The sequence below is a fragment of the Thermobia domestica genome, chromosome 14 (assembly GCF_964235325.1).
Source record: "Thermobia domestica chromosome 14, izTheDome1.hap1.1, whole genome shotgun sequence".
Taxonomy (NCBI): Eukaryota; Metazoa; Arthropoda; class Insecta; order Zygentoma; family Lepismatidae; genus Thermobia; species Thermobia domestica.
In genome coordinates, this window is record NC_137467.1 from 125,000,415 (window position 1) to 125,072,503 (window position 72,089).

A 72,089-nucleotide genomic window follows, 5' to 3' on the forward strand; every position below is an offset into this window, starting at 1 on the left:
TTTCAAAACTATTATTCTCAAGAAAATGATTTAGTGTATTGTAATAATGTCCCACACAGCAACGAAATATTTTCAAAACGTTTCTAAAATGTGCCATCATTTTCCTTCAGAAAATGTATCCTACTTCCCTTAAGGAAATATATTCCATATGTTGTTGAAAACATTTTCCACATAATACTGAAAATATTCTCTAAATACACTCAAAAACGTTGTAGAAATATTTTATACGCCGTTAGAGAAGTTTTCCTAAAAATGTTTCCTGTACGATTTCCAAACATTACTGAAAAAGTATTTGAAACGTTTTATACATTGTTAACGGAATGGTTTTTAAAATGTTTCTCATGGAATATTTTAAAATTATTTACCAATAACGCAGACAATATTTTCCTACATATGCCAAAATATTTTCTTTACATGACAAAATATATTTAGTGAATATTTTTTGTACATCATAGAAAATATTTAAAGAATAGTTTCTGTGCATGACAAAATATTTAGGGAATATTTTCTGTACATGACAAAATATTTACAGAATATTTTCTGTACATGATAGAACCCAAAGCGCATAGGCCAATTCGGTTACTACTGCAGATACGAAAACAAGGTAAGATACAGAAGGAAATTTTTAAAATGCAGCAAGTTTTGTTTTTATATTAGTATACCGCCCAATAGTAACGAAAAGTACAACGCTGCCACTGTTGGACAACACCGAATGAAAGAAAGTGTGGTTTGAAATTATTTGGACCAAAGGGAACGGAAAGACACAATGAAAAATATAGTGCAAGACCCAATTTCGCGTCCTTCGTATCTGCTCCCCCCCCCCAACACCGTGGTTGCTACGCCTCTGGCGTGGATGTTGCATTTGCATGTTTATCCTTCACTGTGTCTCCTTTCAATTCTTCTCGGTGTAGCTAATTTCAAACCACACATTCTTTCATTCGTGTAGCCCGACCTGATGTATGGTAACGCATTTTCTTTATTGAGCGGTACACTAGTACAAAAACAAAAGTGTTGCTGGAATTTAAAAGAGTCCTTACATATCTTACCATGTTTCCATACCTGCAATAGTAACCGAGTTGGCCTATGGGCTCCGGACTTTTGCGTCACCCTGCATATACGGTATAACGGCTTCTTGCTGGGAACAAATAGTGGGTTGAAAACAAGGCGGCCAGGCTGTGACATAGCAGCTGGAAGAAAACATAAGATTCTTCTGTACAATTTTACCTGCTTAGACGTCTTTGCCTCACTCTGTCTTCATGACGAGGAACCATTGTGGCCCACAGACTCAGACCAAAAAAATAAATAAATAGATAAATAACTAAAAACAAAATAAAAATAAAATACTACTACTACTACTAATAATAATAATAATAATAATTATAATAATAATAATAAACAGTGTAAATTATAACTACATAATGTTAACTTGCTCTCATAATTTTAAGCATTTTTTTTAAAACTCAAAATCTTATTTACACACAAAATGTTTCTGGGTGTTTCATTGGTACTACTGGTATGTGGACACGCTGTGCATATATGTTGGGGTGTCTTATGTGACTTACGACATTCAAACTGCACATCAGTGTGTTCACAATCGTCGCCTGCCAGTTTTGAAAGCGGCTGTATTGGATTTTTTTTTAATACGAAAAGGATTGAAGTTTAGACATCCATTTTAAGAAACAATTGTTGGCAATCCTTTTCCTATCTTAAAAATAATAAAGCCAATATAACCGCTTTGTAAATTGGCACGCGATGATTGTGAAGGCTCTAATTTGCAGTCTGAACCTCGCAACATCACATAAGACACCCCAACATACATAGACGGCGTGGCCACATACCAGTAGTAGCAGTGGAACACCCAGAAGCATTCTGTTTGTAAATAAGATTTTGAGTTAATAATAATAATAATAATAATAATAATAATAATAATAATAATAATAATAATAATAATAATAATAATAATAATAATAATAATAATAATAATAATAATAAAAGCAGCTTAAAATTATGAGAGCAAGCTAACATTATGTAGTTATAATTTACACTGTACACTATAATAAATATACATCTATATAAGTTTATATCGGTTAGTAGTTAAATAAAAATATAAATGTACACTATTCTGGCATTATTTATTTAAATACTCTTCAGCAGCATCTTCATGCTGCTCGTATTATTTGTTTCTATAATAATAATAATAAGAAGAACAATCTTCTCAAATATCAGAAATTCACATTTTAACTTGTAAACACTTGTTCTAGAAAATTATGTCACTGACACTAATTAAAAAAAAAATCAACAACAATATTCATGTATATTGCTGAAAATATGTTCTACAAATCTACGGCGCATGGGGAATAGATCTTTTCACGAAATGTCACTTTTTGCAACTTTCAAGAAATATCACATTGTTGAATAACCAGAAAACGTATTTGCTTCTTTATAATGTCACTTTTGATTACCACAACTAACTATAAATTCGACGCTGCGAATTGTCAGTTAAAGTTCTGTGGAACTGCAGCTGAATTCTTAACTGATCTTCTTGTTCGTCTGTGTATGACATGTTGAAGCCAAATCCCAATAATCTACGCGATCTCATCGTTAGTTACGTTTCTCTTGTGTTACACAGTTTCTGAAAATAAAAATAATGGACAGCGTTTAATAACATAATAACAGCAGGGAATGATTAAAGATAAATTTTTACATCTTAAACATACAAAAATATTTAAAATGTTTGTGTAGGACCTACAGCAGCTTGTGAAGACAATATTGTATCACAAAAGTAACATCCTGAAGAAAATGTAAATGGCAAGGAAGACAACAGCTACAGCTGAAAGTGACATACCTTAGACTGTAGCTTAATTACGGACGTTGTAACATGTTGAAGCGGACACACATTTATTTTTAAAAATTATAGCATCTTATAAATATTAAACCTAATATTTAAAACATAAATAAATAAATAAATAATTTGAAAACATGTGGCAGCATTTGAGTTGATGAAGAACTAGCGTCTCATTCCGAATGCTCTGATCTCAAATCTGGACCCGATCATCCTTTTTCCTTCAGTCGTACCAGGTGAATGCCGAGGTGGTTACTAAGGCCTTGAGATCGCTACCTTGCTTGATTTCTTTCCCCACGGAGCAGGCCATACATATTATTTTGCCTTATAGAAATGAATAATTTTGATAATGTTGCATTGCAAAGAATACAAAAAATCGCGAATATAGGAATGAATCATGAAATGCTCAAGAAAACTACCAACATGACAGAACAATTCAGTAAAAGGATGAAATGAAAGGTAAGGGGAAAAAACAAGGAATGTCCATGTGTGTGCTTTATTGGGTACTTTGTCCTATGTGATGGTGACTTTTGGTACTATTTGCCTGTAAATATATATGCATCCGTAGATGTAAAAAAATCTATGTAAAAACAGGCAAAAGATTTGATTAAGCCTATGCCTTTTTACGAGGTTTTCAATATTAAAACACCGTTTTCTCAAAAATACAATTTTGTGACATTCCTTCTATTTTCCCCTTACCCTTCAAATATACTCTATACATGTTCAACTCTCTCTTCCACGGACACTTAAATGGAACGTGTCACTTGAAGATGGGAAAATTGCGCATTTTGCTAAAATAAGGATTTTCAAACTGTTTTAAATGTTATAACAGCGCTTGTAGCACATGCTTTTGGGAAATAAAGTTTACAGGAAGATGATTCTGAGAAGTATTCATGGCACAATAGTATGTATTTAAAGCGAAGAAAAAATAAAAAGGGCGCCAGAAAGGTTTTTTTTTTACAAGAATTTAAACATAGTGTATCCCTCTTCAAATGACAACTTCTATGATTCTTTCCACTCTGAATCTAAGGTACGGCTTTTTTAATGCATTCAGTGCATTCAGAACTTTATAAAGGTCTTACATTGAAAAAAAATGGAATCTTTAAGTTTAACGTCCCACGCTTATGCGGTTAGGCTAAAGGAGATGGTGATAATGAGAAATGAGTGAAATGGTGGAATGAAGAAAGTGGGAGGAAACGGGAGAACCCCGAGAAAACCCACGAGCACGGTATTTGCCACCACAAAGTCCACACGGCGCGAGCTGGGATCGAACCAGGGACTCCAAGCACTGGAGGTGAACGCTCTACCACTGAGCCACCGCGCCCCCGGGTCTTACGTTGAATGTTGTATATCTTAGCACGAAAGCAACTAAATCGCCCAAGGAAAGTCCAAAATCTAATAAGAACCACTTCCAATCACTTGATCACCTTAATTGCACCAATAATATACCAACGAAAAGCTCAAAAACCCAGGTGGGTTTTTCCGGGCTGGGCAAGGTGACCAGAACTTCTACTTTTAAAAACGGGACGCATACGAATCGGCGACAGGGAGGGGGGGTGACTTCCACATTGCATTTTGGGACTCAGCAGTGTTTTCAATTTACAAAATACACAAGTAAGAATAATAACACAGCGTTTCTAACTTAAGTACTACCCAAAATACTTTTAACTACTTCAACACTCAGAATTCCCACTCAATTCCCACTTGAACCACAGAACACTCAATTCTCATTTGAATATTCAGAAGTTCTAGGCACGGCTGAACCTTCCCAATGAGTGTTGGTACGGAAGAGTGTAGAATTAACATTGACCATTTATATTTTGAATAATAATTACGGGACACCTGGATCATGTATGCTTAAAAACGGGACATTTAGGCGTCTCGTTTGAGAATCAGGAAAAAAGGGACAACGGTTGAAAATAAGGGACTGTCCAGGCTAAAACGGGACGTCTGGTCACCTTGGGGCTGGGCCCAATTGGGCAAACCTTGAACACAATACAATACACACACACACACACACACACACACACACATATATATATATATATATATATATATATATATATATATATATATATATACGCAAATCGCAAAAGAATAATTGTAATCTTTCGGCAAATCTAGTCTGATGGCCCCCTTTCATTTTATATATGCCAGGTGAAATATTTACATGTCACCTGCCGCAAACCATTTAAGAGAAAATAAGAAAATTAGCGAAAGAATTATAATTTTTCAACAATTATTTCGAGCGGCACGCCAATAGTAAACCTGCAGGCAGAATTAGGTAATACTCAAGCAGACTGTTTTACCAAATTTTGAAGCATTTCTTGCATCTTCCGGTTTCTTTTTGCAGAACATGCATTAAACGAAAAGAAATACTTAAGTTTAATATCCCACGGTCATGCCGGTAAGGCTAAAGGAGACCGTGATAATGAGAAATGAAGAAAGTGGGAGGAAACGGGAGAAGCCCGAGAAAACCCACGAGAAAGTCCACACGGCACGAGCTGGGATCGAACCAGGGACCCCAAGCACCGGAGGTGAACGCTCTATCACTGAGCAATCGCGCCCCCCTATGTACTAAATGAGGAGCTCTAAAAGAAAAAGCGAAACAACTTCTGTTAGGTGGCCAGTAAAAAAGCACGCATGCTATCTGAGCCAGGGCAGAAGCACAGCAGGGGGGCCGAGCGACAGCGTAGCGAGCAGGCACGTCAGCGACAAGGCAGGCGCATAAACGAGGATGGTGCAAAAACATTTACAATGTTTGTAATTATTCTTATCTTCAAAAACACTTAATTTCGATCCTAAAAAAAAATACCTTTCACAGCTAATACACGAGTGTTACACCGCCTTTCTTTCTTACCTTTACGACAGAAAATAGTGAATGTAGGGCTATTGCCTCTGTTCTGAATTTTTCTTCTTGAATAAATCTTTTCCACACTTTGCGCAGTTGATTTTACGCGCTTCACCATACCATGACTCTGTAGAAACTTTATAATCCTTCTCTCTTTATTACACAATTCTTAAAAAAAAAAAAGTTTACATTACGGCCATCGCAGATGTTCACAACTGACGTATAAACCGGAAATTCCCGCCGCTTACTTCTACCCTATTTGCATTCAAAATCCATTTCAATAAGCTGTGCAATGATAGAAATAACTTACATTAACACTCTCATTCCTTCACGAAAAATATTTCACATCTTATTTTATCTATAAATTTTGTTCTCGGCGTAAACGTCTGCTCGAGAGAACCCAAGAATTATTATAACCCAGTGGTGTATTTAAGGGGGGCTTCCGGGCTTAAGCCCCTTGAAATTGTACTTACTATATTAAAGTAAATGAATTATCATGGAGAACAAAGTTAGCCAAGCCCTTCTCCCCTGAAAAAAATAATCGTAAATACCCATTAAAATGGTAATATACGCGCAATTATCCCGTCACCAAAATAGAAATGTACGTGCCTACTCCCTTCGGAAGCATCCCCTCGGCCCCCCCGCCTTCACCCTCCCTGACTCGGTTAGATGGCATTCGTGCTTTTTAGTAGCCCCGTAACACAGATTGGTTTGTATTTTTTGGGCTTCTTATCCACACATCAGGAATCAGTATAAATACGCAAATCGTAAAAGAATTGTAATTTTTCGACAATTAATTCTGACGGTCCCCTTGAATTTATAAGTGAAAAATTTATACGTCGCTTGGCGAAAATCATTAAATAGACAACAAGAAGGAAAGTAGCGAAAGAATTATATTTCACTAAGTAATTCGAGCAGTGCTTCTTCCAGACTTGTCTTTGGGAGGGCAGTGGCTCCCCGGAGCAGACCAAAATAATACGTTTATAATAATAACTAGAATAGCACGAGCAATGCCCCCGGAACATTACTTTTGAAAGAAACACTGCTTTCGAGTGGCACACCAGAAGTAAAACTGCACGCAGAATTATTATAACCTGTAATAAAAATGGTTATGTCCCCATCTTTTTAAACTCTTTACTTTGAGCAAGGCAGTGATATTATGTCAGTACATAGTATTGCCGAATGAGCATCAGCGAGTGAAGGCGGGTTAGAGCTCCGCAGGGCACGTTGTTTTCTCTTTCCTTCTTGGGAACTGTAACTGCAGAAACCGGTTCAGATCAATTGGTCATTGTCACTGCCTTGACTAAAGTAAAGACTTGCCCGCATATTTTCCCTTTGGAAGCATCCCCTCGCTCCTGCTGACCTCCAACTTCGCAATGCTCTGACTCAGACAGTGTTGGTGCGGGAAGCTTCTAGAACACAGGTCCCCCATATAGGTTAATAGATGTTTCTTTTCTGTACCAAAGTAAAATATTTAATTCATATAGTATTGCCGAGCGAGCGTTAGCAAGTGAAGGCGGGTTAGAGCCCCGCAGGGCACGTTGATTTTTGTCTTTATTACAGATAAATGGGAAGAGGAACCTGTGTTCTACAACCCTGCCTATTGGTGCTTTTTAGTACAAGCTGATTTATATTTTTTGCACTGTACTTTTTACGTCATACATCCGGCAACCTATATATATACGCAAATCATAAAAGAATAACTATACTTTTTCGACAATTACTTCTGACGCTCCTTTTGAATTTTATCTATTCCATGTGACGTATTTCAAATCGCCTAGCGCAAATCTTTAGGAGACAATAAGGCTTGTGTATAGCCCGCTCCCCCCAGTTCTTTGTCACCGGAACTGGAAGAGTCAGTACTACTACTACTTATATCGAGAACAGAACGCAACCAACCCCTGCGGGGCTTCTAACCCGTTCCTACTACTATTGCTACTAACTACCACCACTACTACTACTATTGCTACTAACTACTACTGCTACTATTACTACTACCGCTACTAAAGCTACTACTACTACTTATACTAAAGCTTCCTTACCGCAAAATTTACATCTTAAATCTTTATAACATGCGATTCCGATTCATTATGAACTAGTATGAATCGTTAGAATCACTATGATTCGTTAAAAATCACTGGGGAGAGCGGGCTATACTCAATCCGACAATAAAAAGAAAATTATTAAAAGAATCTATTTTTCAGCAATTATTTCGACTGGTGAGCCAAAAGTAAACCTTCACGGTATTTTATGTATAGAGATTAAAAATATAAATTTAGCATCCCATACCTTTATTAATTTGTAAACATAAATTTCTCGATAATACATAGTATACATGAGAACCCCCTGATCTGCGTTTCTTCTGTGTTCTATTACCATTTCTACATGAAATACCATAAATTTTCTACGTAGTGCAATATAAGAAGTACCCATGTGCACAAGACATGCGATATGCGTTAAATCCTCCCCTCCACACACACATAGTCATAGATAAAGTACAAGGGCACTACACATGCAGATATAAAGTACAGGTACGTTCTTTTTTTATTTTCGTATCAGTCGGTAAGTAAATAAAAGTCGCTTTGTTACCCCCTTTGTAAGTTCGTACATACTCAATGAATAATCCCTAAAAGTATGAGCGTCCTGCTTATTCGGGAACTGATGCAGCTTCATGTATACTATACAGACACTCAATCACTTATACAGACAATAAAACTAAGTTATTTTATGTAATCGTTATACTTACCGACTTTTCTTGTCTTTCTTTCTTTCTTCTTCACTATTAACAGTGTTGAGGTGTGCCTCCGACTTCGGATATAAAGATATCTTCTTCAACATGACTGAATAAAGTGAGATTTATTTTATTTTATTTATTTATTTTTTTAAATATTCCTTCTTCTCTTGACTTGTGAATTCAACATAGAGCGCAGAGAATGCTGGTACCTTTGATAAACAAATGACGGTTGATGTAGCGATGCTAATTAGCAATCTCACACACTGGATATCATAAATTTCAAATTTTTAACAAATATATTTCTTTGGTGCTTCTACGAGTATAATTAGTATAATGATTGGTAATAATGCTACTACGATACTCTCGTGAGAGAATTTATTCAACATTCGATAAAATATTCTGGAAATAATTCTAAAATATTGCATGAAAATATTTCATTTAAGTTACAGGACAAGATAACAAACACATTTCCATACAAAATTAACAGGAGTTTTAAAAATATTTCTTATATTACGAACGAATTTATTTTTAAAATATTCGAAATATTTTAAAAATTATATTTCATATGTTTTCTTGTAACCAGTGGCGGCTCGTGGAATTTAAAAGTGGTGGGGCACATCCAAAATATCTACATACTAGGGCGTCATGTATATATATATATATATATATATATATATATATATATATATATAATATATATATATATATATATATATATATAAAATTAATAATCTACGATAGTAAAATAGTAAAAACTTTAATTATGTTGGTGGATAGTCTTGCCTCCCGTCTCCCCACCATAATCTGAAATAATCTACTGCTCCATACTAGGATAAAATTAAAAGCCAAACAAAGCAAAGCTTACCTTTATTTTTTGTATATCAGTTCCAGTCTTCTATTTTTGGCTGTAGAAAACTCCTCTATCACACGCTTATTGAAGTCCGGAATGGCGTTTACTGATATCCGTACTCTGATATCCGTTTTTCCCAACACAGCGAAACTCATTTCGTTATCCAAATGACATTTTGACAAGCTATGCTTTTTGCTTTTTTCAGGCAAATGTTTCAAGTCCCGTACACCAATTTTAGTCCACATATCTTCTCTATCGAACAAAATGCACGGAAAGCAAAAGAGCGCATTAGCTACAGGGCACCCACACATCCATTCCCACTTTTCGTACACGCTTTTACTGAAACGTCTATTGTACGTTCTATTTTTGTCTTTGAACACTTGGTTTATGGATAGCTCTGGTCTTGGTGGGCCTAATCCTTTGCTAAAAGACGATCTTGATAATCTAGGTTTTTAGTTTGTAAGTATCTTACCTGATTCATCTCACACGAATTATGACACTACACAAAATAAGCACACTACACTGACACTGACTAGGCCGGAATAAGCGCTAATAAGACCATAGTTTAAACAAAAAGCCCGCTCGCCAGTGTCCGCGCCGTCTATTTCATTGTTAAGGGGGTGCAGTTTCATTCGGTCGGGTGCAAGCCATCGCGAACACATTTCAAGGCAGGTTAAGGGTTGCCAAGTTATGAACAATTGTTAAGATGGGGGAAAAAGAAACGAAAAAACAACCTACTGCAACAGTAAACGACTACTAAATTTCTAACAGAAAACAGAGTAACCATTCTCTTGAATCCTGCCATAGTTGAAGATCAGTAGCGTGATATTCAGGGACGTATTTAACATTTTTGCCGCCTTCGAGCCATTATAAAAATGCCGCCCCATCAGTAACAATAAATTAAATACCAGTATAGAAATTCTGACTGTTGATTATGAAACCAAGTTGATGAGATCAGCCAAGTTCAAGAATAGTAATGCAACATTGAAACATTCAAATTTCTTGGGTTGGCGGCTCGGTTGATATGTTTGAAAACTGTAGGTAATTCTGGAAGTTAATCAACAATGGAAATGTTTTGAAATTACGATAAAAGAATAAGATGTCAGCAATACGAGAGGGGAAAAAATTGATGTAAATTAATAACTAAAATGTTAATTATTTATTTCTTGCCAAGCAGATTCTATATGTACAAATGCAATAATCCCGTGTCATACCATAACTATGCATAATAAATAAATACCTGAAATTTCCAAAGCTGGTATTTTAAAAAAATGGTCTAAGAAAACTCGTCGTCCCAGGTCATAACCCACGTTGGCCCATGTGTAAAAACGCCCCTGATTGATATTTTGTGTAACGAATTGTTTATTTGTTTTCAACAACAATTTGTTTCAACTACTGTATGTCCATTTCCTTCAATTATGTGTGGTTTCTTAATTACTTTTCTGGGAAACATTATATACGTAAAGTGTAGCTCACTATTTGAAAATACGATTGCAGACGCCGCGCCGATTGGTAACTTATGCGTGTAAATTTTAGAAGGTCAATGTATTGTAAATTAACTTCACCATGGTGGCAACCCTTAATATGTCATTCGCTACACCCGGAAAGGCCAAGCATAAACCTTTTCCATCACCAAATTCTGAAAATGGCTTGACCCTTCTTCCTCCCGAGAGCGCATAACCACAGCCTCCTTCACTCGCAAACACGGCTGTGGCGGAACAAATCCAAGCATTATAAAAGAAAAAAGAAAAAGAAAGAAAGAAAAAAGCTTCTGTTAAAGTATTAGTACTGATTTAATAATTGCAGTTCTATTTAGATCATGAATGGCAGGGCACGTGACCGAGTGCCCCTTAAACAGATCCGCCGCTGCTTGTAACAATAGAAAAGAATGTAAATGACATGTTGGAAAACATTTTATTCTGTTTATAGGCCAATCTGTTTCCCTTATCATGTATGTAAAACATTTTTTGTGTTACTTAGAAAACATTTTCTCTCTCAACTAGGGGTAAAAGTACGGGGGGACGCCGCCCCCACCTCGAGAAAATATATACGGCGTCTACCCAGTTCCTAAAAAAAATTACAATGGGCAAAGATAGGCAGGATGAACGGCGTGACGTCATCCGCTACCTACAATCCCCCAACCTTTTCAGATCCACTTTTACCCCTGCTCTCAACATTGAAAACATATTACATTACATTCAACACAATATTTCTATTACAATTTGTGAAAATTTTCCATACATTATTTTCCTACTAACGTTCTAAAAATGCACATCCTGTTCAGTGGCATATTTACGATTTTGTTTCGTGGAGGGAATCTTTGCTAACTTTATTCCTGAAAATGTGAAAATTGTGCAGGATATTTCATTTACTTTAATATAGTAAAACAATTTCGGGGGAGGATTAAGCCCGGAAAGCTTATTTAACGCCACTGCTTCCCGTAGTTAATTAAATGTTCTCCAAACACATTTTAAAAAATAGTTCCGGCATATATTTGGGATATTTCTCAGATATAACAAGGAATATGTTTTCTCCAGTAACGGAAGAGTATATTCTGAAAACATGTAAAAATGTTTCTATAATAGACCTATATCAGAAAATGTTGTTCACTAAAGACACAAAATATCTTCCAAAACACAATAGAAAACATTTTCTATTCATTTTTAATGTTTTCTTTTACCTGTTTTAAAGTTTTATATTCAAAATTCCATAAAATATTCTGGAAATAATACTAAAATATCATACGAAAATATTTAATTTAAGTTATAGGAGAAGATTACCAAAATACTTTTGTAAAAATTAAGTAAACCTTTTTAAAACATTTCTGAAAAATATTTCTTATATTACGAAATAATTTATTTTTAAAATATTCTAAATGTCTTTAAAAATATATATTTAATACGTTTTCTCGTAAAAATAGAAAATATTACAAATAACGTATTAGAAAACATTTTTTAAATATGTGGAATATATTTCGTTTGATTGCTTTCCGTATCATATATGGAAAACATTTTTAGTATCATTTCGAAAATATTTCCCTTCTCAACAGTGAAAACATATTAAATTAGATCCAAAACAATATTTCTAATATATTTTGTGAATATTTTCCTGGTTTTACTTTCCGGCAAGCATTCTCAAAATGTACTCCAGGTAATTTCTAAAATGTTTTACAAACATTTTTGGGAAAATATTTTCGGGAAATATTCGGAATACATTGGGGAAACCAGCATGGAAATCTTCAGAGAAGGAAAACCTTTTGGAAACCAAGGAAAATATTTTCTTTTGATTGAGGAAATATTCCTTGCTGTGTGGGGTCTGTGCTGTGATGGATACACTTGGACATGCACATAAGTATAGAGTGGAGATTGCTTATTGACTCTTCGAAAACTAGTTTTAAGGCTGTCCTTTTGCACAATGGCAACAAATTTCCTTCAGTGCCTTTGGCTTATGCAACTAATATGAAGGAAACCTATGAAAACATCGAAATAGTGTTAGAAAACATTCAGTATGAGAAATACAAGTGGACTGTTTGCTGTGATTTACGTCATTTCTTTGTTAATGGATTTGCAGCTTGGTTATACGAAATGTTGTTTCCTCTGCGAATGGGACAGCAGGAACAAAGCGGAACATTACATCAAGAAGGAATGGCCAACGCATGTATTAACTCCTGGACAGAAGAATGCTGTTTATTCCTCACTGGTGAGCCCTGATTAGATAATTCTACCTCCTTTTCACATAAAGTTGGGGCTCTTCAAAAACTTTGTTAGGGCAATGGACAAAAGTAATGCAGGATCTTGTTACCTCAAGGAAAACATTCCTCGGGTTAGTGACGCTAGGGAGTTTTGCAGACCCCCAAATAAGATGTTTGATTCGTGACCAAAAATTTGAGGATCTCTTAACTCTGGTTGAGAAAGCAGCTTGGTGTCCACTTAAATGTTTAACAGAGAATTTTTTAGGAAACAAGAAAGCCCCAAATTACCGTGAAATTGTGAGTGATTTCCGGCAATCATTCAATGAAATGGGTTGCAACATGTCCCTTAAAGTTCACTTTCTAGACTCCCACCTGCATTTCTTTCCTGAAAAGCTTTGTGCTGTTAGTGATGAGTATGGGGAACATTTTCATCAGGACAATTCCTCCATGGAGAAGAGATACCAGTGAAAGTGAAGTTCAAAAAAGCTAGCTGATTACTGTTGGACACTTAAAAGAGATGTTCTAGAAACCAAACACAGAAGAAAGTCGACAACTAAAATATATTAGTTGAGGTAAGTAAGTGTCCATTTATTAAGAAGATACCACTCACTTCTATTGTATTATTTATTAAGTAGATATAAAATGCTGACACGGTGTATACATCATTGAAAATATGTTTTATTTCAAATCCAATAAGATATAAACCGTGCTTATATTGTAATGGAAGTTATATGTGATTTTATCTGCACTAATGAATATAGTAAAATGAACAGTACACATAGCATATTTATATATAAATATGTTTATTTCTCTAGATAGAATAATGCTACTTAGAGGGCTTACTAAGTATAAATCAAGCTAACATACAATATAATTTGTGTGTTTATATACCTAACGTACCCAAGCTACAAGTATGAAAATGGTTTTTAAAAAAAGAAAAAAGAAAAAGAAAAGAAATTTGAGGGGAAATTTTCCGAAAACACCTCTGTCACGGAAAAGCTGAGGGTGATAGAGAAAAACTGATTGTAGATTCGAACTCGCTAAAGCTCGCTGGGGGCTCCGCCCCCAGACCCCCGGTCAGGCCTTTGATATGAGGTGTCATGTTCTAGAAAACTATTCCTTCAGGAATTCACTTCCCTTTACAGTATACACCGTTTACCAATACATACTTCAATTCAACCGGTATTATTCCTTCCACGTAACTTTGAAAAACAAGCGCACAATTTATTAGAAAGAACTCTATTACTACTTCTCCTCTGGCAATCATGTGCGTGGCTTATTATGTACACTTTGCGCACACCTATACATGTTAGAGACAATAACAGAATTTATTTTCTCAAAAATAAACAGCGAACACTGTCTTCCAATAGCCTACCTATTAAACCTTGCATTTTGCGAAAACACTCACTGTTTACAAATGTAATTTTTGCAACCTTTCAAATATTTATTTGTAGCATTTTTTAATATTATGTTTTGCAGTGTAATTTAGTACAATGTATTATAATAGTGTCATTGTAGTTAATTGTACATATTACCTGCAGGGAAAGTAATTCATATCTGTGATATAAGGGTGGGGAAATATTTCAGGCTTGCTGCACATTTATTTTTGTATTTACAACGAAGACTACAATTTACTAGATAAATTAGAAATATGAATATTGTTGGAGATTGTTTACATTTTTTTCATAGCATTTGAGTGAAAACTACTTTTGTACTATAATGTAGTACAGTGGATTATAATGGAAACCTTGGGTATAGTTGTACATATTACCTCAGCAAGATTTCTTGAAAAGTTTCATATATACTGCACAAATTCTTGCAGTCTCCCTGTATATTTTTTCTTGTATTTTCAATGAATACTACAATTTGTAGGTGATTTACAAATATGATTATTGTTGGAAGCTTTTTAAACATTTGTTTGTAACATTTGAGAGAACACTACTTTTGCACTGTAATATAGAAAAGTCCCTTATAATGGAATCCTTAGGCATAGTATTACATATTACCTGCAGCAAGACTTTTTGAAATATTTCATACTTACTGCACAATTTCCGGCAGTCTACCTGTATCTCTCGTCTTGTATTTTTATGAAGAATAAATTTGTTCGTAATTTACAAATATGAATTTTGTTAAGGCTTTTTACACATTAGTTCATAACATTTGATTGAACACCAGTTTTTGCACAGTAACGCAGTACACTGTATTATAATACTGTCCTTTGGTACACAAGTAATTATTAGGCAGCAGGCCTTGTTGAAATGTTTATTTATACTGGACAATTACATACAGTCTTCCTGTATCTTTACTCTTATATTTTCAATGAAGACGTTTATTTACTAGGTAATTTAGAATATGAATATTATTGGAGGCTTTTAAAAAATTTGTTTATAGCAACTTAAACAACACCACTTTCTACACTCTAGTAGAACATTGTACTATAATCGTGTCATTCTAATTTCTTATTACAATCAAATAACAAGACATCATTTCCTTAATCATCCTAAAAAAACACATATATAACACGATTACTATTCCGATTTTAGAGGTGTAATTTCACAGACGCGGGCCCGCTACGTACCAGTACTATGTGAGCAGTAGTTAGGAAGTCCAGAATCTAAGGAATTGAGTAGTGTAGGGGAACGACATGAGCCTACTAGGCGGGAGACCTGCGTTCGAATCCCAACAAGTTTTTCTGTCACTTTTTCTTTCTTTGAAAGTTTATTTTTTATAGCATAGGTGATTGAAAATAAGCTTGACTCTATCATATACGGCATTTCATTCCAACCGGACCCGCAACTAAAACTATTAAATCGAAAGGGGCACTTTCCCACGTATCTTATATATTATAAATATGTACGCTGCCGACGAGACAATTTTCAAGAGGGGCCCATTTGTGTGTGTGTATGAGCGTGTGTGTGCAGTGGCGTACGCAGGAATTTATTTCGGGAGGGGTCCAAACTCAATATCTGTGTATTTTATATTGAAATTCCTAAACTTGTCCCAAAAATTAGGCTACATTTACACAAAAGTTGGAATTTCGGGGGAGTCCGGACCCCCAGGAACCACCCCCTGTGTACTTCTCTGTATGTGTGTGTATTTTCTTAAAATTAATATTTTATACTTTCCATTTGTGGTATTCACTCCAAATTTGGTATACGCAGGTATCTTAACGAGGGACATAAAAGGGGAGAGAGATATTTTGCAATCGTTTCCGGTTTGAAGTAGACACTGTTGTCGCGAGACAAAATGTATTGTTGTCTTGTATGGACACTACATCGTGAAAAGGATGCCCATTGTTTCTTTCAGACTCTTTTTGGGGAACACTGCCTCCTCAGAGCGCCCCTGGCGAGATCAAAATAATACGTATATAATACAATAACAAATAGAATGTTATCAGCAGTGCCCCCGGGGTAATACTCCTCCCCCCCGAACATTGCTTCCGATAGAGACACTGGTGATGCTCCATTTCCAATGCTACATATGTTTGATTTTAAATACTTCAGTATCGTCTCGAAACTTTACACGAACATACTGCCTAGTTTCGAGACCATCTCAACAGTTAGCGTATAAATATATTCTTTCCGTCTATGTCTGTAATAACGAAAATATTTTGTTCACGCAATGCCAACAGAAATTATTTTGATAAAACAAAGCAACGTGATAAGAAAAAAAAACGCAAGATAAAACAAGGTCGGCGGGAATTCGAACCCAGACCTGCTACTCAGAAACCAGACACTTTACCGCGGAGCTAACTTACTACGTTGAATTGTAGTTGTTCTATTCTTCTAAATATACCACATAAGAGGCCAAATGAAGGCAATTCAAAAATATGGCAATTTTGAATTCAAGATGGCGACTTCTCCAATGATTTGTTTCTTCACTTAAACTGAACTACGTCCTTAATAACATAGCGAAACCTGGCTTACCTACCAAGAGCACATCTTACAATTTTCATGGTTACAAATTTTTGAGCCGCCATTTTGAATCGAAGATGACGGCTTTTCCAACATGTCGGAATTTTCCCCTCACATGCGCTGTACTCTACACACTTGAACGCAATTTCGTAATTCCACCATATCTACAAATTGTGTACAATTAGACGCCCCCTTATAATATTCCTAGCACTTTCTTACACCGAACATGACTATTTTTTTCAAGTTTAAGGGCGGATTCGCAAACTACGCATCAGAATAAACATCACCTCGAAATTTCTACCTCCTAGATACAGCCATTACAAATTTCACATTTTTTCGATTTGCGCCGCGAAACGAAAACGAATTTTAATGCTCTTTTTCCTATCATAAACTATGTTCCTAGCTTCACTGCCTGACAAAATATGACGTTTCTATGGTGTGCGGAAATAATCTAAAAACCAGCATTTCAAAACAACGAAAAATTTCGACACTTCATTTACATGGAAAATGTCGCCTTTTTCGTGATATCGGAATTTTCCCATTACTCACATCCCATGACGAACAAGTATGCAAAATTTGGTGTTTGTATGTTTTGTGGAAGTACGCAAACAATTAAGTGTGTTTCCGATTATAGAGGTATATAATTCCACAGACGCGGGCCCGCTACGTACCAGTACTATGTGAGCAGTAGGTAGGAAGTCCAGAATCTAAAAAATTGAGTAGTGTAGGGGAACGTCATGAGCCTACTAGGCGGGAGACCTGCGTTCGAATCCCAACAAGTTTTTCTGTCACTTTTTCTTTCTTTGAAAGATTATTTTTATAGCATAGGTGATTGAAAATAAGCTTGACTCTATCATATGTGGCATTTCATTCCAACCGGACCCGCAACTAAAACTATTAAATCGAAAGGGGCACTTTCCCACGTATCTTATATATTATAAATATGTACGCTGCCGACGAGACAATTTTCAAGAGGGGCCCATTTGTGTGTGTGTATGAGCGTGTCTGTGCAGTGGCGTACGCAGGAATTTATTTCGGGAGGGGTCCAAGCTCAATATCTGTGTATTTTATATTGAAATTCCTAAACTTGTCCCAAAAATTAGGGTACATTTACACAAAAGTTGGAATTTCGGGGGTGGTCCGGACCCCCAGGTACCACCCTCTGTGTACGTCTCTGTATGTGTGTGTATTTTCTTAAAATTAATATTTTATACTTTCCATTTGTGGTATTCACTCCAAATTTGGTATACGCAGGTATCTTAACGAGGGACATAAAATGGAGAGAGATATTTTGCAATCGTTTCCGGTTTGAAGTAGACACTGTTGTCGCGAGACAAAATGTATTGTTGTCTTGTATGGACACTACATCGTGAAAAGGATGCCCATTGTTTCTTTCAGACTCTTTTTGGGGAACACTGCCTCCTGAGAGCGCCCCTGGCGAGATCAAAGTAATACGTATATAATACAATAACAAATAGAATGTTATCAGCAGTGCCCCCGGGGTAATACTCTTCCCTCCGAACATTGCTTCCGATAGAGACACTGGTGATGCTCCATTTCAATACTACATATGTTTGATTTTAAATACTTCAGTATCGTCTCGAAACTTTACACGAACATACTGCCTAGTTTCGAGACCATCTCAACAGTTAGCGTATAAATATATTCTTTCCGTCTATGTCTGTAATAACGAAAATATTTTGTTCACGCAATGCCAACAGAAATTATTTTGATAAAACAAAGCAACGTGATAAGAAAAAAAACGAAAGATAAAACAAGGTCGGCGGGGATTCGAACCCAGACCTGCTACTCAGAAACCAGACACTTTACCGCGGAGCTAACTTACTACGTTGAATTATGGTTGTTCTATTCTTCTCAATATACCACATAAGAGGCCAAATGAAGGCAATTCAAAAATATGGCAATTTTGAATTCAAGATGGCGACTTCTCCAATGATTTGTTTCTTCACTTAAACTGAACTACGTCCTTAATAACATAGCGAAACCTGGCTTACCTACCAAGAGCACATCTTACAATTTTCATGGTTACAAATTTTTGAGCCGCCATTTTGAATCGAAGATGACGGCTTTTCCAACATGTCGGAATTTTCCCCTCACATGCGCTGTACTCTACACACTTGAACGCAATTTCGTGATTCCACCATATCTACAAATTGTGTAGAATTAGACGCCCCCTTATAATATTCCTAGCACTTTCTTACACCGAACATGACTTTTTTTTCCAAGTTTAAGGGCGGATTCGCAAACTACGCATCAGAATAAACATCATCTCGAAATTTCTACCTCCTAGATACAGCCATTACAAATTTCACATTTTTTCGATTTGCGCCGCGAAACGAAAACGAATTTTAATGCTCTTTTTTCTATCATAAACTATGTTCCTAGCTTCACTGCCTGACAAAATATGACGTTTCTATGGTGTGCGGAACAACTCTAAAAACCAGCATTTCAAAACAACGAAAAATTTCGACACTTCATTTACATGGAAAATGTCGCCTTTTTCGTGATATCGGAATTTTCCCATTACTCACATCCCATGACGAACAAGTATGCAAAATTTGGTGTTTGTATGTTTTGTGGAAGTACGCAAACAATTAAGTGTGTTTCCGATTATAGAGGTATATAATTCCACAGACGCGGGCCCGCTACGTACCAGTACTATGTGAGCAGTAGGTAGGAAGTCCAGAATCTAAGGAATTGAGTAGTGTAGGGGAACGACATGAGCCTACTAGGCGGGAGACCTGCGTTCGAATTCCATCAAGTTTTTCTGTCACTTTTTCTTTCTTTGAAAGATTATTTTTATAGCATAGGTGATTGAAAATAAGCTTGACTCTATCATATATGGCATTTCATTCCAACCGGACCCGCAACTAAAACTATTAAATCGAAAGGGGCACTTTCCCACGTATCTTATATATTATAAATATGTACGCTGCCGACGAGACAATTTTCAAGAGGGGCCCATTTGTGTGTGTGTATGAGCGTGTGTGTGCAGTGGCGTACGCAGGAATTTATTTCGGGAGGGGTCCAAGCTCAATATCTGTGTATTTTATATTGAAATTCCTAAACTTGTCCCAAAAATTAGGCTACATTTACACAAAAGTTGGAATTTCGGGGGTGATCCGGACCCCCAGGAACCACCCCCTGTGTACGTCTCTGTATGTGTGTGTATTTTCTTAAAATTAATATTTTATACTTTCCATTTGTGGTATTCACTCCAAATTTGGTATACGCAGGTATCTTAACGAGGGACATAAAAGGGGAGAGAGATATTTTGCAATCGTTTCCGGTTTGAAGTAGACACTGTTGTCGCGAGACAAAATGTATTGTTGTCTTGTATGGACACTACATCGTGAAAAGGATGCCCATTGTTTCTTTCAGACTCTTTTTGGGGAACACTGCCTCCTCAGAGCGCCCCTGGCGAGATCAAAGTAATACGTATATAATACAATAACAAATAGAATGTTATCAGCAGTGCCCCCGGGGTAATACTTTTCCCCCCGAACATTGCTTCCGATAGAGACACTGGTGATGCTCCATTTCAATACTACATATGTTTGATTTTAAATACTTCAGTATCGTCTCGAAACTTTACACGAACATACTGCCTAGTTTCGAGACCATCTCAACAGTTAGCGTATAAATATATTCTTTCCGTCTATGTCTGTAATAACGAAAATATTTTGTTCACGCAATGCCAACAGAAATTATTTTGATAAAACAAAGCAACGTGATAAGAAAAAAAACGAAAGATAAAACAAGGTCGGCGGGGATTCGAACCCAGACCTGCTACTCAGAAACCAGACACTTTACCGCGGAGCTAACTTACTACGTTGAATTATGGTTGTTCTATTCTTCTCAATATACCACATAAGAGGCCAAATGAAGGCAATTCAAAAATATGGCAATTTTGAATTCAAGATGGCGACTTCTCCAATGATTTGTTTCTTCACTTAAACTGAACTACGTCCTTAATAACATAGCGAAACCTGGCTTACCTACCAAGAGCACATCTTACAATTTTCATGGTTACAAATTTTTGAGCCGCCATTTTGAATCGAAAATGACGGCTTTTCCAACATGTCGGAATTTTCCCCTCACATGCGCTGTACTCTACACACTTGAACGCAATTTCGTGATTCCACCATATCTACAAATTGTGTAGAATTAGACGCCCCCTTATAATATTCCTAGCACTTTCTTACACCGAACATGACTATTTTTTTCAAGTTTAAGGGCGGATTCGCAAACTACGCATCAGAATAAACATCATCTCGAAATTTCTACCTCCTAGATACAGCCATTACAAATTTCACATTTTTTCGATTTGCGCCGCGAAACGAAAACGAATTTTAATGCTCTTTTTTCTATCATAAACTATGTTCCCAGCTTCACTGCCTGACAAAATATGACGTTTCTATGGTGTGCGGAACTACTCTAAAAACCAGCATTTCAAAACAACGAAAAATTTCGACACTTCATTTACATGGAAAATGTCGCCTTTTTCGTGATATCGGAATTTTCCCATTACTCACATCCCATGACGAACAAGTATGCAAAATTTGGTGTTTGTATGTTTTGTATGTAGGGTGGTACTTTATGTTGGGTTGCGAGGCAGATATTAGCGGGAAATCGCAAAAATGGAAGCTAATTACCTAGTTCACGGAAACTGGCCTGTCATTAATGGCAGAACACTGAGGAGGAGGAGGAGGATAATTATACTACAAATAAAAAAGCCGAAACAATGGTGGTTTATGCATAAGAATTGGTCAGCATTTTTTTTCTGGTGGCAGTTTTGTAAGGTTCTAGCTCTCTCAAACTGATTAGATTGTAAGGTCAGGTCACTCGGGTCGGTTGTCGGGTTAGGTCACTTCGGGTTGGTTCACTCGGGTCACTTTGGGTCGGGCCGGTCAGCTCTGGTCGGGTTGTCGGGTCGGGTCAGTCAATTCGGGTCACGGGTGGGGTCGGGTCGGTCTTCAACACATATAATTTCCACGAAAATTACAATATACCACGGTTTATACCTCATTGGACTTCCAATAAAACATTTTCAATGATGTGTACACGATGTCACCATTTTTGTATGAGGAATTTCTAGAGGGATTTTGTGGGAATTTGATGGAGTGTAGATTCCTGTGTGTGTGTGTGTGTGTGTGTGTGTGTGTGTGTGTGTGAGTGTGTGTGTGTGTGTGATACGTTACAGGATACAAGATGTCGAGGAAGTGTGTAATAAACCGGACAATTTCTGTTATGTATGTGGGGAGCTGATATTTAAATCACAACGTCGATGTTTTACTCCACTTGTGAGGAAGTGTTATCAGTTATATTTTGGTTGCTGTGTAGGAGACCAAGATAAGAACTGGGTTCCTCACTACATTTGTTGTACTTGCGTGAAACATCTGACTGGGTGGGCAAATGGTGGACGAAACATGAACTTCGCAGTATCGATGATCTGGAGGGAACGAAAAGATCATTCTTCAGACTGCTACTTTTGTATGACACAGATAAAAGAAATAAGCAGTAAATCTAACCACACAGTACAGTACCCTAATTTGCCATAAGCAATTAGGCCAGTTCCACACAGTGCAGAATTACCTGTACCAGTACCTCTTCCTCATCTTACGGTAAATGAGGATTACGTACTTGAGGCAACTATTGAAGTTCCAAATGAAGATGATGATCGTACTTATGTAGGAAGCACATCTACATTGGATCCCCATCTGATAACTCCGGGTGAACTAAATGACCTCGTACGGGATTTAAAACTCTCCAAGACACAGACAGAACTTCTTGATACTAAACTTAAGGCTGGAATCTGCTCCATCGTGACACTAAAGTGTGTATTTTTCGAAACCTTCATACAGAGTTTCAAAACTATTATTCTCAAGAAAATGATTTAGTGTATTGTAATAATGTCCCACACAGCAACGAAATATTTTCAAAACGTTTCTAAAACGTGCCATCATTTTCCTTCAGAAAATGTATCCTACTTCCCTTAAGGAAATATATTCCATATGTTGTTGAAAACATTTTCCACATAATACTGAAAATATTCTCTAAATACACTCAAAAACGTTGTAGAAATATTTTATACGCCGTTAGAGAAGTTTTCCTAAAAATGTTTCCTGTACGATTTCCAAACATTACTGAAAAAGTATTTGAAACGTTTTATACAATGTTAACGGAATGGTTTTAAAAATGTTTCTCATGGAATATTTTAAAATTATTTACCAATAACGCAGACAATATTTTCCTACATATGCCAAAATATTTTCTTTACATGACAAAATATATTTAGTGAATATTTTTTGTACATCACAGAAAATATTTAAAGAATAGTTTCTGTGCATGACAAAATATTTAGGGAATATTTTCTGTACATGACAAAATATTTACAGAATATTTTCTGTACATGATAGAACCCAAAGCCCATAGGCCAATTCGGTTACTACTGCAGATACGAAAACAAGGTAAGATACAGAAGGAAATTTTTAAAATGCAGCAAGTTTTGTTTTTATATTAGTATACCGCCCAATAGTAACGAAAAGTACAACGCTGCCACTGTTGGACAACACCGAATGAAAGAAAGTGTGGTTTGAAATTATTTGGACCAAAGGGAACGGAAAGACACAATGAAAAATATAGTGCAAGACCCAATTTCGCGTCCTTCGTATCTGCTCCCCCCCCCAACACCGTGGTTGCTACGCCTCTGGCGTGGATGTTGCATTTGCATGTTTATCCTTCACTGTGTCTCCTTTCAATTCTTCTCGGTGTAGCTAATTTCAAACCACACATTCTTTCATTCGTGTAGCCCGACCTGATGTATGGTAACGCATTTTCTTTATTGAGCGGTACACTAGTACAAAAACAAAAGTGTTGCTGGAATTTAAAAGAGTCCTTACATACCTTACCGTGTTTCCATACCTGCAATAGTAACCGAGTTGGCCTATGGGCTCCGGACTTTTGCGTCACCCTGCATATACGGTATAACGGCTTCTTGCTGGGAACAAATAGTGGGTTGAAAACAAGGCGGCCAGGCTGTGACATAGCAGCTGGAAGAAAACATAAGATTCTTCTGTACAATTTTACCTGCTTAGACGTCTTTGCCTCACTCTGTCTTCATGACGAGGAACCATTGCGGCCCACAGACTCAGACCCAAAAAATAAATAAATAGATAAATAACTAAAAACAAAATAAAAATAAAATACTACTACTACTACTACTAATAATAATAATAATAATAATAATAAACAGTGTAAATTATAACTACATAATGTTAACTTGCTCTCATAATTTTAAGCATTTTTTTTAAAACTCAAAATCTTATTTACACACAAAATGTTTCTGGGTGTTTCATTGGTACTACTGGTATGTGGACACGCTGTGCATATATGTTGGGGTGTCTTATGTGACTTACGACATTCAAACTGCACATCAGTGTGTTCACAATCGTCGCCTGCCAGTTTTGAAAGCGACTGTATTGGATTTTTTTTTAATACGAAAAGGATTGAAGTTTAGACATCCATTTTAAGAAACAATTGTTGACAATCCTTTTCCTATCTTAAAAATAATAAAGCCAATATAACCGCTTTGTAAATTGGCACGCGATGATTGTGAAGGCTCTAATTTGCAGTCTGAACCTCGCAACATCACATAAGACACCCCAACATACATAGACGGCGTGGCCACATACCAGTAGTAGCAGTGGAACACCCAGAAGCATTCTGTTTGTAAAAAAGATTTTGAGTTAATAATAATAATAATAATAATAATAATAATAATAATAATAATAATAATAATAATAATAATAATAATAATAAAAGCAGCTTAAAATTATGAGAGCAAGCTAACATTATGTAGTTATAATTTACACTGTACACTATAATAAATATACATCTATATAAGTTTATATCGGTTAGTAGTTAAATAAAAATATAAATGTACACTATTCTGGCATTATTTATTTAAATACTCTTCAGCAGCATCTTCATGCTGCTCGTATTATTTGTTTCTATACATTAAGAACAATCTTCTCAAATATCAGAAATTCACATTTTAACTTGTAAACACTTGTTCTAGAAAATTATGTCACTGACACTAATTAAAAAAAAAATCAACAACAATATTCATGTATATTGCTGAAAATATGTTCTACAAATCTACGGCGCATGGGGAATAGATCTTTTCACGAAATGTCACTTTTTGCAACTTTCAAGAAATATCACATTGTTGAATAACCAGAAAACGTATTTGCTTCTTTAAAATGTCACTTTTGATTACCACAACTAACTATAAATTCGACGCTGCGAATTGTCAGTTAAAGTTCTGTGGAACTGCAGCTGAATTCTTAACTGATCTTCTTGTTCGTCTGTGTATGAGATGTTGAAGCCAAATCCCAATAATCTACGCGATCTCATCGTTAGTTACGTTTCTCTTGTGTTACACAGTTTCTGAAAATAAAAATAATGGACAGCGTTTAATAACATAATAACAGCAGGGAATGATTAAAGATAAATTTTTACATCTTAAACATACAAAAATATTTAAAATGTTTGTGTAGGACCTACAGCAGCTTGTGAAGACAATATTGTATCACAAAAGTAACATCCTGAAGAAAATGTAAATGGCAAGGAAGACAACATCTACAGCTGAAAGTGACATACCTTAGACTGTAGCTTAATTACGGACGTTGTAACATGTTGAAGCGGACACACATTTATTTTTAAAAATTATAGCATCTTATAAATATTAAACCTAATATTTAAAACATAAATAAATAAATAAATAATTTGAAAACATGTGGCAGCATTTGAGTTGATGAAGAACTAGCGTCTCATTCCGAATGCTCTGATCTCAAATCTGGACCCTATCATCCTTTTTCCTTCAGTCGTACCAGGTGAATGCCGAGGTGGTTACTAAGGCCTTGAGATCGCTACCTTGCTTGATTTCTTTCCCCACGGAGCAGGCCATACATATTATTTTGCCTTATAGAAATGAATAATTTTGATAATGTTGCATTGCAAAGAATACAAAAAATCGCGAATATAGGAATGAATCATGAAATGCTCAAGAAAACTACCAACATGACAGAACAATTCAGTAAAAGGATGAAATGAAAGGTAAGGGGAAAAAACAAGGAATGTCCATGTGTGTGCTTTATTGGGTACTTTGTCCTATGTGATGGTAACTTTTGGTACTATTTGCCTGTAAATATATATGCATCCGTAGATGTAAAAAAATCTATGTAAAAACAGGCAAAAGATTTGATTAAGCCTATGCCTTTTTACGAGGTTTTCAATATTAAAACACCGTTTTCTCAAAAATACAATTTTGTGACATTCCTTCTATTTTCCCTTTACCCTTCAAATATACTCTATACATGTTCAACTCTCTCTTCCACGGACACTTAAATGGAACGTGTCACTTGAAGATGGGAAAATTGCGCATTTTGCTAAAATAAGGATTTTCAAACTGTTTTAAATGTTATAACAGCGCTTGTAGCACATGCTTTTGGGAAATAAAGTTTACAGGAAGATGATTCTGAGAAGTATTCATGGCACAATAGTATGTATTTAAAGCGAAGAAAAAATAAAAAGGCGCCAGAAAGGTTTTTTTTTTTTTTTTACAAGAATTTAAACATAGTGTATCCCTCTTCAAATGACAACTTCTATGATTCTTTCCACTCTGAATCTAAGGTACGGCTTTTTTAATGCATTCAGTGCATTCAGAACTTTATAAAGGTCTTACATTGAAAAAAATGGAATCTTTAAGTTTAACGTCCCACGGTTATGCGGTTAGGCTAAAGGAGATGGTGATAATGAGAAATGAGTGAAATGGTGGAATGAAGAAAGTGGGAGGAAACGGGAGAACCCCGAGAAAACCCACGAGCACGGTATTTGCCACCACAAAGTCCACACGGCGCGAGCTGGGATCGAACCAGGGACTCCAAGCACTGGAGGTGAACGCTCTACCACTGAGCCACCGCGCCCCCGGGTCTTACGTTGAATGTTGTATATCTTAGCACGAAAGCAACTAAATCGCCCAAGGAAAGTCCAAAATCTAATAAGAACCACTTCCAATCACTTGATCACCTTAATTGCACCAATAATATACCAACGAAAAGCTCAAAAACCCAGGTGGGTTTTTCCGGGCTGGGCAAGGTGACCAGAACTTCTACTTTTAAAAACGGGACGCATACGAATCGGCGACAGGGAGGGGGGGTGACTTCCACATTGCATTTTGGGACTCAGCAGTGTTTTCAATTTACAAAATACACAAGTAAGAATAATAACACAGCGTTTCTAACTTAAGTACTACCCAAAATACTTTTAACTACTTCAACACTCAGAATTCCCACTCAATTCCCACTTGAACCACAGAACACTCAATTCTCATTTGAATATTCAGAAGTTCTAGGCACGGCTGAACCTTCCCAATGAGTGTTGGTACGGAAGAGTGTAGAATTAACATTGACCATTTATATTTTGAATAATAATTACGGGACACCTGGATCATGTATGCTTAAAAACGGGACATTTAGGCGTCTCGTTTGAGAATCAGGAAAAAAGGGACAACGGTTGAAAATAAGGGACTGTCCAGGCTAAAACGGGACGTCTGGTCACCTTGGGGCTGGGCCCAATTGGGCAAACCTTGAACACAATACAATACACACACACACACACACACACATATATATATATATATATATATATATATATATATATATATATACGCAAATCGCAAAAGAATAATTGTAATCTTTCGGCAAATCTAGTCTGATGGCCCCCTTTCATTTTATATATGCCAGGTGAAATATTTACATGTCACCTGCCGCAAACCATTTAAGAGAAAATAAGAAAATTAGCGAAAGAATTATAATTTTTCAACAATTATTTCGAGCGGCACGCCAATAGTAAACCTGCAGGCAGAATTAGGTAATACTCAAGCAGACTGTTTTACCAAATTTTGAAGCATTTCTTGCATCTTCCGGTTTCTTTTTGCAGAACATGCATTAAACGAAAAGAAATACTTAAGTTTAATATCCCACGGTCATGCCGGTAAGGCTAAAGGAGACCGTGATAATGAGAAATGAAGAAAGTGGGAGGAAACGGGAGAAGCCCGAGAAAACCCACGAGAAAGTCCACACGGCACGAGCTGGGATCGAACCAGGGACCCCAAGCACCGGAGGTGAACGCTCTATCACTGAGCAATCGCGCCCCCCTATGTACTAAATGAGGAGCTCTAAAAGAAAAAGCGAAACAACTTCTGTTAGGTGGCCAGTAAAAAAGCACGCATGCTATCTGAGCCAGGGCAGAAGCACAGCAGGGGGGCCGAGCGACAGCGTAGCGAGCAGGCACGTCAGCGACAAGGCAGGCGCATAAACGAGGATGGTGCAAAAACATTTACAATGTTTGTAATTATTCTTATCTTCGAAAACACTTAATTTCGATCCTAAAAAAAAATACCTTTCACAGCTAATACACGAGTGTTACACCGCCTTTCTTTCTTACCTTTACGACAGAAAATAGTGAATGTAGGGCTATTGCCTCTGTTCTGAATCTTTCTTCTTGAATAAATCTTTTCCACACTTTGCGCAGTTGATTTTACGCGCTTCACCATACCATGACTCTGTAGAAACTTTATAATCCTTCTCTCTTTATTACACAATTCTTAAAAAAAAAAGTTTACATTACGGCCATCGCAGATGTTCACAACTGACGTATAAACCGGAAATTCCCGCCGCTTACTTCTACCCTATTTGCATTCAAAATCCATTTCAATAAGCTGTGCAATGATAGAAATAACTTACATTAACACTCTCATTCCTTCACGAAAAATATTTCACATCTTATTTTATCTATAAATTTTGTTCTCGGCGTAAACGTCTGCTCGAGAGAACCCAAGAATTATTATAACCCAGTGGTGTATTTAAGGGGGGCTTCCGGGCTTAAGCCCCTTGAAATTGTACTTACTATATTAAAGTAAATGAATTATCATGGAGAACAAAGTTAGCCAAGCCCTTCTCCCCTGAAAAAAATAATCGTAAATACCCATTAAAATGGTAATATACGCGCAATTATCCCGTCACCAAAATAGAAATGTACGTGCCTACTCCCTTCGGAAGCATCCCCTCGGCCCCCCCGCCTTCACCCTCCCTGACTCGGTTAGATGGCATTCGTGCTTTTTAGTAGCCCCGTAACACAGATTGGTTTGTATTTTTTGGGCTTCTTATCCACACATCAGGAATCAGTATAAATACGCAAATCGTAAAAGAATTGTAATTTTTCGACAATTAATTCTGACGGTCCCCTTGAATTTATAAGTGAAAAATTTATACGTCGCTTGGCGAAAATCATTAAATAGACAACAAGAAGGAAAGTAGCGAAAGAATTATATTTCACTAAGTAATTCGAGCAGTGCTTCTTCCAGACTTGTCTTTGGGAGGGCAGTGGCTCCCCGGAGCAGACCAAAATAATACGTTTATAATAATAACTAGAATAGCACGAGCAATGCCCCCGGAACATTACTTTTGAAAGAAACACTGCTTTCGAGTGGCACACCAGAAGTAAAACTGCACGCAGAATTATTATAACCTGTAATAAAAATGGTTATGTCCCCATCTTTTTAAACTCTTTACTTTGAGCAAGGCAGTGATATTATGTCAGTACATAGTATTGCCGAATGAGCATCAGCGAGTGAAGGCGGGTTAGAGCTCCGCAGGGCACGTTGTTTTCTCTTTCCTTCTTGGGAACTGTAACTGCAGAAACCGGTTCAGATCAATTGGTCATTGTCACTGCCTTGACTAAAGTAAAGACTTGCCCGCATATTTTCCCTTTGGAAGCATCCCCTCGCTCCTGCTGACCTCCAACTTCGCAATGCTCTGACTCAGACAGTGTTGGTGCGGGAAGCTTCTAGAACACAGGTCCCCCATATAGGTTAATAGATGTTTCTTTTCTGTACCAAAGTAAAATATTTAATTCATATAGTATTGCCGAGCGAGCGTTAGCAAGTGAAGGCGGGTTAGAGCCCCGCAGGGCACGTTGATTTTTGTCTTTATTACAGATAAATGGGAAGAGGAACCTGTGTTCTACAACCCTGCCTATTGGTGCTTTTTAGTACAAGCTGATTTATATTTTTTGCACTGTACTTTTTACGTCATACATCCGGCAACCTATATATATACGCAAATCATAAAAGAATAACTATACTTTTTCGACAATTACTTCTGACGCTCCTTTTGAATTTTATCTATTCCATGTGACGTATTTCAAATCGCCTAGCGCAAATCTTTAGGAGACAATAAGGCTTGTGTATAGCCCGCTCCCCCCAGTTCTTTGTCACCGGAACTGGAAGAGTCAGTACTACTACTACTTATATCGAGAACAGAACGCAACCAACCCCTGCGGGGCTTCTAACCCGTTCCTACTACTATTGCTACTAACTACCACCACTACTACTACTATTGCTACTAACTACTACTGCTACTATTACTACTACCGCTACTAAAGCTACTACTACTACTTATACTAAAGCTTCCTTACCGCAAAATTTACATCTTAAATCTTTATAACATGCGATTCCGATTCATTATGAACTAGTATGAATCGTTAGAATCACTATGATTCGTTAAAAATCACTGGGGAGAGCGGGCTATACTCAATCCGACAATAAAAAGAAAATTATTAAAAGAATCTATTTTTCAGCAATTATTTCGACTGGTGAGCCAAAAGTAAACCTTCACGGTATTTTATGTATAGAGATTAAAAATATAAATTTAGCATCCCATACCTTTATTAATTTGTAAACATAAATTTCTCGATAATACATAGTATACATGAGAACCCCCTGATCTGCGTTTCTTCTGTGTTCTATTACCATTTCTACATGAAATACCATAAATTTTCTACGTAGTGCAATATAAGAAGTACCCATGTGCACAAGACATGCGATATGCGTTAAATCCTCCCCTCCACACACACATAGTCATAGATAAAGTACAAGGGCACTACACATGCAGATATAAAGTACAGGTACGTTCTTTTTTTATTTTCGTATCAGTCGGTAAGTAAATAAAAGTCGCTTTGTTACCCCCTTTGTAAGTTCGTACATACTCAATGAATAATCCCTAAAAGTATGAGCGTCCTGCTTATTCGGGAACTGATGCAGCTTCATGTATACTATACAGACACTCAATCACTTATACAGACAATAAAACTAAGTTATTTTATGTAATCGTTATACTTACCGACTTTTCTTGTCTTTCTTTCTTTCTTCTTCACTATTAACAGTGTTGAGGTGTGCCTCCGACTTCGGATATAAAGATATCTTCTTCAACATGACTGAATAAAGTGAGATTTATTTTATTTTATTTATTTATTTTTTTAAATATTCCTTCTTCTCTTGACTTGTGAATTCAACATAGAGCGCAGAGAATGCTGGTACCTTTGATAAACAAATGACGGTTGATGTAGCGATGCTAATTAGCAATCTCACACACTGGATATCATAAATTTCAAATTTTTAACAAATATATTTCTTTGGTGCTTCTACGAGTATAATTAGTATAATGATTGGTAATAATGCTACTACGATACTCTCGTGAGAGAATTTATTCAACATTCGATAAAATATTCTGGAAATAATTCTAAAATATTGCATGAAAATATTTCATTTAAGTTACAGGACAAGATAACAAACACATTTCCATACAAAATTAACAGGAGTTTTAAAAATATTTCTTATATTACGAACGAATTTATTTTTAAAATATTCGAAATATTTTAAAAATTATATTTCATATGTTTTCTTGTAACCAGTGGCGGCTCGTGGAATTTAAAAGTGGTGGGGCACATCCAAAATATCTACATACTAGGGCGTCATGTATATATATATATATATATATATATATATATATATATATATATAAATATATATATATATATATATATATATATAAAATTAATAATCTACGATAGTAAAATAGTAAAAACTTTAATTATGTTGGTGGATAGTCTTGCCTCCCGTCTCCCCACCATAATCTGAAATAATCTACTGCTCCATACTAGGATAAAATTAAAAGCCAAACAAAGCAAAGCTTACCTTTATTTTTTGTATATCAGTTCCAGTCTTCTATTTTTGGCTGTAGAAAACTCCTCTATCACACGCTTATTGAAGTCCGGAATGGCGTTTACTGATATCCGTACTCTGATATCCGTTTTTCCCAACACAGCGAAACTCATTTCGTTATCCAAATGACATTTTGACAAGCTATGCTTTTTGCTTTTTTCAGGCAAATGTTTCAAGTCCCGTACACCAATTTTAGTCCACATATCTTCTCTATCGAACAAAATGCACGGAAAGCAAAAGAGCGCATTAGCTACAGGGCACCCACACATCCATTCCCACTTTTCGTACACGCTTTTACTGAAACGTCTATTGTACGTTCTATTTTTGTCTTTGAACACTTGGTTTATGGATAGCTCTGGTCTTGGTGGGCCTAATCCTTTGCTAAAAGACGATCTTGATAATCTAGGTTTTTAGTTTGTAAGTATCTTACCTGATTCATCTCACACGAATTATGACACTACACAAAATAAGCACACTACACTGACACTGACTAGGCCGGAATAAGCGCTAATAAGACCATAGTTTAAACAAAAAGCCCGCTCGCCAGTGTCCGCGCCGTCTATTTCATTGTTAAGGGGGTGCAGTTTCATTCGGTCGGGTGCAAGCCATCGCGAACACATTTCAAGGCAGGTTAAGGGTTGCCAAGTTATGAACAATTGTTAAGATGGGGGAAAAAGAAACGAAAAAACAACCTACTGCAACAGTAAACGACTACTAAATTTCTAACAGAAAACAGAGTAACCATTCTCTTGAATCCTGCCATAGTTGAAGATCAGTAGCGTGATATTCAGGGACGTATTTAACATTTTTGCCGCCTTCGAGCCATTATAAAAATGCCGCCCCATCAGTAACAATAAATTAAATACCAGTATAGAAATTCTGACTGTTGATTATGAAACCAAGTTGATGAGATCAGCCAAGTTCAAGAATAGTAATGCAACATTGAAACATTCAAATTTCTTGGGTTGGCGGCTCGGTTGATATGTTTGAAAACTGTAGGTAATTCTGGAAGTTAATCAACAATGGAAATGTTTTGAAATTACGATAAAAGAATAAGATGTCAGCAATACGAGAGGGGAAAAAATTGATGTAAATTAATAACTAAAATGTTAATTATTTATTTCTTGCCAAGCAGATTCTATATGTACAAATGCAATAATCCCGTGTCATACCATAACTATGCATAATAAATAAATACCTGAAATTTCCAAAGCTGGTATTTTAAAAAAATGGTCTAAGAAAACTCGTCGTCCCAGGTCATAACCCACGTTGGCCCATGTGTAAAAACGCCCCTGATTGATATTTTGTGTAACGAATTGTTTATTTGTTTTCAACAACAATTTGTTTCAACTACTGTATGTCCATTTCCTTCAATTATGTGTGGTTTCTTAATTACTTTTCTGGGAAACATTATATACGTAAAGTGTAGCTCACTATTTGAAAATACGATTGCAGACGCCGCGCCGATTGGTAACTTATGCGTGTAAATTTTAGAAGGTCAATGTATTGTAAATTAACTTCACCATGGTGGCAACCCTTAATATGTCATTCGCTACACCCGGAAAGGCCAAGCATAAACCTTTTCCATCACCAAATTCTGAAAATGGCTTGACCCTTCTTCCTCCCGAGAGCGCATAACCACAGCCTCCTTCACTCGCAAACACGGCTGTGGCGGAACAAATCCAAGCATTATAAAAGAAAAAAGAAAAAGAAAGAAAGAAAAAAGCTTCTGTTAAAGTATTAGTACTGATTTAATAATTGCAGTTCTATTTAGATCATGAATGGCAGGGCACGTGACCGAGTGCCCCTTAAACAGATCCGCCGCTGCTTGTAACAATAGAAAAGAATGTAAATGACATGTTGGAAAACATTTTATTCTGTTTATAGGCCAATCTGTTTCCCTTATCATGTATGTAAAACATTTTTTGTGTTACTTAGAAAACATTTTCTCTCTCAACTAGGGGTAAAAGTACGGGGGGACGCCGCCCCCACCTCGAGAAAATATATACGGCGTCTACCCAGTTCCTAAAAAAAATTACAATGGGCAAAGATAGGCAGGATGAACGGCGTGACGTCATCCGCTACCTACAATCCCCCAACCTTTTCAGATCCACTTTTACCCCTGCTCTCAACATTGAAAACATATTACATTACATTCAACACAATATTTCTATTACAATTTGTGAAAATTTTCCATACATTATTTTCCTACTAACGTTCTAAAAATGCACATCCTGTTCAGTGGCATATTTACGATTTTGTTTCGTGGAGGGAATCTTTGCTAACTTTATTCCTGAAAATGTGAAAATTGTGCAGGATATTTCATTTACTTTAATATAGTAAAACAATTTCGGGGGAGGATTAAGCCCGGAAAGCTTATTTAACGCCACTGCTTCCCGTAGTTAATTAAATGTTCTCCAAACACATTTTAAAAAATAGTTCCGGCATATATTTGGGATATTTCTCAGATATAACAAGGAATATGTTTTCTCCAGTAACGGAAGAGTATATTCTGAAAACATGTAAAAATGTTTCTATAATAGACCTATATCAGAAAATGTTGTTCACTAAAGACACAAAATATCTTCCAAAACACAATAGAAAACATTTTCTATTCATTTTTAATGTTTTCTTTTACCTGTTTTAAAGTTTTATATTCAAAATTCCATAAAATATTCTGGAAATAATACTAAAATATCATACGAAAATATTTAATTTAAGTTATAGGAGAAGATTACCAAAATACTTTTGTAAAAATTAAGTAAACCTTTTTAAAACATTTCTGAAAAATATTTCTTATATTACGAAATAATTTATTTTTAAAATATTCTAAATGTCTTTAAAAATATATATTTAATACGTTTTCTCGTAAAAATAGAAAATATTACAAATAACGTATTAGAAAACATTTTTTAAATATGTGGAATATATTTCGTTTGATTGCTTTCCGTATCATATATGGAAAACATTTTTAGTATCATTTCGAAAATATTTCCCTTCTCAACAGTGAAAACATATTAAATTAGATCCAAAACAATATTTCTAATATATTTTGTGAATATTTTCCTGGTTTTACTTTCCGGCAAGCATTCTCAAAATGTACTCCAGGTAATTTCTAAAATGTTTTACAAACATTTTTGGGAAAATATTTTCGGGAAATATTCGGAATACATTGGGGAAACCAGCATGGAAATCTTCAGAGAAGGAAAACCTTTTGGAAACCAAGGAAAATATTTTCTTTTGATTGAGGAAATATTCCTTGCTGTGTGGGGTCTGTGCTGTGATGGATACACTTGGACATGCACATAAGTATAGAGTGGAGATTGCTTATTGACTCTTCGAAAACTAGTTTTAAGGCTGTCCTTTTGCACAATGGCAACAAATTTCCTTCAGTGCCTTTGGCTTATGCAACTAATATGAAGGAAACCTATGAAAACATCGAAATAGTGTTAGAAAACATTCAGTATGAGAAATACAAGTGGACTGTTTGCTGTGATTTACGTCATTTCTTTGTTAATGGATTTGCAGCTTGGTTATACGAAATGTTGTTTCCTCTGCGAATGGGACAGCAGGAACAAAGCGGAACATTACATCAAGAAGGAATGGCCAACGCATGTATTAACTCCTGGACAGAAGAATGCTGTTTATTCCTCACTGGTGAGCCCTGATTAGATAATTCTACCTCCTTTTCACATAAAGTTGGGGCTCTTCAAAAACTTTGTTAGGGCAATGGACAAAAGTAATGCAGGATCTTGTTACCTCAAGGAAAACATTCCTCGGGTTAGTGACGCTAGGGAGTTTTGCAGACCCCCAAATAAGATGTTTGATTCGTGACCAAAAATTTGAGGATCTCTTAACTCTGGTTGAGAAAGCAGCTTGGTGTCCACTTAAATGTTTAACAGAGAATTTTTTAGGAAACAAGAAAGCCCCAAATTACCGTGAAATTGTGAGTGATTTCCGGCAATCATTCAATGAAATGGGTTGCAACATGTCCCTTAAAGTTCACTTTCTAGACTCCCACCTGCATTTCTTTCCTGAAAAGCTTTGTGCTGTTAGTGATGAGTATGGGGAACATTTTCATCAGGACAATTCCTCCATGGAGAAGAGATACCAGTGAAAGTGAAGTTCAAAAAAGCTAGCTGATTACTGTTGGACACTTAAAAGAGATGTTCTAGAAACCAAACACAGAAGAAAGTCGACAACTAAAACATATTAGTTGAGGTAAGTAAGTGTCCATTTATTAAGAAGATACCACTCACTTCTATTGTATTATTTATTAAGTAGATATAAAATGCTGACACGGTGTATACATCATTGAAAATATGTTTTATTTCAAATCCAATAAGATATAAACCGTGCTTATATTGTAATGGAAGTTATATGTGATTTTATCTGCACTAATGAATATAGTAAAATGAACAGTACACATAGCATATTTATATATAAATATGTTTATTTCTCTAGATAGAATAATGCTACTTAGAGGGCTTACTAAGTATAAATCAAGCTAACATACAATATAATTTGTGTGTTTATATACCTAACGTACCCAAGCTACAAGTATGAAAATGGTTTTTAAAAAAAGAAAAAAGAAAAAGAAAAGAAATTTGAGGGGAAATTTTCCGAAAACACCTCTGTCACGGAAAAGCTGAGGGTGATAGAGAAAAACTGATTGTAGATTCGAACTCGCTAAAGCTCGCTGGGGGCTCCGCCCCCAGACCCCCGGTCAGGCCTTTGATATGAGGTGTCATGTTCTAGAAAACTATTCCTTCAGGAATTCACTTCCCTTTACAGTATACACCGTTTACCAATACATACTTCAATTCAACCGGTATTATTCCTTCCATGTAACTTTGAAAAACAAGCGCACAATTTATTAGAAAGAACTCTATTACTACTTCTCCTCTGGCAATCATGTGCGTGGCTTATTATGTACACTTTGCGCACACCTATACATGTTAGAGACAATAACAGAATTTATTTTCTCAAAAATAAACAGCGAACACTGTCTTCCAATAGCCTACCTATTAAACCTTGCATTTTGCGAAAACACTCACTGTTTACAAATGTAATTTTTGCAACCTTTCAAATATTTATTTGTAGCATTTTTTAATATTATGTTTTGCAGTGTAATTTAGTACAATGTATTATAATAGTGTCATTGTAGTTAATTGTACATATTACCTGCAGGGAAAGTAATTCATATCTGTGATATAAGGGTGGGGAAATATTTCAGGCTTCCTGCACATTTATTTTTGTATTTACAACGAAGACTACAATTTACTAGATAATTTACAAATATGAATATTGTTGGAGATTGTTTACATTTTTTTTCATAGCATTTGAGTGAAAACTACTTTTGTACTATAATGTAGTACAGTGGATTATAATGGAAACCTTGGGTATAGTTGTACATATTACCTCAGCAAGATTTCTTGAAAAGTTTCATATATACTGCACAAATTCTTGCAGTCTCCCTGTATATTTTTTCTTGTATTTTCAATGAATACTACAATTTGTAGGTGATTTACAAATATGATTATTGTTGGAGGCTTTTTAAACATTTGTTTGTAACATTTGAGAGAACACTACTTTTGCACTGTAATATAGAAAAGTCCCTTATAATGGAATCCTTAGGCATAGTATTACATATTACCTGCAGCAAGACTTTTTGAAATATTTCATACTTACTGCACAATTTCCGGCAGTCTACCTGTATCTCTCGTCTTGTATTTTTATGAAGAATAAATTTGTTCGTAATTTACAAATATGAATTTTGTTAAGGCTTTTTACACATTAGTTCATAACATTTGATTGAACACCAGTTTTTGCACAGTAACGCAGTACACTGTATTATAATACTGTCCTTTGGTACACAAGTAATTATTAGGCAGCAGGCCTTGTTGAAATGTTTATTTATACTGGACAATTACATACAGTCTTCCTGTATCTTTACTCTTATATTTTCAATGAAGACGATTATTTACTAGGTAATTTAGAATATGAATATTATTGGAGGCTTTTAAAAAATTTGTTTATAGCAACTTAAACAACACCACTTTCTACACTCTAGTAGAACATTGTACTATAATCGTGTCATTCTAATTTCTTATTACAATCAAATAACAAGACATCATTTCCTTAATCATCCTAAAAAAACACATATATAACACGATTACTATTCCGATTTTAGAGGTGTAATTTCACAGACGCGGGCCCGCTACGTACCAGTACTATGTGAGCAGTAGTTAGGAAGTCCAGAATCTAAGGAATTGAGTAGTGTAGGGGAACGACATGAGCCTACTAGGCGGGAGACCTGCGTTCGAATCCCAACAAGTTTTTCTGTCACTTTTTCTTTCTTTGAAAGTTTATTTTTATAGCATAGGTGATTGAAAATAAGCTTGACTCTATCATATACGGCATTTCATTCCAACCGGACCCGCAACTAAAACTATTAAATCGAAAGGGGCACTTTCCCACGTATCTTATATATTATAAATATGTACGCTGCCGACGAGACAATTTTCAAGAGGGGCCCATTTGTGTGTGTGTATGAGCGTGTGTGTGCAGTGGCGTACGCAGGAATTTATTTCGGGAGGGGTCCAAACTCAATATCTGTGTATTTTATATTGAAATTCCTAAACTTGTCCCAAAAATTAGGCTACATTTACACAAAAGTTGGAATTTCGGGGGTGGTCCGGACCCCCAGGAACCACCCCCTGTGTACTTCTCTGTATGTGTGTGTATTTTCTTAAAATTAATATTTTATACTTTCCATTTGTGGTATTCACTCCAAATTTGGTATACGCAGGTATCTTAACGAGGGACATAAAAGGGGAGAGAGATATTTTGCAATCGTTTCCGGTTTGAAGTAGACACTGTTGTCGCGAGACAAAATGTATTGTTGTCTTGTATGGACACTACATCGTGAAAAGGATGCCCATTGTTTCTTTCAGACTATTTTTGGGGAACACTGCCTCCTCAGAGAGCCCCTGGCGAGATCAAAATAATACGTATATAATACAATAACAAATAGAATGTTATCAGCAGTGCCCCCGGGGTAATACTCCCCCCCCCCGAACATTGCTTCCGATAGAGACACTGGTGATGCTCCATTTCCAATGCTACATATGTTTGATTTTAAATACTTCAGTATCGTCTCGAAACTTTACACGAACATACTGCCTAGTTTCGAGACCATCTCAACAGTTAGCGTATAAATATATTCTTTCCGTCTATGTCTGTAATAACGAAAATATTTTGTTCACGCAATGCCAACAGAAATTATTTTGATAAAACAAAGCAACGTGATAAGAAAAAAAAACGCAAGATAAAACAAGGTCGGCGGGAATTCGAACCCAGACCTTCTACTCAGAAACCAGACACTTTACCGCGGAGCTAACTTACTACGTTGAATTCTAGTTGTTCTATTCTTCTAAATATACCACATAAAAGGCCAAATGAAGGCAATTCAAAAATATGGCAATTTTGAATTCAAGATGGCGACTTCTCCAATGATTTGTTTCTTCACTTAAACTGAACTACGTCCTTAATAACATAGCGAAACCTGGCTTACCTACCAAGAGCACATCTTACAATTTTCATGGTTACAAATTTTTGAGCCGCCATTTTGAATCGAAGATGACGGCTTTTCCAACATGTCGGAATTTTCCCCTCACAGGCGCTGTACTCTACACACTTGAACGCAATTTCGTAATTCCACCATATCTACAAATTGTGTACAATTAGACGCCCCCTTATAATATTCCTAGCACTTTCTTACACCGAACATGACTATTTTTTTCAAGTTTAAGGGCGGATTCGCAAACTACGCATCAGAATAAACATCACCTCGAAATTTCTACCTCCTAGATACAGCCATTACAAATTTCACATTTTTTCGATTTGCGCCGCGAAACGAAAACGAATTTTAATGCTCTTTTTCCTATCATAAACTATGTTCATAGCTTCACTGCCTGACAAAATATGACGTTTCTATGGTGTGCGGAAATAATCTAAAAACCAGTATTTCAAAACAACGAAAAATTTCGACACTTCATTTACATGGAAAATGTCGCCTTTTTCGTGATATCGGAATTTTCCCATTACTCACATCCCATGACGAACAAGTATGCAAAATTTGGTGTTTGTATGTTTTGCGGAAGTACGCAAACAATTAAGTGTGTTTCCGATTATAGAGGTATATAATTCCACAGACGCGGGCCCGCTACGTACCAGTACTATGTGAGCAGTAGGTAGGAAGTCCAGAATCTAAGGAATTGAGTAGTGTAGGGGAACGTCATGAGCCTACTAGGCGGGAGACCTGCGTTCGAATCCCAACAAGTTTTTCTGTCACTTTTTCTTTCTTTGAAAGATTATTTTTATAGCATAGGTGATTGAAAATAAGCTTGACTCTATCATATGTGGCATTTCATTCCAACCGGACCCGCAACTAAAACTATTAAATCGAAAGGGGCACTTTCCCACGTATCTTATATATTATAAATATGTACGCTGCCGACGAGACAATTTTCAAGAGGGGCCCATTTGTGTGTGTGTATGAGCGTGCGTGTGCAGTGGCGTACGCAGGAATTTATTTCGGGAGGGGTGCAAGCTCAATATCTGTGTATTTTATATTGAAATTCCTAAACTTGTCCCAAAAATTAGGCTACATTTACACAAAAGTTGGAATTTCGGGGGTGGTCCGGACCCCCAGGTACCACCCCCTGAGTACGTCTCTGTATGTGTGTGTATTTTCTTAAAATTAATATTTTATACTTTCCATTTGTGGTATTCACTCCAAATTTGGTATACGCAGGTATCTTAACGAGGGACATAAAATGGGAGAGAGATATTTTGCAATCGTTTCCGGTTTGAATTAGACACTGTTGTCGCGAGACAAAATGTATTGTTGTCTTGTATGGACACTACATCGTGAAAAGGATGCCTATTGTTTCTTTCAGACTCTTTTTGGGGAACACTGCCTCCTCAGAGAGCCCCTGGCGAGATCAAAATAATACGTATATAATACAATAACAAATAGAATGTTATCAGCAGTGCCCCCGGGGTAATACTCCTCCCCCCGAACATTGCTTCCGATAGAGACACTGGTGATGCTCCATTTCAATACTACATATGTTTGATTTTAAATACTTCAGTATCGTCTCGAAACTTTACACGAACATACTGCCTAGTTTCGAGACCATCTCAACAGTTAGCGTATAAATATATTCTTTCCGTCTATGTCTGTAATAACGAAAATATTTTGTTCACGCAATGCCAACAGAAATTATTTTGATAAAACAAAGCAACGTGATAAGAAAAAAAAAACGCAAGATAAAACAAGGTCGGCGGGAATTCGAACCCAGACCTGCTACTCAGAAACCAGACACTTTACCGCGGAGCTAACTTACTACGTTGAATTCTAGTTGTTCTATTCTTCTAAATATACCACATAAGAGGCCAAATGAAGGCAATTCAAAAATATGGCAATTTTGAATTCAAGATGGCGACTTCTCCAATGATTTGTTTCTTCACTTAAACTGAACTACGTCCTTAATAACATAGCGAAACCTGGCTTACCTACCAAGAGCACATCTTACAATTTTCATGGTTACAAATTTTTGAGCCGCCATTTTGAATCGAAGATGACGGCTTTTCCAACATGTCGGAATTTTCCCCTCACAGGCGCTGTACTCTACACACTTGAACGCAATTTCGTAATTCCACCATATCTACAAATTGTGTACAATTAGACGCCCCCTTATAATATTCCTAGCACTTTCTTACACCGAACATGACTATTTTTTTCAAGTTTAAGGGCGGATTCGCAAACTACGCATCAGAATAAACATCACCTCGAAATTTCTACCTCCTAGATACAGCCATTACAAATTTCACATTTTTTCGATTTGCGCCGCGAAACGAAAACGAATTTTAATGCTCTTTTTCCTATCATAAACTATGTTCCTAGCTTCACTGCCTGACAAAATATGACGTTTCTATGGTGTGCGGAAATAATCTAAAAACCAGCATTTCAAAACAACGAAAAATTTCGACACTTCATTTACATGGAAAATGTCGCCTTTTTCGTGATATCGGAATTTTCCCATTACTCACATCCCATGACGAACAAGTATGCAAAATTTGGTGTTTGTATGTTTTGTGGAAGTACGCAAACAATTAAGTGTGTTTCCGATTATAGAGGTATATAATTCCACAGACGCGGGCCCGCTACGTACCAGTACTATGTGAGCAGTAGGTAGGAAGTCCAGAATCTAAGGAATTGAGTAGTGTAGGGGAACGTCATGAGCCTACTAGGCGGGAGACCTGCGTTCGAATCCCAACAAGTTTTTCTGTCACTTTTTTTTTCTTTGAAAGATTATTTTTATAGCATAGGTGATTGAAAATAAGCTTGACTCTATCATATGTGGCATTTCATTCCAACCGGACCCGCAACTAAAACTATTAAATCGAAAGGGGCACTTTCCCACGTATCTTATATATTATAAATATGTACGCTGCTTGACGAGACAATTTTCAAGAGGGGCCCATTTGTGTGTGTGTATGAGCGTGTGTGTGCAGTGGCGTACGCAGGAATTTATTTCGGGAGGGGTCCAAGCTCAATATCTGTGTATTTTATATTGAAATTCCTAAACTTGTCCCAAAAATTAGGCTACATTTACACAAAAGTTGGAATTTCGGGGGTGGTCCGGACCCCCAGGTACCACCCTCTGTGTACGTCTCTGTATGTGTGTGTATTTTCTTAAAATTAATATTTTATACTTTCCATTTGTGGTATTCACTCCAAATTTGGTATACGCAGGTATCTTAACGAGGGACATTAATTTTCTTAAAATTAATATTTTATACTTTCCATTTGTGGTATTCACTCCAAATTTGGTATACGCAGGTATCTTAACGAGGGACATAAAATGCAGAGAGATATTTTGCAATCGTTTCCGGTTTGAAGTAGACACTGTTGTCGCGAGACAAAATGTATTGTTGTCTTGTATGGACACTACATCGTGAAAAGGATGCCCATTGTTTCTTTCAGACTCTTTTTGGGGAACACTGCCTCCTCAGAGAGCCCCTGGCGAGATCAAAATAATACGTATATAATACAATAACAAATAGAATGTTATCAGCAGTGCCCCCGGGGTAATACTCCTCCCCCCGAACATTGCTTCCGATAGAGACACTGGTGATGCTCCATTTCAATACTACATATGTTTGATTTTAAATACTTCAGTATCGTCTCGAAACTTTACACGAACATACTGCCTAGTTTCGAGACCATCTCAACAGTTAGCGTATAAATATATTCTTTCCGTCTATGTCTGTAATAACGAAAATATTTTGTTCACGCAATGCCAACAGAAATTATTTTGATAAAACAAAGCAACGTGATAAGAAAAAAAACGAAAGATAAAATAAGGCCGGCTGGGATTCGAACCCAGACCTGCTACTCAGAAACCAGACACTTTACCGCGGAGCTAACTTACTACGTTGAATTCTGGTTGTTCTATTCTTCTCAATATACCACATAAGAGGCCAAATGAAGGCAATTCAAAAATATGGCAATTTTGAATTCAAGATGGCGACTTCTCCAATGATTTGTTTCTTCACTTAAACTGAACTACGTCCTTAATAACATAGCGAAACCTGGCTTACCTACCAAGAGCACATCTTACAATTTTCATGGTTACAAATTTTTGAGCCGCCATTTTGAATCGAAGATGACGGCTTTTCCAACATGTCGGAATTTTCCCCTCACATGCGCTGTACTCTACACACTTGAACGCAATTTCGTGATTCCACCATATCTACAAATTGTGTAGAATTAGACGCCCCCTTATAATATTCCTAGCACTTTCTTACACCGAACATGACTATTTTTTTCAAGTTTAAGGGCGGATTCGCAAACTACGCATCAGAATAAACATCATCTCGAAATTTCTACCTCCTAGATACAGCCATTACAAATTTCACATTTTTTCGATTTGCGCCGCGAAACGAAAACGAATTTTAATGCTCTTTTTTCTATCATAAACTATGTTCCTAGCTTCACTGCCTGACAAGATATGACGTTTCTATGGTGTGCGGAACAACTCTAAAAACCAGCATTTCAAAACAACGAAAAATTTCGACACTTCATTTACATGGAAAATGTCGCCTTTTTCGTGATATCGGAATTTTCCCATTACTCACATCCCATGACGAACAAGTATGCAAAATTTGGTGTTTGTATGTTTTGTGGAAGTACGCAAACAATTAAGTGTGTTTCCGATTATAGAGGTATATAATTCCACAGACGCGGGCCCGCTACGTACCAGTACTATGTGAGCAGTAGGTAGGAAGTCCAGAATCTAAGGAATTGAGTAGTGTAGGGGAACGACATGAGCCTACTAGGCGGGAGACCTGCGTTCGAATTCCATCAAGTTTTTCTGTCACTTTTTCTTTCTTTGAAAGATTATTTTTATAGCATAGGTGATTGAAAATAAGCTTGACTCTATCATATATGGCATTTCATTCCAACCGGACCCGCAACTAAAACTATTAAATCGAAAGGGGCACTTTCCCACGTATCTTATATATTATAATTATGTACGCTGCCGACGAGACAATTTTCAAGAGGGGCCCATTTGTGTGTGTGTATGAGCGTGTGTGTGCAGTGGCGTACGCAGGAATTTATTTCGGGAGGGGTCCAAACTCAATATCTGTGTATTTTATATTGAAATTCCTAAACTTGTCCCAAAAATTAAACTACATTTACACAAAAGTTGGAATTTCGGGGGTGGTCCGGACCCCCAGGAACCCCCCCCTGTGTACGTCTCTGTATGTGTGTGTATTTTCTTAAAATTAATATTTTATACTTTCCATTTGTGGTATTCACTCCAAATTTGGTATACGCAGGTATCTTAACGAGGGACATAAAAGGGGAGAGAGATATTTTGCAATCGTTTCCGGTTTGAAGTAGACACTGTTGTCGCGAGACAAAATGTATTGTTGTCTTGTATGGACACTACATCGTGAAAAGGATGCCCATTGTTTCTTTCAGACTCTTTTTGGGGAACACTGCCTCCTCAGAGAGCCCCTGGCGAGATCAAAGTAATACGTATATAATACAATAACAAATAGAATGTTATCAGCAGTGCCCCCGGGGTAATACTCTTCCCCCCGAACATTGCTTCCGATAGAGACACTGGTGATGCTCCATTTCAATAATACATATGTTTGATTTTAAATACTTCAGTATCGTCTCGAAACTTTACACGAACATACTGCCTAGTTTCGAGACCATCTCAACAGTTAGCGTATAAATATATTCTTTCCGTCTATGTCTGTAATAACGAAAATATTTTGTTCACGCAATGCCAACAGAAATTATTTTGATAAAACAAAGCAACGTGATAAGAAAAAAAACGAAAGCTAAAACAAGGTCGGCGGGGATTCGAACCCAGACCTGCTACTCAGAAACCAGACACTTTACCGCGGTGCTAACTTACTACGTTGAATTATGGTTGTTCTATTCTTCTCAATATACCACATAAGAGGCCAAATGAAGGCAATTCAAAAATATGGCAATTTTGAATTCAAGATGGCGACTTCTCCAATGATTTGTTTCTTCACTTAAACTGAACTACGTCCTTAATAACATAGCGAAACCTGGCTTACCTACCAAGAGCACATCTTACAATTTTCATGGTTACAAATTTTTGAGCCGCCATTTTGAATCGAAGATGACGGCTTTTCCAACATGTCGGAATTTTCCCCTCACATGCGCTGTACTCTACACACTTGAACGCAATTTCGTGATTCCACCATATCTACAAATTGTGTAGAATTAGACGCCCCCTTATAATATTCCTAGCACTTTCTTACACCGAACATGACTATTTTTTTCAAGTTTAAGGGCGGATTCGCAAACTACGCATCAGAATAAACATCATCTCGAAATTTCTACCTCCTAGATACAGCCATTACAAATTTCACATTTTTTCGATTTGCGCCGCGAAACGAAAACGAATTTTAATGCTCTTTTTTCTATCATAAACTATGTTCCTAGCTTCACTGCCTGACAAAATATGACGTTTCTATGGTGTGCGGAACTACTCTAAAAACCAGCATTTCAAAACAACGAAAAATTTCGACACTTCATTTACATGGAAAATGTCGCCTTTTTCGTGATATCGGAATTTTCCCATTACTCACATCCCATGACGAACAAGTATGCAAAATTTGGTGTTTGTATGTTTTGTGGAAGTACGCAAACAATTAAGTGTGTTTCCGATTATAGAGGTATATAACTCGCTAAAGCTCGCTGGGGGCTCCGCCCCCAGACCCCCGGTCAGGCCTTTGATATGAGGTGTCATGTTCTAGAAAACTATTCCTTCAGGAATTCACTTCCCTTTACAGTATACACCGTTTACCAATACATACTTCAATTCAACCGGTATTATTCCTTCCACGTAACTTTGAAAAACAAGCGCACAATTTATTAGAAAGAACTCTATTACTACTTCTCCTCTGGCAATCATGTGCGTGGCTTATTATGTACACTTTGCGCACACCTATACATGTTAGAGACAATAACAGAATTTATTTTCTCAAAAATAAACAGCGAACACTGTCTTCCAATAGCCTACCTATTAAACCTTGCATTTTGCGAAAACACTCACTGTTTACAAATGTAATTTTTGCAACCTTTCAAATATTTATTTGTAGCATTTTTTAATATTATGTTTTGCAGTGTAATTTAGTACAATGTATTATAATAGTGTCATTGTAGTTAATTGTACATATTACCTGCAGGGAAAGTAATTCATATCTGTGATATAAGGGTGGGGAAATATTTCAGGCTTCCTGCACATTTATTTTTGTATTTACAACGAAGACTACAATTTACTAGATAAATTAGAAATATGAATATTGTTGGAGATTGTTTACATTTTTTTCATAGCATTTGAGTGAAAACTACTTTTGTACTATAATGTAGTACAGTGGATTATAATGGAAATCTTGGGTATAGTTGTACATATTACCTCAGCAAGATTTCTTGAAAAGTTTCATATATACTGCACAAATTCTTGCAGTCTCCCTGTATATTTTTTCTTGTATTTTCAATGAATACTACAATTTGTAGGTGATTTACAAATATGATTATTGTTGGAAGCTTTTTAAACATTTGTTTGTAACATTTGAGAGAACACTACTTTTGCACTGTAATATAGAAAAGTCCCTTATAATGGAATCCTTAGGCATAGTATTACATATTACCTGCAGCAAGACTTTTTGAAATATTTCATACTTACTGCACAATTTCCGGCAGTCTACCTGTATCTCTCGTCTTGTATTTTTATGAAGAATAAATTTGTTCGTAATTTACAAATATGAATTTTGTTAAGGCTTTTTACACATTAGTTCATAACATTTGATTGAACACCAGTTTTTGCACAGTAACGCAGTACACTGTATTATAATACTGTCCTTTGGTACACAAGTAATTATTAGGCAGCAGGCCTTGTTGAAATGTTTATTTATACTGGACAATTACATACAGTCTTCCTGTATCTTTACTCTTATATTTTCAATGAAGACGTTTATTTACTAGGTAATTTAGAATATGAATATTATTGGAGGCTTTTAAAAAATTTGTTTATAGCAACTTAAACAACACCACTTTCTACACTCTAGCAGAACATTGTACTATAATCGTGTCATTCTAATTTCTTATTACAATCAAATAACAAGACATCATTTTCTTAATCATCCTAAAAAAACACATATATAACACGATTACTATTCCGATTTTAGAGGTGTAATTTCACAGACGCGGGCCCGCTACGTACCAGTACTATGTGAGCAGTAGTTAGGAAGTCCAGAATCTAAGGAATTGAGTAGTGTAGGGGAACGACATGAGCCTACTAGGCGGGAGACCTGCGTTCGAATCCCAACAAGTTTTTCTGTCACTTTTTCTTTCTTTGAAAGTTTATTTTTATAGCATAGGTGATTGAAAATAAGCTTGACTCTATCATATACGGCATTTCATTCCAACCGGACCCGCAACTAAAACTATTAAATCGAAAGGGGCACTTTCCCACGTATCTTATATATTATAAATATGTACGCTGCCGACGAGACAATTTTCAAGAGGGGCCCATTTGTGTGTGTGTATGAGCGTGTGTGTGCAGTGGCGTACGCAGGAATTTATTTCGGGAGGGGTCCAAACTCAATATCTGTGTATTTTATATTGAAATTCCTAAACTTGTCCCAAAAATTAGGCTACATTTACACAAAAGTTGGAATTTCGGGGGTGGTCCGGACCCCCAGGAACCACCCCCTGTGTACTTCTCTGTATGTGTGTGTATTTTCTTAAAATTAATATTTTATACTTTCCATTTGTGGTATTCACTCCAAATTTGGTATACGCAGGTATCTTAACGAGGGACATAAAAGGGGAGAGAGATATTTTGCAATCGTTTCCGGTTTGAAGTAGACACTGTTGTCGCGAGACAAAATGTATTGTTGTCTTGTATGGACACTACATCGTGAAAAGGATGCCCATTGTTTCTTTCAGACTCTTTTTGGGGAACACTGCCTCCTCAGAGCGCCCCTGGCGAGATCAAAATAATACGTATATAATACAATAACAAATAGAATGTTATCAGCAGTGCCCCCGGGGTAATACTCCCCCCCCGAACATTGCTTCCGATAGAGACACTGGTGATGCTCCATTTCCAATGCTACATATGTTTGATTTTAAATACTTCAGTATCGTCTCGAAACTTTACACGAACATACTGCATAGTTTCGAGACCATCTCAACAGTTAGCGTATAAATATATTCTTTCCGTCTATGTCTGTAATAACGAAAATATTTTGTTCACGCAATGCCAACAGAAATTATTTTGATAAAACAAAGCAACGTGATAAGAAAAAAAAAACGCAAGATAAAACAAGGTCGGCGGGAATTCGAACCCAGACCTGCTACTCAGAAACCAGACACTTTACCGCGGAGCTAACTTACTACGTTGAATTATAGTTGTTCTATTCTTCTAAATATACCACATAAGAGGCCAAATGAAGGCAATTCAAAAATATGGCAATTTTGAATTCAAGATGGCGACTTCTCCAATGATTTGTTTCTTCACTTAAACTGAACTACGTCCTTAATAACATAGCGAAACCTGGCTTACCTACCAAGAGCACATCTTACAATTTTCATGGTTACAAATTTTTGAGCCGCCATTTTGAATCGAAGATGACGGCTTTTCCAACATGTCGGAATTTTCCCCTCACATGCGCTGTACTCTACACACTTGAACGCAATTTCGTAATTCCACCATATCTACAAATTGTGTACAATTAGACGCCCCCTTATAATATTCCTAGCACTTTCTTACACCGAACATGACTATTTTTTTCAAGTTTAAGGGCGGATTCGCAAACTACGCATCAGAATAAACATCACCTCGAAATTTCTACCTCCTAGATACAGCCATTACAAATTTCACATTTTTTCGATTTGCGCCGCGAAACGAAAACGAATTTTAATGCTCTTTGTCCTATCATAAACTATGTTCCTAGCTTCACTGCCTGACAAAATATGACGTTTCTATGGTGTGCGGAAATAATCTAAAAACCAGCATTTCAAAACAACGAAAAATTTCGACACTTCATTTACATGGAAAATGTCGCCTTTTTCGTGATATCGGAATTTTCCCATTACTCACATCCCATGACGAACAAGTATGCAAAATTTGGTGTTTGTATGTTTTGTGGAAGTACGCAAACAATTAAGTGTGTTTCCGATTATAGAGGTATATAATTCCACAGACGCGGGCCCGCTACGTACCAGTACTATGTGAGCAGTAGGTAGGAAGTCCACAATCTAAGGAATTGAGTAGTGTAGGGGAACGTCATGAGCCTACTAGGCGGGAGACCTGCGTTCGAATCCCAACAAGTTTTTCTGTCACTTTTTCTTTCTTTGAAAGATTATATTTATAGCATAGGTGATTGAAAATAAGCTTGACTCTATCATATGTGGCATTTCATTCCAACCGGACCCGCAACTAAAACTATTAAATCGAAAGGGGCACTTTCCCACGTATCTTATATATTATAAATATGTACGCTGCCGACGAGACAATTTTCAAGAGGGGCCCATTTGTGTGTGTGTATGAGCGTGTGTGTGCAGTGGCGTACGCAGGAATTTATTTCGGGAGGGGTCCAAGCTCAATATCTGTGTATTTTATATTGAAATTCCTAAACTTGTCCCAAAAATTAGGCTACATTTACACAAAAGTTGGAATTTCGGGGGTGGTCCGGACCCCCAGGTACCACCCTCTGTGTACGTCTCTGTATGTGTGTGTATTTTCTTAAAATTAATATTTTATACTTTCCATTTGTGGTATTCACTCCAAATTTGGTATACGCAGGTATCTTAACGAGGGACATAAAATGGAGAGAGATATTTTGCAATCGTTTCCGGTTTGAAGTAGACACTGTTGTCGCGAGACAAAATGTATTGTTGTCTTGTATGGACACTACATCGTGAAAAGGATGCCCATTGTTTCTTTCAGACTCTTTTTGGGGAACACTGCCTCCTCAGAGAGCCCCTGGCGAGATCAAAATAATACGTATATAATACAATAACAAATAGAATGTTATCAGCAGTGCCCCCGGGGTAATACTCCTCCCCCCGAACATTGCTTCCGATAGAGACACTGGTGATGCTCCATTTCAATACTACATATGTTTGATTTTAAATACTTCAGTATCGTCTCGAAACTTTACACGAACATACTGCCTAGTTTCGAGACCATCTCAACAGTTAGCGTATAAATATATTCTTTCCGTCTATGTCTGTAATAACGAAAATATTTTGTTCACGCAATGCCAACAGAAATTATTTTGATAAAACAAAGCAACGTGATAAGAAAAAAAACGAAAGATAAAATAAGGTCGGCGGGGATTCGAACCCAGACGTGCTACTCAGAAACCAGACACTTTACCGCGGAGCTAACTTACTACGTTGAATTATGGTTGTTCTATTCTTCTCAATATACCACATAAGAGGCCAAATGAAGGCAATTCAAAAATATGGCAATTTTGAATTCAAGATGGCGACTTCTCCAATGATTTGTTTCTTCACTTAAACTGAACTACGTCCTTAATAACATAGCGAAACCTGGCTTACCTACCAAGAGCACATCTTACAATTTTCATGGTTACAAATTTTTGAGCCGCCATTTTGAATCGAAGATGACGGCTTTTCCAACATGTCGGAATTTTCCCCTCACATGCGCTGTACTCTACACACTTGAACGCAATTTCGTGATTCCACCATATCTACAAATTGTGTAGAATTAGACGCCCCCTTATAATATTCCTAGCACTTTCTTACACCGAACATGACTTTTTTTTTCCAAGTTTAAGGGCGGATTCGCAAACTACGCATCAGAATAAACATCATCTCGAAATTTCTACCTCCTAGATACAGCCATTACAAATTTCACATTTTTTCGATTTGCGCCGCGAAACGAAAACGAATTTTAATGCTCTTTTTTCTATCATAAACTATGTTCCTAGCTTCACTGCCTGACAAAATATGACGTTTCTATGGTGTGCGGAACAACTCTAAAAACCAGCATTTCAAAACAACGAAAAATTTCGACACTTCATTTACATGGAAAATGTCGCCTTTTTCGTGATATCGGAATTTTCCCATTACTCACATCCCATGACGAACAAGTATGCAAAATTTGGTGTTTGTATGTTTTGTGGAAGTACGCAAACAATTAAGTGTGTTTCCGATTATAGAGGTATATAATTCCACAGACGCGGGCCCGCTACGTACCAGTACTATGTGAGCAGTAGGTAGGAAGTCCAGAATCTAAGGAATTGAGTAGTGTAGGGGAACGACATGAGCCTACTAGGCGGGAGACCTGCGTTCGAATTCCATCAAGTTTTTCTGTCACTTTTTCTTTCTTTGAAAGATTATTTTTATAGCATAGGTGATTGAAAATAAGCTTGACTCTATCATATATGGCATTTCATTCCAACCGGACCCGCAACTAAAACTATTAAATCGAAAGGGGCACTTTCCCACGTATCTTATATATTATAAATATGTACGCTGCCGACGAGACAATTTTCAAGAGGGGCCCATTTGTGTGTGTGTATGAGCGTGTGTGTGCAGTGGCGTACGCAGGAATTTATTTCGGGAGGGGTCCAAACTCAATATCTGTGTATTTTATATTGAAATTCCTAAACTTGTCCCAAAAATTAGGCTACATTTACACAAAAGTTGGAATTTCGGGGGTGGTCCGGACCCCCAGGAACCACCCCCTGTGTACGTCTCTGTATGTGTGTGTATTTTCTTAAAATTAATATTTTATACTTTCCATTTGTGGTATTCACTCCAAATTTGGTATACGCAGGTATCTTAACGAGGGACATAAAAGGGGAGAGAGATATTTTGCAATCGTTTCCGGTTTGAAGTAGACACTGTTGTCGCGAGACAAAATGTATTGTTGTCTTGTATGGACACTACATCGTGAAAAGGATGCCCATTGTTTCTTTCAGACTCTTTTTGGGGAACACTGCCTCCTCAGAGCGCCCCTGGCGAGATCAAAGTAATACGTATATAATACAATAACAAATAGAATGTTATCAGCAGTGCCCCCGGGGTAATACTCTTCCCCCCGAACATTGCTTCCGATAGAGACACTGGTGATGCTCCATTTCAATACTACATATGTTTGATTTTAAATACTTCAGTATCGTCTCGAAACTTTACACGAACATACTGCCTAGTTTCGAGACCATCTCAACAGTTAGCGTATAAATATATTCTTTCCGTCTATGTCTGTAATAACGAAAATATTTTGTTCACGCAATGCCAACAGAAATTATTTTGATAAAACAAAGCAACGTGATAAGAAAAAAAACGAAAGATAAAACAAGGTCGGCGGGGATTCGAACCCAGACCTGCTACTCAGAAACAAGACACTTTACCGCGGAGCTAACTTACTACGTTGAATTATGGTTGTTCTATTCTTCTCAATATACCACATAAGAGGCCAAATGAAGGCAATTCAAAAATATGGCAATTTTGAATTCAAGATGGCGACTTCTCCAATGATTTGTTTCTTCACTTAAACTGAACTACGTCCTTAATAACATAGCGAAACCTGGCTTACCTACCAAGAGCACATCTTACAATTTTTGAGCCGCCATTTTGAATCGAAGATGACGGCTTTTCCAACATGTCGGAATTTTCCCCTCACATGCGCTGTACTCTACACACTTGAACGCAATTTCGTAATTCCACCATATCTACAAATTGTGTACAATTAGACGCCCCCTTATAATATTCCTAGCACTTTCTTACACCGAACATGACTATTTTTTTCAAGTTTAAGGGCGGATTCGCAAACTACGCATCAGAATAAACATCACCTCGAAATTTCTACCTCCTAGATACAGCCATTACAAATTTCACATTTTTTCGATTTGCGCCGCGAAACGAAAACGAATTTTAATGCTCTTTTTCCTATCATAAACTATGTTCCTAGCTTCACTGCCTGACAAAATATGACGTTTCTATGGTGTGCGGAAATAATCTAAAAACCAGCATTTCAAAACAACGAAAAATTTCGACACTTCATTTACATGGAAAATGTCGCCTTTTTCGTGATATCGGAATTTTCCCATTACTCACATCCCATGACGAACAAGTATGCAAAATTTGGTGTTTGTATGTTTTGTGGAAGTACGCAAACAATTAAGTGTGTTTCCGATTTTAGAGGTATATAACTCGCTAAAGCTCGCTGGGGGCTCCGCCCCCAGACCCCCGGTCAGGCCTTTGATATGAGGTGTCATGTTCTAGAAAACTATTCCTTCAGGAATTCACTTCCCTTTACAGTATACACCGTTTACCAATACATACTTCAATTCAACCGGTATTATTCCTTCCATGTAACTTTGAAAAACAAGCGCACAATTTATTAGAAAGAACTCTATTACTACTTCTCCTCTGGCAATCATGTGCGTGGCTTATTATGTACACTTTGTGCACACCTATACATGTTAGAGACAATAACAGAATTTATTTTCTCAAAAATAAACTGCGAACACTGTCTTCCAATAGCCTACCTATTAAACCTTGCATTTTGCGAAAACACTCACTGTTTACAAATGTAATTTTTGCAACCTTTCAAATATTTATTTGTAGCATTTTTTAATATTATGTTTTGCAGTGTAATTTAGTACAATGTATTATAATAGTGTCATTGTAGTTAATTGTACATATTACCTGCAGGGAAAGTAATTCATATCTGTGATATAAGGGTGGGGAAATATTTCAGGCTTCCTGCACATTTATTTTTGTATTTACAACGAAGACTACAATTTACTAGATAATTTACAAATATGAATATTGTTGGAGATTGTTTACATTTTTTTCATAGCATTTGAGTGAAAACTACTTTTGTACTATAATGTAGTACAGTGGATTATAATGGAAACCTTGGGTATAGTTGTACATATTACCTCAGCAAGATTTCTTGAAAAGTTTCATATATACTGCACAAATTCTTGCAGTCTCCCTGTATATTTTTTCTTGTATTTTCAATGAATACTACAATTTGTAGGTGATTTACAAATATGATTATTGTTGGAAGCTTTTTAAACATTTGTTTGTAACATTTGAGAGAACACTACTTTTGCACTGTAATATAGAAAAGTCCCTTATAATGGAATCCTTAGGCATAGTATTACATATTACCTGCAGCAAGACTTTTTGAAATATTTCATACTTACTGCACAATTTCCGGCAGTCTACCTGTATCTCTCGTCTTGTATTTTTATGAAGAATAAATTTGTTCGTAATTTACAAATATGAATTTTGTTAAGGCTTTTTACACATTAGTTCATAACATTTGATTGAACACCAGTTTTTGCACAGTAACGCAGTACACTGTATTATAATACTGTCCTTTGGTACACAAGTAATTATTAGGCAGCAGGCCTTGTTGAAATGTTTATTTATACTGGACAATTACATACAGTCTTCCTGTATCTTTACTCTTATATTTTCAATGAAGACGTTTATTTACTAGGTAATTTAGAATATGAATATTATTGGAGGCTTTTAAAAAATTTGTTTATAGCAACTTAAACAACACCACTTTCTACACTCTAGTAGAACATTGTACTATAATCGTGTCATTCTAATTTCTTATTACAATCAAATAACAAGACATCATTTCCTTAATCATCCTAAAAAAACACATATATAACACGATTACTATTCCGATTTTAGAGGTGTAATTTCACAGACGCGGGCCCGCTACGTACCAGTACTATGTGAGCAGTAGTTAGGAAGTCCAGAATCTAAGGAATTGAGTAGTGTAGGGGAACGACATGAGCCTACTAGGCGGGAGACCTGCGTTCGAATCCCAACAAGTTTTTCTGTCACTTTTTCTTTCTTTGAAAGTTTATTTTTATAGCATAGGTGATTGAAAATAAGCTTGACTCTATCATATACGGCATTTCATTCCAACCGGACCCGCAACTAAAACTATTAAATCGAAAGGGGCACTTTCCCACGTATCTTATATATTATAAATATGTACGCTGCCGACGAGACAATTTTCAAGAGGGGCCCATTTGTGTGTGTGTATGAGCGTGTGTGTGCAGTGGCGTACGCAGGAATTTATTTCGGGAGGGGTCCAAACTCAATATCTGTGTATTTTATATTGAAATTCCTAAACTTGTCCCAAAAATTAGGCTACATTTACACAAAAGTTGGAATTTCGGGGGTGGTCCGGACCCCCAGGAACCACCCCCTGTGTACTTCTCTGTATGTGTGTGTATTTTCTTAAAATTAATATTTTATACTTTCCATTTGTGGTATTCACTCCAAATTTGGTATACGCAGGTATCTTAACGAGGGACATAAAAGGGGAGAGAGATATTTTGCAATCGTTTCCGGTTTGAAGTAGACACTGTTGTCGCGAGACAAAATGTATTGTTGTCTTGTATGGACACTACATCGTGAAAAGGATGCCCATTGTTTCTTTCAGACTCTTTTTGGGGAACACTGCCTCCTCAGAGCGCCCCTGGCGAGATCAAAATAATACGTATATAATACAATAACAAATAGAATGTTATCAGCAGTGCCCCCGGGGTAATACTCCCCCCCCCCGAACATTGCTTCCGATAGAGACACTGGTGATGCTCCATTTCCAATGCTACATATGTTTGATTTTAAATACTTCAGTATCGTCTCGAAACTTTACACGAACATACTGCATAGTTTCGAGACCATCTCAACAGTTAGCGTATAAATATATTCTTTCCGTCTATGTCTGTAATAACGAAAATATTTTGTTCACGCAATGCCAACAGAAATTATTTTGATAAAACAAAGCAACGTGATAAGAAAAAAAAAACGCAAGATAAAACAAGGTCGGCGGGAATTCGAACCCAGACCTGCTACTCAGAAACCAGACACTTTACCGCGGAGCTAACTTACTACGTTGAATTCTAGTTGTTCTATTCTTCTAAATATACCACATAAGAGGCCAAATGAAGGCAATTCAAAAATATGGCAATTTTGAATTCAAGATGGCGACTTCTCCAATGATTTGTTTCTTCACTTAAACTGAACTACGTCCTTAATAACATAGCGAAACCTGGCTTACCTACCAAGAGCACATCTTACAATTTTCATGGTTACAAATTTTTGAGCCGCCATTTTGAATCGAAGATGACGGCTTTTCCAACATGTCGGAATTTTCCCCTCACATGCGCTGTACTCTACACACTTGAACGCAATTTCGTAATTCCACCATATCTACAAATTGTGTACAATTAGACGCCCCCTTATAATATTCCTAGCACTTTCTTACACCGAACATGACTATTTTTTTCAAGTTTAAGGGCGGATTCGCAAACTACGCATCAGAATAAACATCACCTCGAAATTTCTACCTCCTAGATACAGCCATTACAAATTTCACATTTTTTCGATTTGCGCCGCGAAACGAAAACGAATTTTAATGCTCTTTTTCCTATCATAAACTATGTTCCTAGCTTCACTGCCTGACAAAATATGACGTTTCTATGGTGTGCGGAAATAATCTAAAAACCAGCATTTCAAAACAACGAAAAATTTCGACACTTCATTTACATGGAAAATGTCGCCTTTTTCGTGATATCGGAATTTTCCCATTACTCACATCCCATGACGAACAAGTATGCAAAATTTGGTGTTTGTATGTTTTGTGGAAGTACGCAAACAATTAAGTGTGTTTCCGATTATAGAGGTATATAATTCCACAGACGCGGGCCCGCTACGTACCAGTACTATGTGAGCAGTAGGTAGGAAGTCCAGAATCTAAGGAATTGAGTAGCGTAGGGCAACGTCATGAGCCTACTAGGCGGGAGACCTGCGTTCGAATCCCAACAAGTTTTTCTGTCACTTTTTCTTTCTTTGAAAGATTATTTTTATAGCATAGGTGATTGAAAATAAGCTTGACTCTATCATATGTGGCATTTCATTCCAACCGGACCCGCAACTAAAACTATTAAATCGAAAGGGGCACTTTCCCACGTATCTTATATATTATAAATATGTACGCTGCCGACGAGACAATTTTCAAGAGGGGCCCATTTGTGTGTGTGTATGAGCGTGTGTGTGCAGTGGCGTACGCAGGAATTTATTTCGGGAGGGGTCCAAGCTCAATATCTGTGTATTTTATATTGAAATTCCTAAACTTGTCCCAAAAATTAGGCTACATTTACACAAAAGTTGGAATTTCGGGGGTGATCCGGACCCCCAGGTACCACCCCCTGTGTACGTCTCTGTATGTGTGTGTATTTTCTTAAAATTAATATTTTATACTTTCCATTTGTGGTATTCACTCCAAATTTGGTATACGCAGGTATCTTAACGAGGGACATAAAAGGGGAGAGAGATATTTTGCAATCGTTTCCGGTTTGAAGTAGACACTGTTGTCGCGAGACAAAATGTATTGTTGTCTTGTATGGACACTACATCGTGAAAAGGATGCCCATTGTTTCTTTCAGACTCTTTTTGGGGAACACTGCCTCCTCAGAGAGCCCCTGGCGAGATCAAAATAATACGTATATAATACAATAACAAATAGAATGTTATCAGCAGTGCCCCCGGGGTAATACTCCTCCCCCCGAACATTGCTTCCGATAGAGACACTGGTGATGCTCCATTTCAATACTACATATGTTTGATTTTAAATACTTCAGTATCGTCTCGAAACTTTACACGAACATACTGCCTAGTTTCGAGACCATCTCAACAGTTAGCGTATAAATATATTCTTTCCGTCTATGTCTGTAATAACGAAAATATTTTGTTCACGCAATGCCAACAGAAATTATTTTGATAAAACAAAGCAACGTGATAAGAAAAAAAAAACGCAAGATAAAACAAGGTCGGCGGGAATTCGAACCCAGACCTGCTACTCAGAAACCAGACACTTTACCGCGGAGCTAACTTACTACGTTGAATTCTAGTTGTTCTATTCTTCTAAATATACCACATAAGAGGCCAAATGAAGGCAATTCAAAAATATGGCAATTTTGAATTCAAGATGGCGACTTCTCCAATGATTTGTTTCTTCACTTAAACTGAACTACGTCCTTAATAACATAGCGAAACCTGGCTTACCTACCAAGAGCACATCTTACAATTTTCATGGTTACAAATTTTTGAGCCGCCATTTTGAATCGAAGATGACGGCTTTTCCAACATGTCGGAATTTTCCCCTCACATGCGCTGTACTCTACACACTTGAACGCAATTTCGTAATTCCACCATATCTACAAATTGTGTACAATTAGACGCCCCCTTATAATATTCCTAGCACTTTCTTACACCGAACATGACTATTTTTTTCAAGTTTAAGGGCGGATTCGCAAACTACGCATCAGAATAAACATCACCTCGAAATTTCTACCTCCTAGATACAGCCATTACAAATTTCACATTTTTTCGATTTGCGCCGCGAAACGAAAACGAATTTTAATGCTCTTTTTCCTATCATAAACTATGTTCCTAGCTTCACTGCCTGACAAAATATGACGTTTCTATGGTGTGCGGAAATAATATAAAAACCAGCATTTCAAAACAACGAAAAATTTCGACACTTCATTTACATGGAAAATGTCGCCTTTTTCGTGATATCGGAATTTTCCCATTACTCACATCCCATGACGAACAAGTATGCAAAATTTGGTGTTTGTATGTTTTGTGGAAGTACGCAAACAATTAAGTGTGTTTCCGATTATAGAGGTATATAATTCCACAGACGCGGGTCCGCTACGTACCAGTACTATGTGAGCAGTAGGTAGGAAGTCCAGAATCTAAGGAATTGAGTAGCGTAGGGGAACGTCATGAGCCTACTAGGCGGGAGACCTGCGTTCGAATCCCAACAAGTTTTTCTGTCACTTTTTCTTTCTTTGAAAGATTATTTTTATAGCATAGGTGATTGAAAATAAGCTTGACTCTATCATATGTGGCATTTCATTCCAACCGGACCCGCAACTAAAACTATTAAATCGAAAGGGGCACTTTCCCACGTATCTTATATATTATAAATATGTACGCTGCCGACGAGACAATTTTCAAGAGGGGCCCATTTGTGTGTGTGTATGAGCGTGTGTGTGCAGTGGCGTACGCAGGAATTTATTTCGGGAGGGGTCCAAGCTCAATATCTGTGTATTTTATATTGAAATTCCTAAACTTGTCCCAAAAATTAGGCTACATTTACACAAAAGTTGGAATTTCGGGGGTGATCCGGACCCCCAGGTACCACCCCCTGTGTACGTCTCTCTATGTGTGTGTATTTTCTTAAAATTAATATTTTATACTTTCCATTTGTGGTATTCACTCCAAATTTGGTATACGCAGGTATCTTAACGAGGGACATAAAAGGGGAGAGAGATATTTTGCAATCGTTTCCGGTTTGAAGTAGACACTGTTGTCGCGAGACAAAATGTATTGTTGTCTTGTATGGACACTACATCGTGAAAAGGATGCCCATTGTTTCTTTCAGACTCTTTTTGGGGAACACTGCCTCCTCAGAGAGCCCCTGGCGAGATCAAAATAATACGTATATGATACAATAACAAATAGAATGTTATCAGCAGTGCCCCCGGGGTAATACTCCTCCCCCCGAACATTGCTTCCGATAGAGACACTGGTGATGCTCCATTTCAATACTACATATGTTTGATTTTAAATACTTCAGTATCGTCTCGAAACTTTACACGAACATACTGCCTAGTTTCGAGACCATCTCAACAGTTAGCGTATAAATATATTCTTTCCGTCTATGTCTGTAATAACGAAAATATTTTGTTCACGCAATGCCAACAGAAATTATTTTGATAAAACAAAGCAACGTGATAAGAAAAAAAACGAAAGATAAAATAAGGTCGGCGGGGATTCGAACCCAGACCTGCTACTCAGAAACCAGACACTTTACCGCGGAGCTAACTTACTACGTTGAATTCTAGTTGTTCTATTCTTCTCAATATACCACATAAGAGGCCAAATGAAGGCAATTCAAAAATATGGCAATTTTGAATTCAAGATGGCGACTTCTCCAATGATTTGTTTCTTCACTTAAACTGAACTACGTCCTTAATAACATAGCGAAACCTGGCTTACCTACCAAGAGCACATCTTACAATTTTCATGGTTACAAATTTTTGAGCCGCCATTTTGAATCGAAGATGACGGCTTTTCCAACATGTCGGAATTTTCCCCTCACATGCGCTGTACTCTACACACTTGAACGCAATTTCGTGATTCCACCATATCTACAAATTGTGTAGAATTAGACGCACCCTTATAATATTCCTAGCACTTTCTTACACCGAACATGACTATTTTTTTCAAGTTTAAGGGCGGATTCGCAAACTACGCATCAGAATAAACATCACCTCGAAATTTCTACCTCCTAGATACAGCCATTACAAATTTCACATTTTTTCGATTTGCGCCGCGAAACGAAAACGAATTTTAATGCTCTTTCTTCTATCATAAACTATGTTCCTAGCTTCACTGCCTGACAAAATATGACGTTTCTATGGTGTGCGGAACTACTCTAAAAACCAGCATTTCAAAACAACGAAAAATTTCGACACTTCATTTACATGGAAAATGTCGCCTTTTTCGTGATATCGGAATTTTCCCATTACTCACATCCCATGACGAACAAGTATGCAAAATTTGGTGTTTGTATGTTTTGTGGAAGTACGCAAACAATTAAGTGTGTTTCCGATTATAGAGGTATATAATTCCACAGACGCGGGCCCGCTACGTACCAGTACTATGTGAGCAGTAGTTAGGAAGTCCAGAATCTAAGGAATTGAGTAGTGTAGGGGAACGACATGAGCCTACTAGGCGGGAGACCTGCGTTCGAATCCCAACAAGTTTTTCTGTCACTTTTTCTTTCTTTGAAAGTTTATTTTTATAGCATAGGTGATTGAAAATAAGCTTGACTCTATCATATGTGGCATTTCATTCCAACCGGACCCGCAACTAAAACTATTAAATCGAAAGGGGCACTTTCCCACGTATCTTATATATTATAAATATGTACGCTGCCGACGAGACAATTTTCAAGAGGGGCCCATTTGTGTGTGTGTATGAGCGTGTGTGTGCAGTGGCGTACGCAGGAATTTATTTCGGGAGGGGTCCAAACTCAATATCTGTGTATTTTATATTGAAATTCCTAAACTTGTCCCAAAAATTAGGCTACATTTACACAAAAGTTGGAATTTCGGGGGTGATCCGGACCCCCAGGTACCACCCCCTGTGTACGTCTCTGTATGTGTGTGTATTTTCTTAAAATTAATATTTTATACTTTCCATTTGTGGTATTCACTCCAAATTTGGTATACGCAGGTATCTTAACGAGGGACATAAAAGGGGAGAGAGATATTTTGCAATCGTTTCCGGTTTGAAGTAGACACTGTTGTCGCGAGACAAAATGTATTGTTGTCTTGTATGGACACTATATCGTGAAAAGGATGCCCATTGTTTCTTTCAGACTCTTTTTGGGGAACACTGCCTCCTCAGAGCGCCCCTGGCGAGATCAAAATAATACGTATATAATACAATAACAAATAGAATGTTATCAGCAGTGCCCCCGGGGTAATACTCCCCCCCCCCGACCATTGCTTCCGATAGAGACACTGGTGATGCTCCATTTCCAATGCTACATATGTTTGATTTTAAATACTTCAGTATCGTCTCGAAACTTTACACGAACATACTGCCTAGTTTCGAGACCATCTCAACAGTTAGCGTATAAATATATTCTTTCCGTCTATGTCTGTAATAACGAAAATATTTTGTTCACGCAATGCCAACAGAAATTATTTTGATAAAACAAAGCAACGTGATAAGAAAAAAAACGCAAGATAAAACAAGGTCGGCGGGAATTCGAACCCAGACCTGCTACTCAGAAACCAGACACTTTACCGCGGAGCTAACTTACTACGTTGAATTCTAGTTGTTCTATTCTTCTAAATATACCACATAAGAGGCCAAATGAAGGCAATTCAAAAATATGGCAATTTTGAATTCAAGATGGCGACTTCTCCAATGATTTGTTTCTTCACTTAAACTGAACTACGTCCTTAATAACATAGCGAAACCTGGCTTACCTACCAAGAGCACATCTTACAATTTTCATGGTTACAAATTTTTGAGCCGCCATTTTGAATCGAAGATGACGGCTTTTCCAACATGTCGGAATTTTTCCCTCACAGGCGCTGTACTCTACACACTTGAACGCAATTTCGTAATTCCACCATATCTACAAATTGTGTAGAATTAGACGCCCCCTTATAATATTCCTAGCACTTTCTTACACCGAACATGACTATTTTTTTCAAGTTTAAGGGCGGATTCGCAAACTACGCATCAGAATAAACATCACCTCGAAATTTCTACCTCCTAGATACAGCCATTACAAATTTCACATTTTTTCGATTTGCGCCGCGAAACGAAAACGAATTTTAATGCTCTTTTTCCTATCATAAACTATGTTCCTAGCTTCACTGCCTGACAAAATATGACGTTTCTATGGTGTGCGGAAATAATATAAAAACCAGCATTTCAAAACAACGAAAAATTTCGACACTTCATTTACATGGAAAATGTCGCCTTTTTCGTGATATCGGAATTTTCCCATTACTCACATCCCATGACGAACAAGTATGCAAAATTTGGTGTTTGTATGTTTTGTGGAAGTACGCAAACAATTAAGTGTGTTTCCGATTATAGAGGTATATAATTCCACAGACGCGGGCCCGCTACGTACCAGTACTATGTGAGCAGTAGTTAGGAAGTCCAGAATCTAAGGAATTGAGTAGTGTAGGGGAACGACATGAGCCTACTAGGCGGGAGACCTGCGTTCGAATCCCAACAAGTTTTTCTGTCACTTTTTCTTTCTTTGAAAGTTTATTTTTATAGCATAGGTGATTGAAAATAAGCTTGACTCTATCATATACGGCATTTCATTCCAACCGGACCCGCAACTAAAACTATTAAATCGAAAGGGGCACTTTCCCACGTATCTTATATATTATAAATATGTACGCTGCCGACGAGACAATTTTCAAGAGGGGCCCATTTGTGTGTGTGTATGAGCGTGTGTGTGCAGTGGCGTACGCAGGAATTTATTTCGGGAGGGGTCCAAACTCAATATCTGTGTATTTTATATTGAAATTCCTAAACTTGTCCCAAAAATTAGGCTACATTTACACAAAAGTTGGAATTTCGGGGGTGGTCCGGACCCCCAGGAACCACCCCCTGTGTACTTCTCTGTATGTGTGTGTATTTTTTTAAAATTAATATTTTATACTTTCCATTTGTGGTATTCACTCCAAATTTGGTATACGCAGGTATCTTAACGAGGGACATAAAAGGGGAGAGAGATATTTTGCAATCGTTTCCGGTTTGAAGTAGACACTGTTGTCGCGAGACAAAATGTATTGTTGTCTTGTATGGACACTACATCGTGAAAAGGATGCCCATTGTTTCTTTCAGACTCTTTTTGGGGAACACTGCCTCCTCAGAGCGCCCCTGGCGAGATCAAAATAATACGTATATAATACAATAACAAATAGAATGTTATCAGCAGTGCCCCCGGGGTAATACTCCCCCCCCGACCATTGCTTCCGATAGAGACACTGGTGATGCTCCATTTCCAATGCTACATATGTTTGATTTTAAATACTTCAGTATCGTCTCGAAACTTTACACGAACATACTGCCTAGTTTCGAGACCATCTCAACAGTTAGCGTATAAATATATTCTTTCCGTCTATGTCTGTAATAACGAAAATATTTTGTTCACGCAATGCCAACAGAAATTATTTTGATAAAACAAAGCAACGTGATAAGAAAAAAAACGCAAGATAAAACAAGGTCGGCGGGAATTCGAACCCAGACCTGCTACTCAGAAACCAGACACTTTACCGCGGAGCTAACTTACTACGTTGAATTCTAGTTGTTCTATTCTTCTAAATATACCACATAAGAGGCCAAATGAAGGCAATTCAAAAATATGGCAATTTTGAATTCAAGATGGCGACTTCTCCAATGATTTGTTTCTTCACTTAAACTGAACTACGTCCTTAATAACATAGCGAAACCTGGCTTACCTACCAAGAGAACATCTTACAATTTTCATGGTTACAAATTTTTGAGCCGCCATTTTGAATCGAAGATGACGGCTTTTCCAACATGTCGGAATTTTCCCCTCACAGGCGCTGTACTCTACACACTTGAACGCAATTTCGTAATTCCACCATATCTACAAATTGTGTAGAATTAGACGCCCCCTTATAATATTCCTAGCACTTTCTTACACCGAACATGACTATTTTTTTCAAGTTTAAGGGCGGATTCGCAAACTACGCATCAGAATAAACATCACCTCGAAATTTCTACCTCCTAGATACAGCCATTACAAATTTCACATTTTTTCGATTTGCGCCGCGAAACGAAAACGAATTTTAATGCTCTTTCTTCTATCATAAACTATGTTCCTAGCTTCACTGCCTGACAAAATATGACGTTTCTATGGTGTGCGGAAATAATATAAAAACCAGCATTTCAAAACAACGAAAAATTTCGACACTTCATTTACATGGAAAATGTCGCCTTTTTCGTGATATCGGAATTTTCCCATTACTCACATCCCATGACGAACAAGTATGCAAAATTTGGTGTTTGTATGTTTTGTGGAAGTACGCAAACAATTAAGTGTGTTTCCGATTATAGAGGTATATAATTCACAGACGCGGGCCCGCTACGTACCAGTACTATGTGAGCAGTAGTTAGGAAGTCCAGAATCTAAGGAATTGAGTAGTGTAGGGGAACGACATGTGCCTACTAGGCGGGAGACCTGCGTTCGAATCCCAACAAGTTTTTCTGTCACTTTTTCTTTCTTTGAAAGTTTATTTTTATAGCATAGGTGATTGAAAATAAGCTTGACTCTATCATATACGGCATTTCATTCCAACCGGACCCGCAACTAAAACTATTAAATCGAAAGGGGCACTTTCCCACGTATCTTATATATTATAAATATGTACGCTGCCGACGAGACAATTTTCAAGAGGGGCCCATTTGTGTGTGTGTATGAGCGTGTGTGTGCAGTGGCGTACGCAGGAATTTATTTCGGGAGGGGTCCAAACTCAATATCTGTGTATTTTATATTGAAATTCCTAAACTTGTCCCAAAAATTAGGTTACATTTACACAAAAGTTGGAATTTCGGGGGTGGTCCGGACCCCCAGGAACCACCCCCTGTGTACTTCTCTGTATGTGTGTGTATTTTCCTAAAATTAATATTTTATACTTTCCATTTGTGGTATTCACTCCAAATTTGGTATACGCAGGTATCTTAACGAGGGACATAAAAGGGGAGAGAGATATTTTGCAATCGTTTCCGGTTTGAAGTAGACACTGTTGTCGCGAGACAAAATGTATTGTTGTCTTGTATGGACACTACATCGTGAAAAGGATGCCCATTGTTTCTTTCAGACTCTTTTTGGGGAACACTGCCTCCTCAGAGCGCCCCTGGCGAGATCAAAATAATACGTATATAATACAATAACAAATAGAATGTTATCAGCAGTGCCCCCGGGGTAATACTCCCCCCCCCCCCGAACATTGCTTCCGATAGAGACACTGGTGATGCTCCATTTCCAATGCTACATATGTTTGATTTTAAATACTTCAGTATCGTCTCGAAACTTTACACGAACATACTGCATAGTTTCGAGACCATCTCAACAGTTAGCGTATAAATATATTCTTTCCGTCTATGTCTGTAATAACGAAAATATTTTGTTCACGCAATGCCAACAGAAATTATTTTGATAAAACAAAGCAACGTGATAAGAAAAAAAAAACGCAAGATAAAACAAGGTCGGCGGGAATTCGAACCCAGACCTGCTACTCAGAAACCAGACACTTTACCGCGGAGCTAACTTACTACGTTGAAATCTAGTTGTTCTATTCTTCTAAACATAACACATAAGAGGCCAAATGAAGGCAATTCAAAAATATGGCAATTTTGAATTCAAGATGGCGACTTCTCCAATGATTTGTTTCTTCGCTTAAACTGAACTACGTCCTTAATAACATAGCGAAACCTGGCTTACCTACCAAGAGCACATCTTACAATTTTCATGGTTACAAATTTTTGAGCCGCCATTTTGAATCGAAGATGACGGCTTTTCCAACATGTCGGAATTTTCCCCTCACATGCGCTGTACTCTACACACTTGAACGCAATTTCGTAATTCCACCATATCTACAAATTGTGTACAATTAGACGCCCCCTTATAATATTCCTAGCACTTTCTTACACCGAACATGACTATTTTTTTCAAGTTTAAGGGCGGATTCGCAAACTACGCATCAGAATAAACATCACCTCGAAATTTCTACCTCCTAGATACAGCCATTACAAATTTCACATTTTTTCGATTTGCGCCGCGAAACGAAAACGAATTTTAATGCTCTTTCTTCTATCATAAACTATGTTCCTAGCTTCACTGCCTGACAAAATATGACGTTTCTATGGTGTGCGGAACGACTCTAAAAACCAGCATTTCAAAACAACGAAAAATTTCGACACTTCATTTACATGGAAAATGTCGCCTTTTTCGTGATATCGGAATTTTCCCATTACTCACATCCCATGACGAACAAGTATGCAAAATTTGGTGTTTGTATGTTTTGTGGAAGTACGCAAACAATTAAGTGTGTTTCCGATTATAGAGGTATATAATTCCACAGACGCGGGCCCGCTACGTACCAGTACTATGTGAGCAGTAGTTAGGAAGTCCAGAATCTAAGGAATTGAGTAGTGTAGGGGAACGACATGAGCCTACTAGGCGGGAGACCTGCGTTCGAATCCCAACAAGTTTTTCTGTCACTTTTTCTTTCTTTGAAAGTTTATTTTCATAGCATATATTGTTTGCCTATAAGGTTGAGTCTATTATAAAACGCATTTCACTCCAACCGGTCCTGTAAACAAACTACTGAACCGAAAGAGGCACTTTTCCACGTATGCCGTATATTATAACTATATACGCTGCCAACGAGAAAATTGTCAAAAGGTGCGTATATATATATATATATATATATATATATGTGTGTGTGTGTATTTCCTTAAAAGTTATAATCTTATACTTTTTCAGTTGTGGTATAGACTTCAAACTTGGTATACGCATCTATCTAAACGACCAGTATAAAAAGGGAGATTGTTTGCAATTATTTCCGGTTCGAAGCACACACTATCCTCGCGAGACAAAATGTATTTTTGTCTCTTCTGTATACTATATCGTGGAAATGATGCTCAATGTTTTTTTCCAAAATGTTTTTGGGGGGTACACTGCCTCCTTGGGGCTCTTAGAGTGCCCCCGCAGGAGACCAAATAATACGTGTATAATAGAATAATAAATAGAATACTATGAGCAGTGCCCCTGGGAATACTAACTGTGATCCTCAGGAACATTGTTTCTGAAAGAAATACTGGTGTTGCCCCATCTCTAAAGCTACATATGTTTCTTTCTAAATAGTTGAGTATCGTCTCGAAGCTTCACACGAACATACTGCCTAGTTTCGAGGCGATATCAACAGTTAGTGTATAAATATATTCTTTTCGTCTGTGTCTCTAATAAAGAAAATATTTTGTTCACGCAATGCCAACAGAAACTATTTTGATAAAACGAAGCAACGTGATAAGAAAAAAAACGTAAGAAGAAAGAAAGTTCGGCGGGGAATCGAACCCAGACCTGCTACTCAGAAAGCAGACACTTTACCGCGGGGCTAACTTACTACGTTAAGTTTTCTTTGTTTTATTCTCCTCAATATACCACATAAGAGTTCAAATGAAGGCAATTCAAAAATATGGCAATTTTGCATTCAAGATGGCGACTTCTCCAATGATTTGTTTCTTCACTTAAACTGAACTACGTCCTTAATAACATAGCGAAACCTGGCTTACCTACCAAGAGCACAACTTACAATTTTTATGGTTACAAATTTTTGAGCCGCCATTTTGAATTGAAGATGGCGACTTTTCCAACATGTCGGATTTTTCCCCTCACATGCCCTGTAATCTACACACTTGAACGCAATTTCGTGATTCCACCATATCTACAAGTTGTGTAGAATTAGACGCCCCCTTATAACATTCCTAGCACTTTTTTTAAACCGAACATGACTATTTTTTCAAGTTTAAGGGCGGATTCGCTAACTACGCATCAGAATAAACATCACCTCGAAATTTCAACGTCCTACATACAGCCATTACAAATTTCACATTTTTTCGATTTGCGCCGCGAAACGAAAACGAATTTTAATGCTCTTTTTTCTATCATAAACTATGTTCCTAGCTTCACTGCCCGACAAAATATGACGTTTCTATGGTGTGCGGAACTACTCTAAAAACCAGCATTTTGAAACGACGAAAAATTTCGACACTTCATTTACATGGAAAATGTCGCCTTTTTCGTGATATCGGAATTTTCCCATTACTCACATCCCATGACGAACAAGTATGCAAAATTTGGTGTTTGTATGTTTTGTGGAAGTATGCAAACAATTAAGTGTGTTTCCGATTATAGAGGTATATAATAATTCCGCACAGATGCCGGCCGCAACGTACCAGTATTATGTGAGCAGTAAGAACGAAGTCGAAAATCTAAGGAAATCGGTAGTGTAGGGGATTGACGTGAGCCTACTGGCCAGGAGACCTGGGTCCGAATCCTAACAATCTTTTTCTCACTTTTTCTTTCTTTGAAAGTTTATTTTCATAGCATATATTGTTTGCCTATAAGGTTGAGTCTATTATAAAACGCATTTCACTCCAACCGGTCCTGTAAACAAACTACTGAACCAAAAGAGGCACTTTTCCACGTATGCCGTATATTATAACTATATACGCTGCCAACGAGAAAATTGTCAAAAGGTGCGTATATATATATATATATATATATATATATATATATATATATATATATATATATATATATATATATATATATATATATATTCATCCTCACGGCATTGTCAAGGCTCTATATTTGTATTTTACATTTATTATTGCAACCGGGTGTTACTGACTTCCGTATACGGTAGCCCGATCATCACCCTTGTTCTTCGCGCGCACAGTCATTCGAAGAACTGAAAACGTACTCTGTACACAAACAGTTTATGGTTGTGAACTCGGAAAGCCTGGTACTTCTGCTTGTAAAGGTCAAAAAGTGGGAGAAAAAAGGATGTGTAGAATGTAAAGAGGGTGCAACAGTGACTGATGCTTGTAAGGGAACATATTCATTTGTAGTTCGTGCACATTCCGCCTGTAGCGCTACTGTGGCACGACGTATATTGTAACTGTATAACTCTTGTACACCGCTAGTAGGTCTATTCGCGTTAGTGACGACCGAAACTATGTTGTCAGCTCTGACTGCGATAAGGCACTGCCGTGCTGCTTTTCCTTCTCTTTTTTCCCCCTTTTCCATTTGTGAGACGCCAAACATGTTGTTTTTGCTTGTTGCACGCGCTGAACGTGTTTCGGCGAGCGAAGTATTTAAGAAGTTGACTACATATTCTTGTTTGCGATAGTTTTAAATTGGTAAACTGTTGAAAAATATACGAAAATAAAGCTGTACTTGTTAAGGTATATTAGTCGAGGACGTAGCTACTGACAGTGTTGATTACAGATTTTCTCGAGGAAGAATTTAATTACAGTAGAGGTGAAAAGGAGACGTCCATTTAGACAGCCCCCCCACCCCTATCAGACTCAATCGGAAATGGTCTCAATCGTTTGTACACAAATGTGCAGGCGAAATTTTAGTTTGTACACAATTAGGGGCGCCGTCAGAACTAAAACAAAGTGGGGGCTGTCTAAATGGTAGCCCCCCAACAACATGTCCTATTCAAGCACAAATTGTCGCAATCATTTGTACATCGTACCTACAGAAATGTGAAGGCGAAATTTTCGTTTGTACACAATTAGGGGCGCCGTCAGAACGAAAACAAAGTGGGGGCTGTCTAAATGGTAGCCCCCCACCAACAAGTCCTATTCAAGCACAAATTGTCGCAATCATTTGTACATCGTTTCTACAGAAATGTGAAGGTGAAATTTTCGTTTGTAAACAATTAGGGGCGCCGTCAGAACGAAACCAGAGTGGGGGCTGTCCAAATGGTAGCCCCCCCCACCATGTCCACTTCAATCACAAATTGTCGCAATCGTTTTGTACATCGTTTGTACAGAAATGTGCAGGCGAAATTTTCGTTTTACACAATTAGGGGCGCCGCCAGAACGAAAACAAAGTGGGGCTGTCTAAGTGATACCCCCCACCATGTCCAATTCAATGACAAATTGTCGCAATCGTTCCTACATCGTTTCTACAGAAAAGTGAAGGCTAAATTTTCGTTTGTACACAATTAGAGGCGCCGCCAGAACGAAAACAAAGTCGGGGATGCCTAAGTGGTAGGCCCTCCCACCATGTCCAGTTGAATCACAAATTGTCGCAATCGTGTGTACTTCGTTTGTACAGAAATGTGCAGGCGAAATTTTCGTTTGTACACAATTAGGTTCGACCTCAGAACGAAAACAAAGGGGGGGGCTGTCTAAATGGTAGCCCTCCCACCATGTCCAATTGAATCACAAATTGTCGCAATTGTTTGTACTTCGTTTGTACAGAAATGTGCAGGCGAAATGTTTGTTTGAACAAACTTAGGGGCGCCGCCAGAACGAAAAAAATTGGGGGCTGTCTAAGTAGTAGCCCCCGACCATGTCCTATTCAATCACAAATTGTCGCAATCGTTTGTACTTCGTTTGTACAGAAATGTGCACCCGAAATTTTCGTTTGTACATAATTAAGGGCGCCGCCAGAATAGAAAAAAAATGGGGGCTGTCTAAGTGGTAGCCCCCCACCATGTCCAATTCAATCACAAGTTGTCGCATTCGTTTGTGCATCGTTTGTACAAAATATGCAGGCGAAATGTTTGTTTGAACAAACTTAGGGGCGCCGCCAGAACGAAAACAAAGTGGGGAGCTGTCTGAGTGGTAGCTCCCCCCACGATGTCCAATTGAATCACAAAGTATCGCAATCGTTTGTACATTGTTTGTACAGAAATGTGCAGGCCAAATTTTCGTTTGTACACTATTAGGGGTGCCGCCAGAACGAAAAAAAGTGGGGGGGCTTTCTAAGTGATAGCCCAATCACCATGTTCAATTCAATCATAAATTGTCGCAATCGTTTGTACATCGTTTGTACAGAAATATACAGGCAAAAGTTTCGTTTGTACACAATTAGGAGCGACCTCAGAACGAAAACAAAGGGGGGGGGGCTGTCTAAATGGTAGCCCTCCCACCATGTGCAATTGAATCACAAATTGTCACAATCGTTTGAATATAGTTATAAAGAAATGTGCAGGCGAGATTTTCGTTTGTACATA

At 37.2% G+C, this 72,089-nt stretch overlaps 1 long non-coding RNA gene across 1 annotated transcript; it reads right to left on the bottom strand.

Moving 5' to 3' along the window:
- Nucleotides 1-24,845: 24,845 nt before the first annotated feature.
- LOC145670708 (uncharacterized) lies at nucleotides 24,846-31,263 on the bottom strand. The gene is made up of 2 exons (XR_014128386.1): nucleotides 31,150-31,263; nucleotides 24,846-25,354 (listed from the first exon to the last, which is right to left on the bottom strand). It is a non-coding gene; the product is annotated as an uncharacterized LOC145670708 (long non-coding RNA).
- Between the last annotated feature and the right edge of the window lie 40,826 nt (nucleotides 31,264-72,089).